Here is a 72,089-nt window from a genome sequence, read left to right as displayed (position 1 = left end):
GTTAGTGTAAAGAAACAAAACTTATTTTTCCTGCAACCCATTTCCTGCAACTGCAAACTGAAAATCTAATTTGTTTATTAGTTCTAACAGTTTTTATGTAGAGTCTTTATAGAGTTTTCTATATGCCAGATATAGAAGTGGCAAGAGTGGGCATCTTTGCCTTCATGATCTTAGATGAAAAGCTTTCAGTTTTTCTTCAATGAATATGATATTAGGTATGGACTTTTTATATATGGTCTTCATTATGTTGAGGTAATATCCGTCTAGTAGTTTGCTGAGAGTTTTTAATGAAAGAGTGTTGAATTTTATCAAATGCATTTTCTGCATCTGTTGAGATGATCATGTAATTTTTATCCCTCTTAATTTTATCTATCACATTAATTGATTTTCATATGTTGGATCATATTTGCATCCCAGGGATAAATTCCACTTGATCATGGTGTGTGATCCTTCTAATGTTCTGTTAAATTCGGTTTACTAGTATTTTGTTGAGAATTTTTCATTAATATTCATTATGGAATTGGCCCGTCATTTTCTTTTTTTAAATGGTTTCTGTGTCTGGCTTTGGCATGAGGGTAATGGTAGCTTCATAAAATGAGAGGTTTCTCCCTCTTTTTTTTTTAATTTGTTTTAACATTTATTTCTGAGAGACAGAGACAGAGTTTGAGCAGGTTGAGGAGCAGAGAGAGGAGACACAGTCTGAAGCAGGCTCTAGGCTCTGAGCTGTTAGCACAGAGCCCAATGTGGGGCTCAGACTCACGAGCTGTGAGATCATGACCTGACCCGAAGTTGGATGCTTAACCAACTGAGCCATAAAACGAGTTACCCCAGGCACCCCCATAAAATGAGTTTTAAGGGTTGCCTGGTGGCTCACTTGGTTGAGCATCTGACTCTTGATTTCAGGTCAAGTCATGATCTCAGGATCATGGGAGCGAGCCCCAGAGTGGAGCTTGCTTGGGATTCTCTCTCTCTCTCCCTCTGCCCCTCTCCTGCTTGTACATGCACGTGCACTTTTTCTCTCTCTCAAAAACAAAAATGGTGTGGAAGCATTCCCTGCTTTTCAGTTTTTCAGCATGGATCCCGACTTGGGGCTGGATTTCACCACTGTGAGACATGACCTGAGCTGGATGGAATCAAGAGTCAGATGCTTAACTGACTGAGCCATCCAGGTACCCCGAAAGATTTTTTTATTGTGAGTCAGTGTCCTTACTAGTTATGGGTATATTCAGACTTGATGTACCTTCATGATTCAGCCTTGGTATTCTCTATGTATCTAGGAATTTATCCGTTTTTTCCAGGTTATCCAGTTTCATGGTATATAATTGTTCATAGTAGTCTCTTATGATCCTTTTTATTTCTGTAACATCAGTTATAGTGTCTCCTTTTTCATTTCTGATTTTATCTGAGGCTCCCCTTTTTTTTTCTTATCCTAACTAAAAGTTTATCAATTTTTTTATTGCAGTAAACCAACTATTAGTTTCACTGATCTTTCTTGTTTTTCTGTTCTACTCTGCTGGGTTCTATCAGCACTCCAAGACTGGTGGAATAGAAGCCAGTACCTTAGTCAGACCTCAAAAAAGTTGGAATGTTTGACATACAGTCACCTCTTTCCTTCTCCAGGGATGAAGTTTTTGTCCTAGTCACTGCATTGAGCAGGGCTAAAGGAGCTTTGGTTAGTGTCTGCATGCTATTTCAAACCAGTGCTTTTGTTCTCTGTAGTCCCTAGGGTTCTAGAGTATAACAAGTCTAATCAAGGCTCCAAAATGGTCAGTTAGGCATCACTTAGAAAAGTTGAGTCATTGTCTGTGCATTCCAACCTTTTTGTATTCAGGGAGAAGCTGGAAGGTGGAGGTTTCCCTCCAGTTGTGTGCCAGTATGGGGATCATGGTGAGAGAGAGCATGTCTCCAGTTTTCCTACTAGTTTTGATATGTCTGGCTTCACATTTGCCTAGTATGCAGGATTCTCTCAATTTCTGGATTTCTCACAAGGGGAATTGATCTGTGTATTGCTGTTGAGTTGATGTGTTTATTATGGGGGTCAGGAGAACCTAGCACTTATTATTCCATCATCTTGCTGATGTTACTCAACATACTATTAATTTTTGTAAGTTGCTCTTTAATGTCTGGCAATTTTACTGAAGTTAGGTTTGTATTCTCTTGATTTTTCTAGTTAGATCATCATATTATTAGATTTATCTTTTCCTTTCCAGTCTTCATACTTGTTATTTCTTTGCTTACGATGATAACTGAGACTGTCTTAATTGGTAACATTGGTAGTGGTAATATTTCTTTTTCCTGTTCTAATGGGAGCATATCTAGTTTCTTCATTTAACTGCAGTTTTTGCCATAATTCTGATAACTTTTACCAAGTTACGTCTATTAATTTGCAATGCTGATTTGCTCAGAGTTATCATAAATAGGTGTTGGCCACATCCTACAGTTTCTCTGTATCTGTCAAAGATGATCATGGTAGTTTGTGGTCTTATTTCAACAGCATTTATACCCTCTGTTGTATGGCCATTTTGGCCTGTGAGTTCATGTTCCCAAGAGATTATCAATTACCTTGTCTGGCAGTGTACCTGGGGAAGGACCAAGAGGTAGACCTAGGTCTGTGTCCCTCTAGGTAGATGTAAGAAATGGAAGGAGATAAGTTCAGGATGATGAGCCTTAAGACCTAAAGATTCAGTGCTGATAACTTTTATTTGCTGCTGCTCTGCCAGGTAATTCTTCTTATCAGGGTTTGATCTTTCAGCATTTACAAAGCAGCAACATCTATGGAAAAGTATGCCTTCCTTTTGTAATCCACCAGCTCTTGCAAGGGGGTTTTAATAGCGTAGGAGGCAGAGGAGCAGATGCCTGAGAGCTGGTGATCAGCCACATTCTTCTATCCAACAGGTATTTTTCTTTGCCATTAGGTTATCCTACTTACTCAGCAACTTGAGCAGTTGCCACCATTTCTATGCTAAAGGCATAGGCTGCAGTGGTCAAGGCAGCTCAGGGAAAGGCTAACTCAGAATTTAAAGACTGTACTACTAGGCTAGCCTCTCCTTGCCTCTCGTACCATCTTTCTAGGCAAGTAGCCTCCCTCCTGACACACACCCAAGTTTATATCAGTCTTCAGTCTCCATAGGATATTTCACAATTTGCATCAGTTCCACAAAACCAAATTCTCTGTAATTTCTCCAGGGTCAGTTGAGAAAGAAAGCCAGAATTTTGTGCACAGAGTTTAGAGAGGAACTTTTGGGGTTTTAAAAAATATTTTTTCATTATTATATTTTCGATTTCTAAGAACTTTGTGTGTATGTTAGTGTCCCTTTATTTAGTGTTTTATGCCTTTTAATTCTGTTATCTCTCTGAGGTTATCCATTATATGTTTTGACCTTTTCTTTTGTTCCTTGCATTGATTGTTCCCTCACAGATACTTTGTTCTCTTTTAGGCTCCTTTTCATGTTGAAAAACATTTCTTAAATGTCTGATAAACAATGGCTTACTACTAATTTTTAAGTATGAGATACTGAAAAGATGATTGGAACTTCTGTGTAATAGGGATTAGGTCTTATTTATTTTAGGATGATCTGGTTGGGTTAATATACTGGGGACTCCCCACTTTTGGCAGTTTGGTCTTTTCACTTGTGCATAATTTTCCCATGAGAAGAGACCTTTACTTTCATTACTAGTTGAGGGTGTTATGAGCCTATAGGCATTCTGGAAGTCAAATTGGGATGAAATCAACAGAATTATTTCAGTATTGTGACTTGCACAAATTATCTGATATCAAGTGGCTGTTTTACACTTCAATTAAATTCTGATACTATATGGAATTAACATCATATTCCACAAGTTAAAGGGCAAGGTACTCAACAAAACTGCCCTTAGTTCAGACACCAGTTGCAACTGGGATCCCCAGGCTACCTATACTTCTGCCTGTCCAACTGTAAATTTAGAGTTTCACACAACTCCTCAGGTTTGATGATTCATTAGAACAACTCACAAAACTCATGAAAAGCACTGTACTTCTGATTACCATTTTATATAAAGGATACAATGAACAGCTAGCTGAAAAGGTACATAGGGCAAGGTCTAGGAGGTGCCAAGCATAGGAAATTCTTTTCCCATGTAATCAAGGTATGCCACCTTCCTGGTACATCATACAGTCTAGAAAGCTTCCCCTAGTCCTTGCTCTGAATTTTTTATTGGGCTTTGATTATGTAGTCATTAGTGGCCAAGCCCCTTCCTTGAAGCCAAGTGCCCACTGTGAAACACCTCAATAGCAAAACTCAGAGGGATAATCAAAAGGAGCTTGTGGGTAAGAAAAGACTGTCCCATCAGGAAATTCTAATGGTTTGTGAAGCTCTGTTCCAGGAACAAAACTAGATATATTATTTTATCACAAGCATATATATTTTCTGTTAGTCTTTTGTCCTCAGTTCAGTACCCATACCCACAACTATGTTGTGTATGTCTGATGTTCCTGAGTCCAGATTCCCCATGGTTCCATTTTTCTATGTTTCTAGTTTTCTGTGAGAATAGGGAAGTATAATCCTGTATAGGATACATGAAGGGATCCTAGGCATCTCACTACTAATATAATCTTTGAATTCATACTTCAGCTTTCACCATTCTGTGTATTCCACTATTAGAAGTACCTGATGCCTCCAGTCCCTGTGCATTTGTAGGGATCTGTACTATGAATTAGTGCTGTGGAATTCATCCACTGTAGGCTCAGTTTGACTTTCTGTAGTCTGCAGACTCACTTATCACTCATTCATTGGCTTTCTAGCTTTTAAATTTTATTGCTACTATCACTTCTCCAGTATTCACTGTTCTAGTGAGGTTTTTCTTTCCTCTTGTTAAGCTTCTACTGTAATTTTCTTGTGTATTCATGAACAAGCAATGGTAAACTCTTATAGTCATTTAAAAAAAAGTGTTTATTTTGAGGGGGGGGGAGGAGGGGACGAGAGCGAGAATCCCAAACAGGCTGTGTGCTGTCAGTGTGGAGCTCGACAAGGGGATCAGACCCACGAACCGTGAGATCATGACCTGAGCCAAAATCAAGAGTTGGATGTTTAAATGACTGAGTCACCCAGGCACCCCCCTAGTCTGTCATTTTTAACAGAAATTATGCCTCCTTTTAAATTAAAAGTACAATTGACCCTCATTACTCACGGGTTTCATATTTATGAATTCACCTACTCACTAAAATTTGTAACTCAGAATGAATACTTGCAGTGATTTCATGGGAGACATATGCAGAATGACAAAAAATGTTGACATGGAGTTCCTCTCTTCTCACAGAGTATATTTTATTCTTAATCTCTTCTTTCTCATATTCAAGCTGCCTCCTTTCTTAGTCAGTGCCATGAGAGAGATTCCATTCCTCTTTCTCCCAAAGTCAGCATTAGAGAATTCCAGGACTAACTAAGTTTCAGTGAATACCCCAATATATCAGGCTGTATCACCTGCCTACCATTCTTGCCAATTTCATTCAGCACCTTAGACTTGCTGTAGGCTATACCCCAATTTGAATTTGCCAACAGCACACCCTTTGCACAGTCTCTGACTGCACCCCCCACCCATTTTTACATTTCAACACATTAGTTCCTCAAGTCTTTTTTTTTAATGTTTGTTTTTCAGAGAGAGAGCACGAATGGGGGAGGGGTAGAGAAAGAAGGAGACAGAGGATCTGAAGCAGGCTTGGTGCTGACAGCAGCAAGCCTGATGCGAGGCTTGAGTCCATGAACTGTGAGATCATGACTTGAGCCAAAGTCCGATGCTTAACTGACTGAGCCACCCAGGTGCCCTCCTCAGTAATCTTTTTGTATAGGTCAGACAACTGTCCACAAATTACAAGACATACAGTATGATGCTGTGTGTGAGGATATATGCTTATAAACATGTATATGTGATTAGAATCACTGTATACTATAGAGGGTGGCCCTGAATGGGATGTATTTATGGAAGTTTCAGGTGATTCTGATTCACATCAAGTATTTCAAGATAGAGATCCTTTATTTCTCTAATCACCCTCTTGAATTCCTCTATTGGCTCTCTTCAATGTCCATGCTTTTGTTATCAGTTTAGAAAATTGCTTAGCTATATTTGAGAATTGTTTAAGCATTTACTTTCCTAGATATTATTTTCACCTTAATCTCTCTCTTTTTTAGAAGTTTTAATCTTTTCAAGATAGGAAAAATGAACATACACATTTTTATTTTCTTTCAGATCTGGAATCAATGTGTGAGACCAAGATATTATCTCTAAAGAAGAGACATTTTAGTCAAGTAATATTTCCCCATGAAGACATGCCCACTTTTATTCAGCCCACATTTCTTATTCCACATCAAAAAATTGTTAATGAAGAGAAATCCTGTGAATGTAAGATATGTGGAAAGGCCTTTAATCAGAACTTACAATTTATTCAACATCAGAGAACTCATTCTGCTGAAAAAAACTACCAATGTAAAGAGTGCGGGAAGTCCTTTAGTCGTGGCTCACTTGTTACTCGACATCAGAGGATTCATACTGGTGAAAAACCCTATGAATGTAAGGAATGTGGCAAGGCTTTTAGTTGTAGTTCATATTTTTCTCAACATCAGAGGATTCACACTGGTGAGAAACCCTATGAATGTAAGGAATGTGGAAAAGCCTTTAATTATTGCTCAAACCTCAATGATCATCAGAGAATTCACACTGGTGAGAAACCCTATGAATGTAAAGTATGTGGAAAAGCCTTTACTAAGAGTTCACAGCTCTTTCCACATCTGAGAATTCATACTGGTGAGAAGCCTTATGAATGTAAAGAATGTGGGAAAGCCTTTACTCAACACTCAAGGCTTATTCAACATCAGAGAATGCATACTGGTGAGAAACCCTATGAATGTAAGGAATGTGGAAAGGCCTTTAGTAGTGCCTCAACACTTACTAACCATCACAGAATACATGCCGGCAAGAAACTCTATGAATGTAAGGAATGTGGAAAGGCCTTTATTCAGAGCTCAGAACTTATTCAACATCAGAGAATCCATACAGATGAAAAACCTTATGAATGTAATGAATGTGGGAAGGCCTTTAATAAGGGCTCAAACCTTACTAGACATCAAAGAATTCACACTGGTGAAAAACCCTTTGATTGTAAGGAATGCGGAAAGGCCTTTGGTAGTCGCTCTGACCTTATTCGCCATGAAGGAATTCATACTGGGTGAAAGATAAAGTCTGTTCATAATCTTTATAATAATAATCTTAAAAACAGATAATGGAAAAAAAAGATAAAGCAGTGTAGTAGTTTTTTGGGCTACTGTAACAGTATCAAGTACTTCAAAATTGGGTGACTTAAAACAACAAATTTATTCTCTCACAGTTTTGAAATCCAAAATTGTTGATAAGGTTAGTTCCTTCTGAGGACTTTGAGGGAGAATCTCTTCCATGTCCCTCTCCTGGCTTCTGATAACAGCAGTGTTTGACATTTCTGTCTTGTAAATGCATCACTCCAGTCTCTGCCTCCATCTTCACATTGCATTCTCCCTGTGTATATCTGTCTCTGTATTGTATAAGAAGAGACTCTTATACAGGACATGAGTCCTATTGGATTAGGGCTCACCGTGATGACCTTATCTTAATTGATTACATCTGCAAAGACCTTATTTCCATGTAGGATCACATTCACAAGAGCCAGGGGTTAGGGCTTCAACATAGTTTAACCCATAACACTGTTAACATTGTTTTTATATATAACTTGTTAAATGTATTTTCAAATGTAAATTTAAGGTTTAAATTACACCTGCCATCCCTCCAAAAATGGTTCTGTCTCGAGCTACTTCTTAAATAATTCTTTCCTCCCCCTTGTTTTATTCTGTTTCTTGGTTATATATTTGTATTTATATTGGCTTAGTTTTAGAGCCATCTTTTCTAATGGTCTGTCTGACTTATAGATCTGTTCATACCAATACTACACTGTAAGTTATGTTACATGGGCTATCTTTTAATTCCTGGCAGAACTGTAACTTTGTTTTTGAAGGAAGCTCTGCTCTTTTTCCCTTTTGTAACACTCATATTTTCATGGTGTTAAAAAACACACACACACACAAAGGAAATAGATGATCTGTAAGCCTTCCAAACAGAAATTACTATTTTCAAATTATTACAACATATCCTTCCAGACCTTTTTAGTGTAATCTGATGTGTATGCTGTATCATAACCTGCTTCTATCATGCTACTCTTTCAGTAAGTATAAATGTTTATTTATCATTATTTTTAATGGTATTATAATACTCTTTTCTATGATAGATTATCATTTTGCTAAATACTACTGGCATACTTTTGGTGCTCACTGAAATTCTACAGTTATGAAAGTTGCCTTCTAAATACAAATTTAGTGCTATTTTATTTTGTTTTGTTTTTCTTTAAAAACATTACATTTCAGTATCGAAATAACTGATCAGTATTTTCTCCTTGTAAAGTATTGCCAATACTCATCGTAACCACTGATAGCAATTTGTTATTTAATCTTCCAGACTTTTTTAAAAAACTACTTTCGCTTACAAATATGTGCACATACAACCAAATACCTAAATACTTTCAATACTTGTAGAAAAGTTAGTGCTGCTTTATAATTTTATATGTGTATGAATGTATATACGCACACTAATGTGTGAGTTGGATTGCTGCAAGGATTAAATGAGTTAAGAAATGTAAAATGGTTGGGATTGTTACTAACATATGGTGACTATCTAGCAGATGCTATTTAATACTAGTATCAATATCTTCATTATTATTTGTGGAAAGGATGTTAACCATGTTATACACCTTAATTGACATCAGAGAATTCATAATGAGAAAGACCAATGGATATAATGTTTGGAGAAAAGCTCCTCACCAACATTTATTCTTTATTCAGCGTGAAGTTTAAAAGGAAAAAGGGGTGCCTGGGTGGCTCAGTCAGTTGGGCGTCTGACTCTTCCATTTCAGCTCAAGTCATGATCCCAGGGTTGTGGGGTCAGGCCCCACGTTGGGCTCTGAGCTAAGTGTGGAGCCTGCTTAGGATTCTCTCTCTCTCCCTCTGGTCCTCTCTCTTGCTTATGTGTTTTTTCTCTTTCTCTTTCTCTCTCTCTCCCAAAAAACACCAAAAAACCAAAATAGTGGGGGCGCCTGGGTGGCTTAATCAGGTAAGCATCTGATTCTGTTTTATGGTTTTAGGCATGCTGACATTTAAACACCAAGAGATTATTAATAAATGAACTAAATGTATAAGACTAAGAGCAAGAAGAGTAACATCAAACTACATTCCAATGTAGAAAAGGTATTAGTAAAATTAACAAAAATAATTCAAGGAAAATAAAATTATTTCTTTGACAGAAAAAAATACATATAGATAAAAACATTGGTAATTCTGATGGGAAAAAAGAGGACACATGAGTACATGAACTATGGACATGATTAGGAGATTATCATATTTACTAATGTCTGGAAATTTAGACAAAGTATGAGATATTTGTAGGAAAATGTAATTTGTCAGAATTAAGAGATGTAAACCCTTAATAGGCCAAAATGATAAATGCAGGGGGAAAAATGTTTTAATGTAGTCAAATAGCTCCACTTAAAGAGATCACCAAGCCAGATCATTTTATCAGCAAAATCTATCCATATTCAAGGAACTTCTAAATCAAATGAAGTAACAAGCTTGCCATTTGTTGCTGTGAATCTTCCATATTCCTGATGTCAAAATAATTAGATCACCAAAATATAATTTAGTATCATATAGTACAGAGTGAACAAATTTATTCTAGCAGTCTGTTAAAATAATACAAAGATTAACCACAATCTGAACCCATTACCTGAACTCAAATCAAATACTTTAGATAAAACCTTAATTATCACATTGTAAGTTGGGATAGCAAATTAATCTAGACCACTGACTATATTTGTATGGACTGCAAACTAAGAATGGCTTTCACATTTTAAAGTGGTTGAAATTTTTAAAAATATGTATAACATGAAATTCAGTGAAATTCAATTTCAGCATTCATAAATAAAGTCATTAAAACAGAACGACATACGCTCACATATTTTCTGGCTGCCTTCACACTACAAAACAATTGAGTACCTCTGACACACCAAGTGGTTTGCAAAGCCTATAATATTTACCATCTGGCCCATTACAGAAAAAGTTGTCAACTCTTCGTCTAGTGACTTCCTAAAAAACATTGATTTGGTTAACATAGTATTCTATGTTATCCAAACCCAGAAAACAAGTAGACTTTGGGTAGGGAGGAATTCTTGAAATGCAACAAAAGATGATTCTGTGGCAATTCTGGATTTTGTATATCTAAACTCCATAACAGGGGCGCCTGGGTGGATCAGTCGGTTAAGTGTCTGATTTCAGCTTAGGTCATGATCTCACAGTTTGTGAGTCTGAGCCCTTCATTGGGCTCACTGCTGTCAGTGCAGAGCCCACTTTAGGTCCTCTGTCCCCTTCTCTCTCTTCCTCCCCCCTCATGCTTGCACTCTTTCTCTCTCTCAAAAACAATTTAAAAAGTCTCCATAACAATTGAGAATTTGACCATTCCCAGCATCATCTTTTATAAAATATTTTTATTAAAAACAAAATGTTATGTGCCATAATAAAATCAACGTGGATATAATGAGTGACTTTATGAGTTACTTCCTCCAAATACCATGCATGTCTGCATTTTAACTATTATAGCCTTATAATCTTAAATCTCATGAGGCACAGCCCATATCAAAATAATACAGTTAGAAAAAAAAAAAGACAAAACTCCCATTTAACTGGTTCATATGAGCATGATCCAAACTAATTTGAACACGAAATCCAATTTGCTCCTAATTGCTGTTATTAACATCTTTGGGAAATGTTTTGGATTTCTGTTTTTCACAAAAATCATAAAGCTAAGTTAGGAATTTGGGGTTGGAGTATTTTCCATCTTCCTAATATCAGGCACTACAAAATGCTAGATAGCACCTGGAAGCCATTAAAAATACTAAGATACCTGATAAAGGTAAATACATGGATAAATATAATAACAGTATTGTAATTTTGGTTTGCAACTCAAAATTTTAAAAAAGATTTAAAGGAAAAATGCATGAAATATAAATCTATGTTAATACATGATATATAAAGGTGTAATTTGTGTTATCAGTAACAAAGATACCACCTGTAAAAGGATAGATAGAACTTTTGTCTGCAATTGAAGTTGGTATCAATTTAAAATAGGATATATTAGGATATTACATGTAATCCCCAGGGTATCTACAAAGAAAATACCTATAAAATACATGAAAAGGGAATAAAAACATCACTACAAAAAAAATTACCAGAGCAGAAACACAGCAGAAATTTCTGTGTGAAAAAGTACAGTAGTAGAAAAACCTAAACTGTATTGGACAAATTGGAAGAGGCCCAGTGTGAACACACTGACCAAGGGGTCCCAGTCATAGGGGAGCACCACACTTTTATGAGTTTTACCATCAGGAGGCCAAGCAAGTTCTCATAGTGAAGACTGGCAAAAAAATCCCCATTGTACTTTTGTCAAGGGGAAGGAGAAGTCACTATTTTGAAATACACCTAGAGCATTCATAACAAGGCATGTGCCCAACAACCTCGTGAGGTTTTTATTAGCATCCAACCATGTGGAAGAGAAATGCCCAACTCCAGCCCACTCTAACCATCCTGTCCCACCTACACTGGGGAAGGGAGACTGTGACATTCACAGTCTAGTGGCATAGTTTCACCAAAAGACTAAAATTATAAATTTTATGTGGAGAGGCAAAATATCCAGAATAGCCAACACAGTGTTGAAGGAGAAGAACAAAAGTATAGGATTGACAATACCCAACTTCAAGACTTAAAACTGCGGAAACAAAAATAGTGTATTTATGAAATAATAGGCAAATAGGTCAATGGAATGGATTAGAGAGCCCAGAAATAGACCCATTCAAATATACTAATCTTTAAACAAGCACCAAAGGCAATACAATAGGGAATAGTTTTTTCAACAAGTGATACTGTAACAGCAGGACATCTGAAGTCCAAAAAACAAAAACACAAACAAAAAAGCCTACACACACAGTCTTCACAAAAATTAATGCAACATTGATCATAGTTGTAATTGTAAAATGCAAAACTATAAAACTCAGAAACAGTAAGAGAAAATACTGATGACTTTAGGTTTGGTGATGAATTTTTAATACAACACCGAAAGCATGATCCATGAAAGAAATGATTGATAAGCTGTACTTCATTAAAATTTTTAAAACTTCCAATCTGAAAAAGATACTTAAGAGAATTAGAAGAAAAGCCATACACTAGAAGAAAATATTTGTGAAAGACCTGTCTGATAAAGGATTACTATCCAAAATATACAAACAATTCTTAAAATTCAACAATAAGAAAACAACCCAATTTTTAAAAATGGGCAGATATCCAGATGTCACCAAAGAAAATGTACAGATGACAAACACAAAAAGATGCTCAGTATTGTCACAAAAGAGTTGTAAATTAGAACAATGAGATACCGCTACACACTTGTGAGAATGGCTAAATTCCAAAACACTGGTAACATCAAATGCTGGCTAAGATGTAGGATAACAAGAACCCTAATTCATTGCTAATGGAAAAGCAGAATGCTTACAGGCACTTTGGAAGACAGTTTGGCAGTTTCTTGTAAACTAAACATACTCTTAGCACACAATCCAGAAATCATGTCCCTTGCTGCTTACAAGTTAGTTGAAACTTGTATCCACACAAAAACTTGCACACAAGATAACATCTGCAAGATGTCACACAAAAACTTGCACACAAGATAACATCTGCAAGATGGTGGAATAGGAAGCCCTAGACCCTCTTGCCCTATAGAGACACAGATCAAATCCACAAAATAACTGTGAGAAATCCAGAGACCAGTCAAGAGGTTCTTGCACTCCAAGCAAGCACAAAGCCAATGGCATAGAAGCCTGCTAGAAAGTTTGGGATACTCTGCATTCTCTCTCATTAGAGTGCCCCTACCAACCCCCAAACCAAGGTATATTTGATTGGAAAACCCTAACTCCCATCTTCTCTCGGGATAGAAAGGAGTAGAATGTTTCTCTAAGTGACTTTTAGGGGGGCTACCCAAGGGTCTGTCTTGCTTGTATCCAAGTACTGACAGGGATGTAGTGACAGGTTGAGGATATTTCTGAGAATAAAGACATCAGTGTGTGCTAGAGTCTACAGTACCACTAAGAAGGAAGAGCATCAGACCACGATTTACTATCCTTCCCTGATAGGCTGCAATATCGTAGACAGACAAAAGGGCAAGCTCCTAGTAGAAACCAATAAATGTATGCAAAATAGATTGCACACACCCGCCCTGGAAGGATGCATACTCAGAAAAGGCTGGAGAGGTCTCCAGAATCTAGCCAGGCTATGTGGAAAGTCTTGCCTGGAGGCACTTGCCTCCTGGGGAAGGCAATCATTTTCATTAATTTTTAGAATGACACAAATAGTAGTGACCTCTACCAGATTTTCCTTTACACTTGGGATATTAGGGGTGTAAATTTTGGCAGGGAGCAAAGAGTACATTAGGATAATGAGTTAAACATACAGTGAGCTCAGAACAGATAATTGGATTCCTAATATCAAGAAAGAAAAGCAATAAATGTCCTTAGGACGTTGCCTTAGGAGAGGCAGTTCATAGGTGTCACTGGAATGAAGGTTTCGATATCCTAGGCAAAGCTCTTTGCAGTGCAGGGGTAAAATCATCTTGGTCTTGGATTGGGGTGATGTCATTTAAGGTAGAGTCATCTTTATCAGAAAGCTCCTGGGGGTGCCTGGGTGGTTCAGTTTGTTAAGCGTCCAATTTTGGTTCAGGTCATGATCTCACAGTTCGTGGGTTCGAGCCCCATGTCGGGCTCTGTGCTGACAGCCAGCTCAGAGCCTGGATGCCTGTTTTAGATTCTGTATCTCCCTTTCTCTCTGACTCTCCCTTGCTCATGCTCTCTCTCTCTCTCTCTCAAAAATAAAATGTTTTTAAAAAATGTAAAGTGGAATCAACAGAAGGTGAGAGTGTAAGGGAAATGATTTTCCAACACCTCTCACGTACACTAAAATTTTAGGTTCCTTTTTGGGAATGCAACAGCTCTTTGCTGCTTACAAGAGGTGTAGGAAAAATGTTATTTCTCATGTTTCTCTTTTAGTCTCATGCTACTACCACACTCACAACACTTCTGACACTTAATGTATGGGGGGGTTCCCCACTCCAAGGAATTCTGTGATACCACCTGGGGCCTACAATTTAACTCAATTCTGATACTATCTACCTGGAGATAGCACCAGAACTCCTAAGTTAAGGGCTTAGTCCCACATGACTGACCCCTCACCACCCCCATCCCCACAGATATTTCAGATGCCAATCACAAGTCTAGGTTGTTACTTTGTGTTCTGACCCATCAGCTATAATGTGGAGGTTCCCAAGACCCCCTCCTAAGGTTTGATTAATTCGCTAGAGCGGCTCACACAATCCAGGAAAACAGTTTACTTGCTATTTACCAGTTTATTATAAAAAGATATGGTATATAGATGAACATCCAGATGGAAAGATGCATAGGGCTAGGTCAGGGAGGATCCTGAGTGTGGGAACTTCTGCCACGTGGAGTTGGGATGTGCCACCCTCCCTGTAAGTGGCTGTGTTCATCAACTCAGAATTCCCAGACCCCATTCTATTGGGATTTATATAGAGGTTTCCTCACATAAGCACGATCGATTAACAACTCCATTTCTAGCACCTCTACTCTTTTTAGAAAGCTGGACTTCAGAGAGGCCCATGTGGCAAGTACTTGAGGGTAGCCTCTGGCCCACAGCCAGCAAGGAACTGAGGCCCTTAGTCTAACAGCTCACAAAGATCTGAATTCTACCAACAATCATGTGATCTTGCAGGCAGATCCTTCCTTAGTTGAGGATCAGATGAGACCACTGTTCTGGGCAATACCTGAACTACAACCTTGTAAGACCCTGAATCAGAGCACCTAGCTAAGGCATATCTGGACTTCTGACTCAGAGAAACTGTAAGATAATGTGTGTTGCTTTAAGCTACTAATTTTGTGCTCATTTGTTAGGTAGCACTAGATAACTAACACACGAAGGTTACCAAAGCTAAGGACCAGTGTTTATAAATGTCATAATTCAGTCTTTCTCATTACTACTTGTTCTGTAAGGATGATGTTTTGTTTCAGGACTGATGATTAGATGTGTGGTTCACATCCAAAGTCTACTCTTGTCCCCCCATTAGAATTAAGGGAGAGAGGCAAACCATGAGAGACTCTTGAATGCTGAGAACAAACTGAGGACTGATGGGTGTGGGGGAGGGGGGCGATGGACATGGAGGAGGGCACTTGTGGGGATGAGCACTGGGTGTTATATGGAAACCAACTTGACAATAAACTATTTGTAAAAGAAAAAAAAAAGAATTACTAGGGATACTTAAACCCTTAGAGCTAATCTAACAGAATTTTGAGCCTAGGGCCTGCTGAAATGTATTTTTAAAAAATTCTGCAAAATTATCTTGCCCAAGATATTTATTAACCACAAAGGAAGTTAGTACCTTTGGAATGTAGAAATCTAACAATGAGCATCTTAACCATGTGATCAATGGTGACTGTTAGATTTCATCAACATCATGTATCCTCTGGTATTATGCCCTGAGGATACATCACTTCTGTAGTATTGATGCATAACCTCAATGTAATCAGAGAATACTGGATCAAACCCAAATTGAGGAATATTCTACAAAATAGCTGGCCAGTATTCCTTTAAAAAAAAGTGCCTAAGTCACAAAAGACAAGAAAACACCGAGGAACTGTCACAAATTGGAGGAGACTGAAGAGAAATAACAAGTAAATGCACTGTGGGGTCTTGACCTTGGACTAGATAGACATCAGTGGGAAGGACTATAGTTTAATTACTAGTTTGTGTCATGTTAATTTCCTGGTTTGATAATTGTACTAAGGTTATATATGATGTTAACATTAGGAGACACTGGATGAAGAACTGTTTTGCAACTTTTTTTTATAAATCAAAATTTATTTCAAAATAAAAACAAAAACCTCTCTCTACTTGGGAGTTTCTCAAAGTATTTCCTTTTGCTTTTCAGAAGCACAAGTAACAATCTAGACATTTACTTTTACTTTGGTGATATCCAAAGGACTGTGCTAGAGGAAAGGTAACAAACCAGACCAGGGTGCCATCTTGTCGGAAAACAGAAACACTTGCAATGCTTCACGCACATTGAAACATTTCTCCCTTTGTTTTTCAAATTACAAAAGATATGTATGTTGAAACAAGTAAAACAATACAAAGATATATAAATTAAACAACTGCTATTTTTCCCTTCCCTACCAAGATAACCAATGTTAACATCTTGGTGTATATCCATCCATACTTTTCTTTGTTCATATAAACATACATGCATATATACACATACAGGGTTTTAATTAAAAAAATAGATTTGTAAACATTATTCTGCAATTTGCCCTTTTCATTTAATATAGCATGAACATATCCACAAATTAGCGGAGTTTTAGCTCCTCACTCAAATAACTTAGTTACACATTTGAGATATCAATCTTTTTTTTTTTTCTTTTTGGGTTTCAGTTTCCCTCTCTGGCTCCCTCAAACCAACCTTTATCACCCACCTCCCCCCAACCCAACGTATACTCTTCAATACTTTTCTCCATGCATATAAAATCATACACAAACATATATGATACATGTTTATCACTCATAAACACCTAGAGGCATTTTGTCACTGATTTACAAAAACAGGGTCATATTTTACACACTTACTTGTACCTTGCTTTTTTCACTCAAGAAAACATTATGGAATTCTATTCAAGTCCACTAGCATGGTTTAGTTTGTCCACTTTAATGGCTATCTAAACTTGATATGGAATGGATATAATTCCTTCCCTTTTCCAGTTTCCCTATTGATAGGCATTTATTTGGATTCTAGTGTCTTATTGCCACTAGGAACAATTTTATAATAAATATCCATATTCATCTGTCCTTTATGTATTGGGGTTTTACTTCTAAGAGATTCCTCAAAGTGACATAAGTACTTTAAGTTATAATAGATGTTGCCACATTGATTTTTTTAAAGAGCTGTAATGATTTGTTTCCACCAGTGGTGTATAAGAACTTTTGTTGGGACAGCAAAAAGCAGTCCTGCTATTTTTTGTCAGTTTGATTGAATACAGTTATCTCATTATGACTTTAAATCTTTTAAAAACGTTTATTTTTGAAATAAGAGAGAGAGAGAGAGACAACACAAGTGGGGAAGAGGCAGAGAGAGGGAGGGAGCCACAGAATCCAAAGCAGGCTCCAGGTTCCGAGCTGTCAACACAGAGCCCAATGCAGGGCTCAAACTCATGAACCGCAAGATCATGACCTGAGCTGAAGTCAGATGCTTAACCCACTGAGCCATCCAGGCACCCCATCTCATTATGAGTTTAATCTGTATTCCCCAACAACCACTGAAGCTAAACATTTTTTTAATTTTTAAAAATGTTTTATATTTATTTATTTTTGAGAGACAGAGACAGAGCATAAGCAGGGAGGGGCAGAGAGAGAGGGAGACACAGAATCCGAAGCAGGCTCCAGGCTCTGAACTGTCAGCACAGACCCTGATGCAGGGCTCTAACTCACGAGCCACGAGATCATGACCTGAGCCAAAGTCATCCACTTAACCAACTGAGCCACCCAGGAGCCCCTGAAGCTAAACATTTTTTGATAGGCCCACCGGCCAGCTGGGTTTGCTGTGTTTTTATAATTGTCTATTCACATTTCTCTGCCATGTTTTGCCATTGAGTTATCTTTTTCCTGTCAATTTGAAAAGCACCTCTTTTCTGATTGGCTTTGCAAATATTTCACCCAAAAATATTGTGTATTGACTTTATCGAAGGCACCTTTTGCCATACAAAAGATTATGCTTTTATGTAATCAAATATTTTTGAATAGCCTTTAAGTATCTTGTGTTGGTAAAGTTAATCTTCCCAACTCCTAGATTGTACATGTAATCTTTCATTTTTCCTTCAAGAATTTTATTATTTAAACAATTTAAATCTTAAATCCACTGGGATTTTTTCATATGGTTTGGGCTGTTAGTCAAAGTTTACTTTCTTCCTGAGTAAAAGCCAACTGTACCAGAATTCTTTTTAAATAAACTATTCCTTTCGCCTATAGCTTTAAATTCCACCTTTTCCATATGCCTTCATATTGAGCTTTCTCATATACACTAATGTATTTCAAGATTTTCTATTCTGATCCATTGCTGTGTTTATCTTTTCTTTTGCCAATACTTTGTTAATTTGTTTAAAGTGACTTCGTGTTATATTCTGACATCTGGTATGAAATTCTTTTTCATAGTTTTCTTGTCTAGATTGTTATGCATTTGTTCTTCCATATGGATTTTAAGGTCATTTAAGTAAAAAAAAAAAAAAATCACTGACATTTAGTGTAATTCCAAAAGAAGTGCATGTAAGTTATTAGATGTTTACAGAGAAAACTTTTAATTTCTATACTGTCTTATTAGAAAATTATCTTTTAACCCAAAACAATTACTGGTCTCTTCATTTATTGATATATTATCAAAAACTTTCCCCTTTTTTGTTTATGCCAATTATTTAATTTTGGTTTTTACTGTCTTCATTGGAAACTCCAACACAATATTTAGTAAAAATAGACAGCAGTGAATGCCCTTATCTAATGCCCTAATACTATTAAATTCTTAATTTTCAAAAAATGGTTTTAGCATAAATATGCTATTGGGTTTTGGTAAAGGAACTCCTAAGTCATTACTATATATTACAATTCAATTTATATTTTATTAGATTGGAAATGTTTGCAAATTCTATTAAATATTTTGTCAGCTTTTAAACGGTTAATTTTATTGATTTATTTCCTATTACTGCATTGGTTCTGCATTCTTGGAATAATTCCTCCTTGGTCATTATAATATGTCATTCTTTAGGTATACTGGTGAATTCTATTTGGTATCATTTTAATTATAATTTTTGTTTCTAAATTCATGAGTAAGACTGGCCTGGAGTTTTCTTTTTTCAAACACCTTTATTTGGTTTTGGTGTTAAAACTTATTCTGACTTCATAAAACTGGAGAACATAGTCTATGAGCTGAAATACTTCAAATAACACTGGTATCACTCTTTAAAAGATGCAACTAATTATGAAATCATCTGGGCCCTGGAGCATTTTTCAATCCTAGATCTTTAATCACTTTTCCAAACTCTTCAGTGGTACTTTTTCTATCAAGTTTCTACTTCTTTTTTTCTTTTTTTTTTATGTTTTATTTACTTCTAGGAGAGAGAGACAGCGTGAGCAGGGGAGGGTCAGAGAGAGAGGGAGTCACAGAATCTGAAACAGGCGCCAGGCTCTGAGCTGGCAGTCAGCACAGAGCCCAACGCGGGGCTCGAACCCACGAACCGCGAGATCATGACCTAAGGCGAAATTCAGACGCTTAACCGACTAAGCCACCCAGGCGCCCCAAGTTTCTACTTCTTATTGCAATTTTCCTAACATATTTTGCAAGAAAAGCATTTATTTCCTCTTTTAAAAACAGGTTGATCTAGATTTGTATAAAGTATCTTTTATCATTCTTTTAATCATATCTTTATCTGTGATTTTTTTTACAAATTTTTATTTATTTTTTACAAATATTAATTTATTTTTACAAATTTTTATTTATAGTTAGTTAACGTACGGTGTAATATTAATTTCAAGTGTAGAATTTAGTGATTCATCACTTACATATAACACCAGTGCTCATGTGATTGTTTCCTTTCTCATTCTGGACCAGGCTTTCTTACAGGAGGCAATTCTTTTTTTTTTTTTTAAATTTCTGAGAGAGAGAGAAAGAGACAGAATGAGCAGGGGAGGGTCTAAGAGAGAGGGAGACACAGAATCCGAAACAGGCTCCAGGCTCTGAGCTGGCTGTCAGCACAGAGCCCGACGCGGGGCTCGAACCCATGAACTGTGAGATCATGACCTGAGCCGAAGTCGGATGCCCAACTGACTGAGCCACCCAGGCGCCCCACAGGAGGCAATTCTTGAATAGTGTGGCCATTTGTCTTACTTGGATGACATGGCAGGTCAAGGAAGTAGATTTTTTTTCCAAGATTGGAATGATGAAACAACTTGGGTTTTAGTGACCAGGATATTCACAGGGAAATTGATAGGGAAGAAAAGTGGATATTGCTGAATTATTTGCAAAAAGGAAAAAAAAAATACAGAAAAATTCTATCTTTGGTCTCTGGCAAGAAACATTTCTTAATTCTAAGACTCATATAAACACTACATTCCTACTAATTTGCTGCAAGGCATATTAAGCAAGACTAATAAAATAGAAGTAGTGCACAATATACCATGGTCACACTACTTTTTGTCAAATAATGGCTGTGCTGAGTAATCAAGTTTATAGTATTTTGTTCATCCAATATTAGGTTGTGAAACTATTCCTTAGCTTTGCCTTTTCAACATTAACAAGTGTTCTTATTTTTTATATTGTTAAGACACTAAAAAACAATGGTGATATTTAGAGTGGAAAAGTTTGGTGAATGGCATTCTACATACTATGTGACAAATGTGCTTGACATTCACAAATTACATTAAATTCACATTTACATTTCCAAAATATAAATAATGCTTATTATGTGGCTCACTATGGAATATGCCATAATTTACCAATTCCTTCCACATATATTTTGCATTCTGTTGTCATTCCATTAGCATATTTTTAAACTTTCATAAGCCAGAGTGACCATGTTTATTTTTTATAAAGTGTTTTCTGTAATCTTTGTATAAAATTTCTATCATAATTAGAACATGACTTCCCTTATGGTAAAACATTTTGTCCAAATTCATTAAATCAATGAGACTTCTTCTGAAAATGAATGCCTCCACATACAATAAAATAGGATACCTTGCTTAAGGCTTTCCCACAATTATCAGATTTTAATTCCTATAGGCATTCTTTCTGGCATGAATTTTCTGATGTCTACTGAGATTTGGCTTCTGGTAGAAAGCTTTCCCACATTCACTGCATCCATAGGGTTTTTCTCCTGTATGAGTTCTCCAATGCTTATTGAGGCATGATTTTTGGCTGAAGGATTTTCCACATTCTCTACAACGATATGGTCTTTCTCCTGTGTGTATTTTTCGATGTACATTAAGGTATGACTTCTCACCAAATGACTTCCCACATTCACTGCACACAAAGGGTCTTTCTCCAGTATGTGTTCTTTGATGTTCTCTGCGGTGTGACTTCTGAGTGAAGGCTTTCCCACAAAAAAAACATTCAAAGGGTCTTACCCCAGTGTGAATTCGCTGGTGTTTAATAAGGGTTGACTTATGGGAAAAGGCTTTCCCACAGTCAGTGCATCCATATGGCTTCTCCCCAGTGTGACTTCTCTGATGCCTAATGAATTCAGACTTGTAGCAGAAGGCTTTCCCACACTCACTACAGACATGGGGTTTCTCTGTAGGTGGAACTCTTTTTCGCTTGTACACAAGAGAATTGGTTACTGCTGGTTTATACATAAGTGCTGGGTTGTGGCTGAAAGCTCTTTCACAATGACTGCATTCCCAGAGTTTTTCTCCATTAGGTTTTCTATCATGGTTTGTATGCTGTAACAATTTCCCACATCCACAGCACTCCTCTTTTCTGGAATAGTTTCTCTTAAAACCAATGAAGTCTAAATTATGGTTCACACTTTTTCCATAGGCGTCCCAGTTATTGGGGTCTTGAACTAAAGGAAAAAGATTAGTGCTCAGAGGTGATATTTTCCCAAACTTACTGTCTTCATGGCTTCTTTCCTTGGGCAATGTTTTCTTGGTGATGAATGCCCCTTGTTTCAAAATCATGTCTTGCTGTCTTTTCCTCTGGACATTAACTTGACAAATGTTTTCTGGAGAAAATACAGCAAACCTTTATTCTGTTATTATGATCTGGAATAAAATTACTTGAAAAATGCCCTAAACATTTAAACAATACACAGCATATGAACAGGCACAGCATGAACCATAACTAAATGCGGAGAAGGGTGCTGTATGAGAAGATTCACAACTGGCACAAATGAAATGGAACATGTCATAGAGTATACAAAGTAATAATTTTGAGTAAGATGGAATATTATAGACCAGTGGTTGGCAGACATGTTCTTAAAGGGCCAGAGAGTAAATATCTTCGGCTTTGTGGGCCATATGGTCTCAGTCAAAATTATTCAACTTTCCCTCTGTATTTGGGGAACACAGATAGTATGTAAAGGTTAGGGCATGGCTGTGTTCCGGTAAGATTTTCTTCACAAAATTAGGTGGCCAAACTATAGGGTGTAGTTTGTTAATCTTGTTACTGAGGAAAGGAGTTTAAGTGTCATATGGCAGCTTGCTATTCAATGTGTGGCTCTTAAAAGAGGGAAAAGAAAGGCAGCTGATGCCCAGGTGACAATGTTTCAGGAAGGCTGATGAGCAGTTTAATGAGGCAAAATACACCCCAGAGGGCGCTATTGTGTTGGTGTGGCAATTAAAAGTATTGGTTCTGAAATGTGACCACGAGTTCAAATCTCTGTTCGGTCCCTTACTTTGCTGTATGTTCTCAGATAAGTTTCCTAACTTTTCTGTGATTGCTTATTGCTTTATTTGTAAATAGAGTAAGAAAGGTTGGATACCTCACAGACATTGTAAGGGTTGAATGAGATGATATATGTAAAAGGCTGAGAACAGATCTGGCATACAGTGAGCACACACTGAGTGTTGGCCAGTAATTCTAATGCTGTTAACTGCTACTACTGCAACCAAGGTGGATGAAAGGTGGATGGTGGTCATTTCAGAGACATAATTTTGGAGATAAGCATGAAAATACCTTGAGTGTTATTTTCATAATGTAATATTTAATTCAATTATGTGATGACAACACCAAGTGTAAGTGGCATAAAGAGATGTGGGAACAGACAGCACTGACTCTTCTTACTAAGTTCATGACTCTATAGAAGTTCAGAGGCATCCTTAAGAGTAGGTTACCAACACCTGGGGTACCATGCATATTGTTGTGGTATTTTACAAAGCTGAGAGGAAAGGAGCACTTACGCTGAATGTTATAAGGAAGTGGTTAAGACGGGCCAAACTCAGTCATCTCCTTTACCACCCAGCTGTCTTTGGTTACCTTAAATTCAATACTTCCTCTTCTGCAACTTAAGGAAACTGAAGGACTAGGGGATAATTTAAAGGATTAGGGAAAGGATGGGAAGTGAGAGTGTGGGTATGGCAGGCAGGTCTGAGGCATTTTACCTGGAAACTGGGGAAAGGGAATAGGAAGGCACCAGCAGGAGCGGGGGAATGACCGAAGTTTATTTGTGAGAAAGGCTGAATGTGATGGAGACGGGATTGTGGAGAAAGGGAGATGGAGCAAGAGCACAGGAAGAGGTGAGATTTAAAGAAGGAAGGAACACCTGGATAAGGGAGGTGGGGTGCCTGGAGGTTGAAGGGACGACAAGAAGGCTAAAGCTCTCAGAGAAATGTCTCCAGTGGCTTGCAAAGATCTAAGGCTTTTGAAAGCTGGACCGTGAACAAAATCCCAAAGCTGCCAGCCTCCTATAGTACTTCTTGCTGGATTTATCATACTTACTTTGACAGTGGCAGCCTGAGCACGCTGCCTCACAAATCCATGGTGCTTCTTCCTGCTCCAGCTTGAGGATCACATATGGTTTAGTGCCTTCATAACCTGTTCCAGGGAAATGATCCAGGCCTTGGGCTGAGCTCCTTGGTCTTCAGGGCCACTCAGGCAGCATTAAAGGCTGCACAACAGACATTGGACTTGGGAGAAGACTGTACACATACCTTGTCCAGAACCCAAAAGGAATTAGCAACCCAGGACCACTGAAAACTCAAGCCAAACTCACGGAGGCAGCACAGTACAAGGGCTAGAGATACGGACTGTGCAGCCAGACTGCTGGGATTCAAATCCTAGCCTGGCTCTATTATGTACTAGGTGAATAACACTGGACAAGTTACTTCATCTATCTGCCTCTGTTTCCAAATCTGTAAAATAGTGCTACAAATAGTACCTATCCCATGGGGCTCTTATGAGGATTAAGTAAGTTAATATTTTAAAAATGGCTGAAATAATGTCTGGCACATAGAAAGTACTTGGTACTTCAGAGGCTCTAGGTACTTCAGTTACTTTTAATAAAAGGAAAGGTGGTTAATCAAGCATAATCTATGTTTATGGCAGAGTTCTTCTTACCTACTGAAACAAGGTTGCTATAGGTCTCCAGCATCACATCCCGGTACAGTGCCCTCTGAGCAGGATTCAGCCTGTGCCACTCCTCTTGAGTGAAGCCCACTACCACGTCTTTGAATGACACAGGTCTCTGCTGAAGATGAAATGGCATTGAGTCATGTGGGAAAAATGTACCCAGGGGTAGATGGAATGGAATTTTCATGTTCCTAGGCCAGAGATTCTCATGATCATTTACCTACCTAGGATACCTTTTACATTTCTGGCTTTGCGCTATATATAGTAGGAAAAGTAACGATCCCACTGGATCCCACTGCCACATACACTTTAAGTCAGCATATATTGACTGAAGACCTGCTGTGTATAACCCAGTGCTGGTTGTTGGAAACACAATCATGGATGGTTCCTGACCTCAAGGATCTGATAGCCCAGCAATATGTAAGGCCATCAGGGTGAAAGTTTAAGAGCTACGATGGCAAGACATCTAGGTTAGAGCATGTAGAAAAGTGTGAATGGTCCATTAAATGCTTCAAGGGCTAGTAAGGCTTCAGAGCTAGGGGATATATGTTGCTGAGACTCCTCTACAGAAAGATGGAGAAACTACAATCCTTGCAGAGGGAGCAGCATGGACACCGGCATGGGGATGGAACAGTGATTTTAAGGGCTACCAGGCACTCAGTAGCAGGAGGAGCATAGAGGGGACTGTGAGTGATGAGATAAGGGACTTTAAGACAATGGAACTATCAAGGAATAGGTGTATATAGAAAGCACATGGTACCACTGTATATGGAAGGCATGATGTACCACTGCACATCAAGTGGTACAGCAGTAACTCTAAGCAGACTGGAAAGTTAAGGATATATATTGAATTCCTAAAGTAACCACTAAAGTCATAGTGCAAAGAGGTATACTGAAGTAAAGGAATTTCAAAAAATATTTAATCTACACAAACACATACATAACAGAAAAGAAATAAAGGAACAAAAGCGGATGGGACAAACAGACAAATAAATACTAAAAGGACAGATACAAATCCAACCACACCAATAGTTATATTAAATGACACTAAATTATAATACAAATTAATATATGACTGAACACTCCAAAAGGCAGAGATTGTTAGTCTGGATAAAAAAGCTGCCTGAAGAGGTACAGAACTCACAGATAATTTGAAAGTGAATGAATAGAAATGTGGTGGGGGACCTTGAGGGAAGTGAAAAGAAAGACCATAATAATGCAGGTGGAAGATGATGTCACAAGTAGCACAGTAAGACACAGTGAGACAGACAAAAGAAGAGTACAGAACCTGCACCTTAACTGGTTGTGGGGAATGAGTGAAAAGGGGTAAGGGTAACAGCAATGTGTCTCAAAGCCAACTAGGTGATGATGGTGGTAAATCAGAAGTGAAAAAAAACAGCAGAAGCAGAGAGGATGTGTTATTAGACGTGTCTGGGGACACATGGGTGGAGACGCTTAGCAGGCAGTGGGATGGACATAGGAGTCTTGTAGCAGAAGCTAGATCAGGAAGGGAACTAAAGCTCTGTAAGCCATCAGCAGAGAAGTGGTAGCTAAGGTTGTCAGTGAGGGATCTCTCTGCAGGGAGACAGGATGAGAAAAGTGCCCAGGCCAGAGCCCCAAGGGACACTAAAGAGTTCAGCTGGAGACCCAAAGAAGGACCCACAGATACTAACCTAAAGAGGTCACCTGTGATATTATGATATATTAAAAAAATATATATTTGGTTTTCCTTCATGGTTCCTGGAACAGAGCTTCTTAAACCCTTGTAACTTCCTTAGTAATAGGGGTAAAGGAGTATCTTATGTTATTCATAACAGGCCCCAGTCAAGGATACATGAGTTTGTGCTAATGACACAGAGGATGGGGGCTGGTTGCCAGAGGAACTAGCCATGTGATTAGAGGGTTGGAACTTTCAGTCCCCTTTTCCACCCCCTACTTCTAGGTGGGGGTGGGGGTGAGTGGGCAGTACTAGAGACTGAGCTGATACCCAATCCATGATTTAAGCAATGATGGAAATCCCATGAAAACTCTGGGGGACTTCTAGGTTGGTGAACACATCTGGGAACCCCAAACTCCGCAGACAGAAGTTCATATGCTCAGGACCATTCTGTACCTTGTCATCTGGCTTTTCATTTGCACCCATTATAAAAAACCTGTAATAGTAACTAAAGTGTTTCCCAGAGTTCTGTGAGTCATAGCAAATTATCAAAACTAAGGAAGGGGTCATGGGAACCCCCGATTTACAGCTAGTTGGTCAGAAGTTCAGGTGACAACCTGGGATGCAATTAGCATCGGGGGGTGGGAGCAGTCTTGTGAGACTGAGACCCTAACTTGTAGGGTCTGTGCTAACACCGAGTTGAATTAAATCATAGGAAACCTAGTTGGTGTCCACAGAGAATTGGAGAACTGTTTGGTGTAAGAAAAAGTAATCCTCTATTGCTGTGAGTAGAGGAAACTACCTATGATATATCTTCAAGTGACTGTAAAGAATGAACTTTGCCCAAAGAGAGGTCTGATCATTGCACTCAGCTCCTGGGAGTTAAATCTCTAAGTCCCTGGAATGTTCTGCTTGATTAAGACTGTCTTTGTTTACCTGGAGGCTCTGGACCACATGAGACAGTCTAACAATGTGATTTCTAGATGGAGCTTTGGGTCACAGACATCAGCTCAACCTCAGGAGGTGGCTGTACATCTCGCTGAAAAATGTGGGGTCCTACAGTCGCAACTGAGCAGTGGCCCAAGCAGATGAGCTGGAAGGCAGGACCAAAACCAGGGTGAAGCCATGGATGCTGGCACATGAGACCCTAAGATTCATACAAAGGCCATGTACACAGCAGGTAACAACCAGATAGCCTCTGATGCCAGAATGACATACCATGATAGAGGGAGAGTAGCAATCAGGCTTTTATCAGAGCACGGAGCCTGGCTCAGTTGACAGCTCTGGGTCAATATTTCCCAAACAGAGCTAATTGGAATGGGAATGAGATGGGATGGGATGGAATACAACAGAACAAAATAGATGTAATTTGGCACCCAAAAGGCCACGTCATTTTCACCAAACACAGGAAGTAACCTTAAGGTGTAAAATTAGCATGACTTAGTGACTGAGTGTGAGAGGGGGAAGGTGGGGAGAAGTCAAGGATAATCTTAGGGTCCTGGTTTGCCTGGTGGGATGGTACCATATCCTGAGGTGGGAAACTGGGGCACAAAGAGGTTCAGAGACTTGTGCAAGGTCATGCAGATGGTAAGGACTGGGATTCAAATTCAGCAGTCTGGTTCCAAAGTCTGTGCTCTTACCCAGTATACAGTGCTGCCTTCCACACAGAAGGGGGCAAAAGATGCAATCTAATTTAGCAGAACAATCAAAAAGCATCTTCTGATTTCAGTCTCAGCAACATCACCTGGGATCTTGGCCAGAAAAGTTTTAGTAAGGCGGGAAGAAAGGATGCTGGACTCAAGAAAGAATAAGAAACACGGGGCTCCTAGGGGGCTCAGTCAATTGACTCTTGATTTTGGCTAAGGTCACGATCCCAGGGTCATGGGATTGAGCCCCAGGTTGGGCTCCATGCTCAGTGTGGAGCCTGCTTAGGATTCTCTCTCTCCCTGACCCTCTCCCCCTCTCACACACACTCTCTCTAAAAAATACAAATTAATTAAAAAAAAAAACAAGAAAGAATAAGAAAAGCATATGGAAACACCAAGAGAAGAAAATCACTACAGGAGATGAAGGAGGCCAGAGGAGAAAGGAAAGGACTTTGTGGTTTGGAAGTGGTGATAGTTTTTAGGGTTGGAGATACTGACAGTGGTTGTAGGGACAGGGGAAAGATCTGGGAAAGGGGAAAGGATGAGTCTCCAGAAAGAGATATCCCTGCTGGAGGGAGGCCTCCAAAGAGGTGGAAATGCAGGAACTCTAGGGCTGAGTGGGTCTTGTCAGGACACAGGGCCCTTCACTGTCTAGAGATGGTGAGGAAGGGTAGGGGGAGCTGGGAACACTTCACACTGAGACTTGCAGGGGAATAAGATGTTCAACTGTTTGCTGCCAAACTAGTAAAGACGGTTAAGGGAATGAATTTAAACAATGGAGAGCTCATCTGTTCCCCAGTCTAGATCAAGGCTATAAATACCTTGGATCAAAACCAGGACTTCCATTAACACCAGGAGGAACCTTCCTGCCTGCCCCCTCTGAAAAGAAATATTATTTGTATTTTCAATTTCTCTAACTGAAATTTAGCATTTTATTCCATTACATATATGGGCTGCAAAGCACAGAGGAGTTAAAACTTCCTGCAACCCTGGGGCACCTGGGTGGCTCAATTGGTAGAGCACCTGATTCTCGATTTTGGCTCAGGTCATGATCCCATGGTGCGTAGGCTAGAGTTGCACATCTGGTTCTGTGCTGACAGCGTGTAGCCTCTTTGGGATTCCCTCTCTGTCCCTCCCCCACGTGTGCATAAGTACATGCTCTCTCAAAAAATAAATTTTAAAAACTTAAAAAGGCTGTGGTCCTAGGTACTAATATGTACAATCTCTAGCATTTTAACTGGGGGAAAAAAAGGGGGGTAGAGAAGTATGTGTAAGTGTCTTGCCACTGAATCTACATGTAGAGAGAAAAACTGGTTTTCCAGCCGAATCCTCCTGAAGGACCAAGTATTTCTCTCAAGTGCTAGGAGAAGACTGGCTGCTGCAGACTTAAGACCTTTTGCAACTGCATTTGGTCAAAGGGAGGTACCCCACCCAAGCTTAAGCCCCTCCCCCCCATGGGCAGACAACCAATGACTGGTTGGTTTCAGAATATAAAGGCCTCTTTGCCTCCATTCAGGACAATGTGGAGGCCATCCCAGTTTCAAAGCATCTTGTAAGATCAGCTGGTGTTCTGTTTAACTCCCTCTGCCTGATCCTGCTTCCTTCACTCCTTACAGGTGTTCCATGAGTCTCCCTACTAAACCTCATGTGTGCAAACCTCCATCTCTAAGTCTGTTTTCTAAGAACCCAACCTGTGACAGTATATATGCTTGAAATGCACATATTTTTTCTACAACAGTTTCCCAAGAAGGGAAACTAGGTTACTTAAATGTCACACTTACCTGGTACTCAATCATTTTCTGCTGTTCTTGGAAAAAGATTTGAATCCTGTGAAGATAGAGACTGGCGGAGGGGAGCGGGGGGAAGGAGGAGAAAGAAAAGAACAGAGCTGTGAGGGACCAGGCCCATCCTGGAAATTGCAAAGTCCCTATGTAAACCCTGTACAAAAACCTATGCTTTAAATCACTGTGGTAGAAGAAAAAATATGGGGCTATTCGATTCGGAATGTGAGTACATAAAACAGATCCCCCCCACCCCGAAGTAAAAGCTACTATCAAGTAAGAACTTAAAATTTATTTAAGAACAAATCCTTAAAACTTAAATAACTGGCCCCATGTGAGATGGAGCCACATTCATGCTCTGAACAGGATCACCTCTGCAGAAGGACAATACGTTTTCTCTTAAAGGCAAAATGCTTGGGTTTTACCTCTTATTTACTTTTAAAGTTGCATTTGTTCACCTACTAGTGTTTATGAAATCCTGTATTTGAGATGCTTTTTCTATAACAATGTTACTATTTTTTTGAAGTATATACTGAAAAAAGGCTTTTGTAACTTATTACAAAGAACTCAAAGCAAAATAAAATAACTGTGTAACATTAGTAAAACTAATAGTTACTTAAACTATGGCAGAAATGATTACTAAAGGCTAAACCTTGTTATTTATCCAGAATATTATTAAGTGTTGTCGTTAAAAAATAATTTTCAACAAATGAGAACAAACAACTGTTACTTTTTAAAAAATTTATTTATTTTGATAGAGAGAAAGAGTGTAAGCAGGGAAAGGGCAGAGAGAGGGAGAGACAGAATCCCAAGCAGGCTCCGCGATGTCAGTGCAAAGCCCAACGTGAGGCCTGAACTCACAGACTGTGAGATCACGACCTGAACGGAGATCAAGAGTCAGACGCTTTACCGACTGAGCCATCCAGGCGCCCCAACAACTGTTACTTTTAATTAAGATGTTTAAGTAAAGAGAGAACTATGGGGGTTAAATTATAAAAGAAAAAGGGTAAGTCATAATTTAAGAGTGTAAATATTTTATGGTGTACTTGAATGCTTAATGTTAAAATTATCAATGGGATAACTCCTGATTTTAAAAATGGTATCTTTTGTGGCTGTTCTCAAAGTAACTTGGGGTGGTGTCATCCTAACTAGAAAAATCTGCTAGTACCCAGATTCTGATCTCCAAAAAGGAACCAGAGCTCCTTGGAAAATGGCTGAGTCCACATCTGGAGCACAGAACACAACATGCACCTCTGTAATCTTGAGTGCCAGAAAGCAAAGACACTTCTTCAGTGATGAGTCCTGGCAAAGGGGCAGAGGAGCCAGACTCAAAGGTTCTAACGACGTGAGGAGGAGTGCTAAGGGCAAACTGGCCATATCCACTAAAAGCTTCCAATTAGTTTAGTGATTAGCAGAAGACACTAGTTTCAAGGGGAAAAAATTCTTTCAAAATGAATACATTCTCCTGGCTTTGTTTTACACAAGTATCTTCTCACTAATCTGTTGACAAATCATCTTTCGAAAAAGGAAAATAATTTTAAAGTGCTGGAAATATTCTCTGTCATAATCTGGGTCATAAGTACATGACGGTACACATGGAAAAATTCTTAACATAGAGTGCTAAATGAGTTAATGATTTACTTTTCTCTTAGTGGACAATAAATATCCACTCTCTCTTAATTGTACCAAAATGCTTTGAAATATTGTACAGGTCAGACAGTACAAGTCATACAGCACAGTTAGTGTGAAAGAGGCATTTAGCTATCAGATCAGTAATAGAAGGACTGGGCAGTGAGCTTATTATGCTTTTTGAAATATTTTTTTCTTTACTGAGGTATCATTTACATATAATAAATGATTCCATTTTAATTGTATAGTTCAGTGAGTTTTGACAAATATATTCACCCACATAACCACCACATTATCAGGATATGGAACATTTCCAGGAACATCCTGTTCACAAGCTAGAATAATGAATTTGTCTTAATGATGCTAAGATTAACTACTTAGATTCCTATCTCTTCTATAGAATAAAAAAGGTGATTTCCTTGGATGTTAAATAAAATATATATCTACTAAAAGCTTCCAATTAGTTTAGTGATTAGCAGAAGACACTAGTCTTTGCTTACATAATACATTAAACAAGTTATACCAGTAAGTCAAAAAAGTAGTCTTAAGAAAGTGTAAGATCTATTGTTTGAATTTCATTTATATGAAGGTCAGAAACTGGCATCCCTAACCTATGTGACAGTTTTGACTAGGCACTGCTTGGGAGGGGTGGGGGAAACCTTTGGGGTGCTGGAAATGTTCCCTGTTATGATCTGGGTTAGGGGTACATGAGTGTGCACATATGGAACGATTCATTAAGCTACATGCTGTTCTCTATGCACATTACATCTCAAGTTAAAAAAAAAAAAACACAAGCTCTTATTTTAAAAATATACGTGTAGAAAAACTTTTGGTATGAAATACAATAAAATGTTATTTGTGTTTCGATTTGGTCTGCAGGATGTTTCTTATTCTAATCTGTAAGTGAAATACACACAGATACGTACTTCATTATTTACATACTAATGTTCCACTGTTTTTTTCATCATGATGGAAGCCACAGGAGGGCTTTGAAAGTGGGAGGAGGTTCCCTGAGAGAACTAACTGTCCACTAGGGACCAAGCTGGAAGGAAAGGAGTAGGCCCAGCAAGCTGGGGCAGTTAATCCAGAATTGGAGAACTACTGGATCCTCTAAAAGAATACACTCTCTCCCTCCCCCTTCTCGATTGAGCTACTCAGCTTTGGCCTGGTCTCCACAGCTGCAAAGTTCCAGCTGAGTGGTGGTGTGGCAAACGTGTTGGCGAATGGGTATCTGGAGGCCTGTGCTCTGTGGCCTGGGAAAGTCACTTCCTTCACCTTTAAATGAGATGGCAGCATCAGTGGATAACAAAAACCATTGGCAAAAGCTTGGTGAAAAACAGGGTGTTTCTATAGTATCTAAATATCCGCCCCCAAGATATTTATTAATTATAAAATGAGGGGGCGCCTGGCTGGCTCAGTCAGTTAAGTATCTGGCTCTTGATTTCGGCTCAGGTCATTGATCTCATGGTGCGTGAGTTTGATATTTCATGCTTTTAGCACGGAGCCTGCTTTGATTCTCTCTCTCTCCCTGGCCCTGTCTCTCTCTGCCTTTCCCTGGGTCATGCTCTCTTTCTCTCAAAATAAAAATAAAATGAACTTAAAACAATAGCAAGTTTGCCTTGGAGAAACCTGGCAGATATCACCTTAACTTTGTGACATTAACAAGTGATGAGACATAATATCATGCGCCCCCTGATATGAGGCACTGTGACGGGCACAACATCGCTTCTGTGATATTCTGCCCAAAATGCATACTTGAATCTAATCATGAAGAAACAGACGAAATCATATTGAGTGACACTAATGCAAAATCGCTGACCAATGCTCCTCAAAAATGTTGACACTTCATGAAAGACAAAGACTGAGGGACTGATCCCAATTAAAGGAGACCGAAGGGATGTGTCGACTAAAGGTAGCATGTGATCCTGAACTGGATTCCGGAATGAAAAAAGAAATGCTGCCATGAAATGACATTATTGGTTCACATCTGAATATGGACTGTGGGTTAGATAATGGTATTAAATCAGTGTTAACTGCCTGATTTTGAAAACTGCTGGTTTTATAAGAAAAAAGTTCTCATTCTTAGGAAATGCACACTGGGAGGACCATGTCTGTAACATACTCTTAAAAACTTGAGGAAAAAACATAAAAGTAATAAAGATTTATAATATTATATTTAGAGAGAGAGGATGAGATTGTAAACATTTATCTAGGTGAACTTAGATGAAGAATACATAAAAGCTGACAGTACTATTCCTGCAAATTTTCCAAATAAAGTTTTATTTAAAAGAAATCTATAGCTATAGTAGGTCTGCTGCCACCAGAACTCTGAGAACCCAGGAATTTTTCTGTCCCTTGTCAGGATGGAGTGAATGCCCCATATTCCCAGAGGCCAGGTAAGGTGGCAAAAATGACAAGGGAACAACCTAGAGTCCAGAAAGTACCAGTAAGAGTAAGGGAGTGGGTTGGCCACATCCCACACTACAAGATGCAGAATGCACCGTGTTGGACCGAGGTCTCCTTCCCTTGAGAGAACATACCTATCACACTTGGCCTTCCCTGCTTTTCCCTCCACTTCTGTTTCTCTGAATCTTGGACCCAACCCTTTCCCTACCATGAGCCATGGAGGGTCTCTGGAAGGAATGACACCAAGTTGAGTCTTGCTCAGCTTCTGGCTCAGGGATGATGCTATTTCCTGCTACTTAGGAGTCTTTGCTCTGGAAAGAGGTCTCGGACCCTAGGTTCCTCCTTCAGAAGAGATTCTTTTCCCAAGTTCCCCTCTCTGGATCCAGAGGGTCTTCTATCCGGCCTGCCAGTCCCTCACAGCTCCATCTCTCAAAGTAACTCACCCTCAGCTGTAGCCCCAGCCAGAGCCTTCTGTAGACTTGGCCAAGGTCCTGTGGAGCCCTGCTGTCAGCGAGGTGGTGGGACCCACAGGTGTACAGGGAACTCACGTTACCTGAAGATAAAAAGACCTCAAGGTAAGAGTCATCCAACAGTCCCTCCCCAATACTCTCTGAGGCTCAGTAGAAAGAAGCCTGCAGAGGACTATGCAGGAGACATAGCTTAGTAATGGCTTTGCTTTGGGTGTAGGGCAGAGGGAACTTATGGAAAGACTGAATTTTGGAATCATTCAGACAGAAGATTGAACCAAGCAATTCCTCTAACTGACTAGGGGGAGTCTAGGCCAAACAATTTACCTGCCTGGGGCTCAGTTTCTTTATCTGTGAAAACATGAATGATAAATAATAAAAATAATTTTTATTTTAATGTTTATGTTTGAAAGAGAGAGAACATGAGCAGAGGAGGGGCAGAGAGAGAGAGAGACAGACACAGAATCTGAAGCACGCTCCAGCTCTGAGATGCCAGCATAGAGCCGGACATAGGGCTTGAACTCATGTACTGTAAGAAGTCAAACGCTTAGCCAACTGAGCCAACCAGGTGCCCCCAAAACAATAATTTTTAAAAGCTCATCTGTAGAGGCTTTCTATAAGTTACCTCATTTAATACAAAATTCAGGTATGGCTGAAAGGGGGTGAATTATGACTAACACTTCTATCCCTCTTATCACTTAGGAAATTCCAAGGGTTTCAGAAGACCTCTACCAGAAATGGACAAAATATATATTTCTTCTTATAAATCATAGTATCACACAGACTAAAATAAGAAAGGCAGGAAACAGTAATTGGGTGCACATGGTGAAATTAAGGAGACTTTTTTTCTAACTTCTTTCAATAATAAGGTAGAATTATTTAGTAATTTTGCTTTTCATTAAAAAGCAGATTATTTTGGGGGCCACCTGGGTGGCTCAGTCAGTTAAGCATCTGACTTTGGCTCAGGTAACGATCTTGTGGTTTGCGGGTTCAAGCCCTGAGTTGGGCTCTGTGCTGACAGCTCAGAGCCTGGACCCTGCTTCCGATTCAGTGTCTCCTCCTCTCTCTGCCCCTCCCCCACTCATGCTCTGTCTCTCAAAAATAAACATAAAAAAAAAAAGAGAGAGAAACAGGGATGATAGGGCACGTAGGTGGCTCAGTCAATTAAGCGTTCGACTGTTGGTATCAACTCAGGTCATGATCTCATGGTTCATGGGTTCGAGCTCTGCATCGGGCTCTGTGCTGACGGCTCAGAGCCTGGTTGGGATTCTGTCTCCGTCTCTCCTCTGCCCCTTCCCTGCTTGCTCGCTCTTTCTCTCAAAAATAAATAAACATTATGGGGCGCCTGGGTGGCTTAGTCGGTTAAGCGTCCGACTTTCGCTTAGGTCATGATCTCGCGGTTCGTGGGTTCGAGCCCCGCATCGGGCTCTGTGCTGACTGCCAGTTCAGAGCCTGGAGCCTGTTTCAGTCTGTGACTCCCTCTCTCTCTGACCCTCCCCTGCTCACGCTGTCTGTCTCTCTCTCTCTCTCCTAGAAATAAATTTAAAAAATTTTAAAAAAAAATTTTTAAAAAGTAAATAAACATTAAAAAAAAAGAAATAGAGGATGGCAGGAGGTGATGTACAGGAATCTTTTGGAGTCTTTGAACTTTCATAGCTACTGATCTTTTAGTTTTCTTTCTCTTTGTATAGAAGTTTTGTACAGCCATATATTCCTAGAAAAACATTTTCTGCATCCTGGCTTTGAAATATATTAATGTAAAGTTTTACAAAAATACTTTTTAATAACATGGTTATTCTTTTTTTTTTTTTTTTGCATTCCTATTTGTTCACCCATTCATTTCCTCCTGATTTGATCAGGTTTGCTAATGGTTTATATTATTATTTTTTAAAAAATTAGATTTATTAGTTTCCCCTTTTTACTTTAACTCATTAATTCCCCCTTTTATAGCTATTGATTCCTTCTACTTCTCATATATATTTTCTAACTCTCTCAATTAAATGTTTAATTAAGACAGAAAATAAAGGGGCACCTGGGCGGCTCAGTTGGTTAGGCATCTGACTTCAGCTTGGGTCATGATCTCACAGTTCATGCGTTCAACCCCTTCATTGGGCTCTGCACTGACAGCTCAGAGCCAGGAGCCTGCTTCTGATTCTGTATCTCCCTCTCTTTCTCTGCTCCTCCCCCACTTGTGCTCTTTCACTCTCAAAAATAAATAAACATTTTTTAAAAAAGAGACAGAAAATAAAACCATAGAAAACTACCCACAGTTTGGTATAAATAATTGAAGACACTATTCCCTATTATATTAACTGACCTTTTCAATCTTGATTTTTAAAAAATACAGTAAGATTTACTGTTAGAGAAAAATGAAACCATTACTTAGATTTTATAACACATATGGATCATTTCATCAGGTTTTGGCAGTTCTACCGTATTTCTCACAATTCGTTTCTTTTCCTTCTCCAGCTCCCAACCCCTCATTGTGCGAGCGTCACGGAAATCTACCTGGCCCAGAGTGGGACCCTAGCAGTTTCCTGTCTATGTGAGTCCTTTTGTCACATGATCTGACAGCCCTTTCTCTGTAACTAGTCAATCTCCCAAGATGTTTTCTTTGTGATTAAGAAGGTCTGAGCTCAGGCTCATGGTCTAACTCAACATTTTAACCAGCTTTGCAAGTTTCCTATCTACAGCTCCTATTTTATCATATGTAACCAGGCCACACGATTATATTTTTACTGATAAATACATAGGGGAATAAGGAAAGCTTTAACTAATATATGTAGAAGAAACAGTACAATTAGAAAAATATCATATGACAACCATAATAGTAGGAGTTGATTCAGGCAAAAATCATTAATGGAGGGGCACCTGGGTGGCTCAGTCAGTTAAGTGTTGGACTCTCGATTTCCGCTCAGGCCATGATCTCACCGTCGTGGGACTGAGCCCCATGTTGGGCTCCAAGCTGGCTCTGGAGACCGCTTAAGGTTCTCTCTCCTTCTCCCTCTGTCCCTCCCCTACTCTCCCTCTCTCTCTCTCAAGGAAAAAAAAATATTAATGGATACTAACACTAGTGAATGAAAATTTGAGATTATTTAACATGGTCTCAAAATATCTCCCTCTAAGATACTAAGTGGAGGACCATAGTAGTCATACCTTAACCAAGTGATCAAAGTTAACATTACCAGCAATAGGACACACCAACATCATGCCTCTTGTGACACATGGCACATTGAGGACACAATATCACTTTGTGGTATTCCTGTCAAAACTATACATGATTCAGGGAGCCTGGGCAGCTCAGCTGGTTAAGTGGCCAACTTCAGCTCAGGTCATGATCTTGCAGTTTGTGAGTTCCAGCCCCATATTGGGCTCTGTGCTGATACCTCAGAGCCTGGAGCCTGCTTCAGATGTCTCCCCCTCTCTCTGCCCCTTCCCCACTTGTATTCTGTCTCTCTCTCAAAAACAAACATTAAGAAAAGATTTTTAAAATATACATGATTTTTTAAAAGTTTATTTATTTTGAAGAGAGCAGGGAAGGAGCAAAGAGAGAGGGGGGTAGAGAGAGAATCCCAAGCAGGCAGTGCAGAGCCTGATGCAGAGTTCAAACCCATGAACCATGAGATCATGCCCAGAGTCAAAGTCAAGAGTCAGATACTTAACTGACTGAGCCACTCAGATACCCCTACATGATTCTAATCATGAAGAAGAATCAGAAAAACTTAAAGAACATCTTATAAAAAACAATTGGCCTGTATTCCTCAAAATGTCAAGTTCAAAAGAAGCAAAAAGCAACTGAGAAAATATTTCAACTTTAACGTAGTCTAAAGAGACACGACAACTAAATGCAACATATAATCATGAATTTGAATCCTGAACCTGAAAAAAGAATTGCTATAAAGGACATTATTGGGACAAATGAAAAAAAATCTAAATAAGGTCAGTAGATTATACTACTACCACCATAATAATAATAATACTATTTCAATGTTAACTTGAGGTTTTCAATAATTATATTGTGGTCATATAAGGAAACACACATAGAGGTAAGGACCATCACGTCTGTAACTATCAAATGGTTCAGAACCCCCCCCCCAAATCTACATATATATACATGTAGCAAGAAAATGAAATTATTTGCACATATAGGAAAATGTTAACTATTGCAGAATCTGGATGAAGGGTGTAATAAGACTTCTGTACTATTCTTGAAACTTTTCTAAGTCTGAAGTTATTTCAAAACAAATCAAAACAAAAATCCCTTATCTTTGTGGAAAGGTAAGCCAAGATGGGGAGAGTCATGAGTCAAAGAAGAAGCTTAGCTGCTTTCCCTGATTAAGTCAGGTTGGATGGGAAGGACAGAGGCTTCTCCTCTGCCCAGAGTGAATCAACCAGGTCTAGGTTCCTTGAGAAAGACTCCTTGCAGAATATCCTATATTTGCTGAGCCTCAGGACAGGTAGCCCCTACAGAGACTCTTTCAAGCTACTTTATTCAGGTCTCTGCCGGCAAAGGTCAGTCTCCAAAGGCTAATAAGAGATTTTGACCAGGGGTCTCTGGACCCCTCCGAGTATCTACAGAGAAAAGCCGTCCTCAACTTGTTAACTCCATTAATAGGACCCTTATTCCACTTCTACTTCAGACCTACAGGGACCACTTCACTGTGCATATTTTGGGCTTCCAGAGAGACTTAACAGAAAACAGACCATCTCAAACGGCTAACCTAGGACTACAGATGAGAATTTTGTTCTGGTGTTGGTGTGGTTTCAGAGTTTTGGGGTTTAAAAATTTTTTTTAATGTTTTATTTATTTTTGAGAGAGAGAGAGAGACAGAATCCGAAGCAGGCTCCAGGCTCTAGCTGTCAGCACAGAGCCTGACACGGGGCTCGAACCCACAAACTGCGAGATCATGACCTGAGCTGAAGTAGGATGCTTAACTGACTAAGCCACCCAGGCGCCCCATGGCTTCAGAGTTTTGGACAAAACTGCCCCATGGTATGAATGTTTTGCCTTCAGATTATTTTCTAGGATTCTATCTAATTCAAGTTCAAAAATAGGTGAAAATAATCCATTATATTAGACCCAGAGGTGGCAGTGGGTACTGATTGATACAAAAGGCTTCAAGGTGCTAGAGATGATGTATACACCTTGATCTGGGTTGAATTTACATAATCTTCCTCAATGTAGAAATTCACTGAACTGAACCCTTAAGATAAGCATACTTCACTATATGTATGTTATCACTCAATTTTTTAAAAAGCCTATTTAATTATCTGGAAAAATGTGGTACAAATGAAATAATTTGGATTCAAACTTAAAAAACCTTTTGCACACATAGTTACATAGTGCCTCGTTCTTCCTACCACCCAGTATGAGTGTTCCCCCTGCTCTTTTTTTTAAGTAGGCTCCATGTCAATGCAGGGCCTGAACTCACCACACTGAGTAGGACCTGAACTGAAACCAAGAGTCGGACGCTTAACTGAGCCACCCAGGTGCCCCAAATGTTCTATTTAGAGTCCAAACAGACAAAATTAATCAGTGACATTAGAAGCTGGGAAAATGGTTTCCCGTTGGCAAGGTGTAACAGGGAAGGGGTATTATGGAGGCTCTCAGGGTGCTAGTAATTATAATTACCTCAGAGTGCTCCCTTTGTGGTAATTCACTGAGCTGAACATTTATGTATATTTCTGTATGTATCTTATACTTCAGTAAAACGTTTAAAAGAAGATGGGGCACCTGAGTGGCATCTGATTGAGCATCTGATTTCTGACTTTGAGTCAGGTCATAATCCCAGAGTCATGGGATCGAGCCCTAGGTCAGGCTCTGGGCTGATGGTTGAGCCTGTTTAAGATTCTCTCTCTCCCCACATCTCTCTCTCTTCCCCTTTGCGCCTCTCCCCTGCTCACGTGTGCACACTCTTTCTCTCTCTTTCAAATAAAGTAAGACAAAATAAAATAAAATAAATTTTTAAAAATTATTTGCTCCCCAACCTGGCACTAAATGCACTGTAGGTGTCGAAGGAAAATAGCACAAGAAAAAGAAAACACCCTAACTCCTTATCTAAGCTCATATTTCTGCATCAAAACAACTACCTGTCCTTGATTCTGTGCAACTGAAAACAGAGACTATCTGCTCTAAAAACTAAAGCTTGATGTGCATAGCTTCTTACAGATATTTACCTGCCTTACCTTTCAGCTTCCTTTGTTTCAGAAGATGTTACAGTTATCGTGCTTTGTCTGAGGACTACATGAGGATCAGATATAATATTTAAAAAAATAAAATACTGTTTCGGCATTTCACCCTTTCATAAGCTAATGGTAAAGTCTTATTTCCATTTTATTTGTAATCTTATCTTGGCCCATCTTAACTACCATTAGTTTGACTTCAATTTCTGTGAAGAGCAGTTTCTAAAAGTAGCTTTAAGTTTTGATTTTGTGATTTTATCTTTACTGAATTATTCTGCAGAATATTAATAAGGAACAGATTCAAGGAGGTCAAACGTGTCATGCCTAAAAAATACAGAACAAGGCAAGAAGATTCTTAGAACACAGTAACTTCCAGATCCAGTTTCTTTTCCTTATATAATTTATTTTTCTTTTTTCCCCAATTCATTGAGGTATGGGACATATAATACTGTAGAAGTTTCAAGTTGTACAATGCCATGCTTTGATATATGTATATATTGCAAAATAATTGCCACAATAGTGTTAACACTTCCATCACCTCACTTAATTACCTTTTTTTGGAGTGTGTGTAGTGAGAACATTTTTAAGTTAAGCCTAGACAAAAGTATTTTCCAAACACTCTCAAAGTTTGTTCCTTTGGCCAAATCTTTTACAATATCAGTTTAGATACTTACTCAGTAAATTTTTTGTTTTTTAACCACAGGCAAAGTCACATCCATCCTAGCTGCCATGGAGTCAGAATAGATTTCCAGAAACTAGACTCACTCTTGGGATGCTGTCACAGATGGATACATTATTACTGTTGCCAGAAAGGACCTTAAAGGAAACATTAAAAGAAATATGCACTAATTCCTTGGCAAAAGCGATAGAAGCCACATCTTTAATAACATGTTACTTTAGATAAGCTTAACACTTGGTCCTTTGAAAGCACTTTCATTAATGCTGGGACAATAAAAGGGAGAAGGTTTCAACAGTTTTGATTTAGGCTTTTGGGAGAGACTGAACTGAACTGACTATTCATCAGCTGGAGAGTGTCACAGGGTGAAGTGTGCTCCCATTATGCAGAGCTGCAGCCTCAAATCCTTAATTCTCCCATCCCCAACTTCTAAATTTCACAATCCTTCTTAACACCCATTAAGCTTCCTAATCATAGACATATATGGTGCCCCAATCTACAACAAAGGATCTTGTAGTCGCTGATACTTCCGGATGTCCAAATATGACCATCAAAGACCACTGGCCAGTGACTACAAAGCTCACTGATCCATTCTGATTGCCCAACAGAGAATTACACAGATCACCAATCACGAATATCTCCAATGATATCCCAATGACTGAAGATCAATCGCTGACCCCCACAGACCCACCTCCCCCCACAATTACTGACAGTCATAATCGATGACCTCCATGGATCCGTATGTTTTCCATTCCCTGATTTACAGAAGTCCAAACTAATACCCTCAGATTCCTCCTATCCATGATTTAAGAACTGATGGCCGAAAGCATTTCTCTAAACATTGGTCCCCATTAGCCCTTCTCATCACTTAACCTCAAAGTTTCCGCAATCATCACTTCCAGGTACCCAAACAGAATTCAGGACCTCCAATCACTGACCCTCTCAAGGCTTCCGATCATTGCGCTCTAACGCTGTTCAAATCAATGTTTTTGAAGCACCCCACTTGGCCCCAGGCCCCTAAAGACCACTATAAAGTGATCCCCACTCACTGTGCATCAAGAAATCGAGAACCCTCAGTAATTGATTCCCACATACTTCTAATCCATCTTCACGGACACTGCCACAGACTCCCACAAACCTCCTCCCGCCCCTACGAACCCCCCACGAGGTTCACAAGTCCAATCACTTAACCCCTTCAGTACCTTCGTCACTGACACGGACACCCATGACTGACCCAGAAGGGCCACCGTAGCCGTCCGATTACTATCCAAAGAAGTCTTTAATTCTGACTGTTTCTCATACTGACCTTTCCCATTTTTCCTGGATCTGCGCCCATAACCCCAAACTGATCTCCGTACCACGGCGCCCTCACCGCAGTATAATCTCTTCCCATTCGAGTGGCCAGTGCGCAGACTCAGTCCCTACTTTGAGGCTGTGGGCCTCCACCTGGCAATCTTCCAACGAACAGGATTCTGGGTTTCTGAACTTTAACGGGAAGCCTGATGGCCGCGCCCTCTTGACGCCTTGTTGGGGGCAGCCATGTTTAAACCTCTGCCGTACAGCGGTGATTAGGCCTTTTGTTAGACCAGAGGGTTAAGCTGTTTTAGGGCTGAGAGAAACAAGTGCTTCTGGAGTTGTAAACACAGACGTCCCTGCAGCTTTTAGCATCTCAGACGCCAAAACTGGCTGTGAGCAATATGGAGGCGCCCCACGCCCAAGCTAAGCTTTCTTTGTCTCCAGCAGAGCTGGCGCTGAGGTAAGATGGCCTCGTACATTTATACTGTTTCTTACGTGCAATGGGTGGGGCCGCCTCATAGGAGGAGCTCCCCAAAACAAGATGAAACTTTTCTTGGAACAACTCTAGGAGTTGGAGAGCACCGGAGAAGAGAAGCTCTTCCCTTGGGGACACCGAGGCCACCAGTGGAAGGGGTGCGAACTACGGTGAAGGCGGAGCCACGGGAGAGGGCGATTAAGAAGTTATTGGCTCTTATTGAAAGAAAATGTTGAAAGCAGGGACCCTTTTTTTTTTTTTTTAGGATTTCAACTATTTTAAATAAATTAAGAATTTTAACACTCTATGTTGCTGCTGATTTGAGAGATCCCATAGGAAATTTAAAAAAATGANTTATCTGATATGTCATTTGCAACTATCTTTTCCCATTCCGTTGGTTGCCTATTAATTTTCTGGGTTGTTTCCTTGGCTGTGCAGAAGCTACAGGGACTTTGTCTTAAGTAGTGTTACAAAATAAAAATTCAGGAGAGTAAATTTGAATATCTAGTTCAGTGTATTAAACGATTCATGAACCAGGCCACATCCCATCTAGCAAGTCAAAAGGAGCTCCTCGAAGTTGTACAAAATGGAAGTTTTTTATAGGAGGGGAGGGGGCAAGAAAGCTGTTAGCAAAAAGGATTGTTCCAGGCAAGGTCACCTTCCTTTAGGTGGGTAACTGACCCATGTGAGTCATCAGGTTTGTCACTGAACACAAAGGGCACCTGGCTTGGAGTGCTTCAGCCAAAGAATTAACCCGTCTTTTGGTTTGAACAAATGGTTTTTACTACTTGCGGCTAGTAAGGAGACAGAGATAGTCCACAAAGTTCTGTCCCTAACCCAAACTTAAGAACCAGTTTATACTGCCAGCGGGCAACCTTTTGGTAGGCTATTCTTGCAATTAAGAAGCGGTCACAGGAACTTAGAAAACCTTTGTAATTGTTCAAGCATGACTTAACAGGGGTTTGCTTAACTCTGCAATTTCCCAAGAACATTGATGATTTTCTTTGTTCCCAGACATCTGCTCAGTTACCTTTGGTGGGCTTCCAGGAACAGGGAAGTTCTCAAGGACTCATAAAGCTGGAAAACAAACATGCTGGGAGAAACAAGATAGTTTAATTTCTCACTGTGGTCCCTGGTGAGCTAATCCCTAACATAATCTCATTTTCGGGGAATGGAGAAGGCCCAAGTAACGGTTTACCTCCTTGGTGCTAATCAGAAAATTCCTGACTGGTTAATGATGAAGTTTTGGGGTGATGATGGGGTCCGGGGCCAACGGCCAAGAAAGAATTCTTGAAGACATCTTTGGTGCAAACAGGTGATTTTATTAAAGCATGGGGACAGGACCCATAGGCAGGAAGAGCTGCACAGGGGTTGTGACAGGTAACTCATTATATACCCTCAGGTTGGGAGGAGGGATAGAGTAAGTCTCTAAGGAATTTTGGAAGCAAGGTTTCCAGGACCTTGAGGGGCTGGCTGTTGCTAAGGAAACATCATTTATCACTGTTTAATAAAATCTGTCATGAGACCCTTCAGATTCATATTGGGGACCATAAGGTTGGAGCATGATTGCCAGCATATATCCTGGGGCAGTTGAGATAAAGTAAGTAGACTTACAGGATCCTCATGGTTGGGACAATATTAACCCACGGTCTCTTTTGCCCCCAGCAAAGTGTCATCCTTGAGGCAGCAGAGCTCCTAGAGGGAGGTCACTCTGCCTATTTCAAGGACTTGTCAATGGGCTGTAGGCAGTAAGGGAATTTAATTTTTCATTTGCCTTAATTTCCCACATTACCATGGCAAGCACTTAAATCCCTTCCTTTGTTCTTGGGTACCAGGAGTATCCAAGGAATATCAACAGATCCCACCTAGGGTGGGGGTGAGGGTGCTAGCTTGTGTTTTACCCCTCAGCCAGCCTCATGCTCCCTCATCAGTTAAGACTTATCTTTCTAGGGGCACCTGGGTGGCTCATTTGGTTAAGCATCCGACTTCGGCTCAGGTCATGATCTCACAGTTAGTGGGTTCGAGCCCCGCATCGGCCTCTGTTCTGACAGCCAGCTCAGAGTCTGGGGCCTGTTTCAGATTCTGTATCTCCCTCTCTCTCTGACCCTCCCCTACTCATGCTCTCTCTCCCTCTCTCAGAAATAAAACATTAAAAAAAAAGAAAAAGAAAAAAAAAAAGACTTAACCTTTCTATGGGAGGTTGAAACTACAGTTTAAGTTAGGTATTATTAAGCCCTGGCTTGGAGGCTTGGATAAGTGACATTATCTGGGGCCTGTAGTTTTCTTTCTAACAGTGGCTTACCCCGGATGCTGACAAGGATGTGAGTGTGGACAGTTTATTTGGCAGGTAGGGGATAGGAAAGTGACAAAGGAGGAGTGGAACCCAATACAGAGTGTATCAATGAGGAGCTTATCCCTGTGAGCAATGGGGGCTCAATCCTGTGGGGAACTCTTAAAGACAGTGGAGATACAAGTTGCCCCATTCAAGGGCCACTGAGGCTGAGATATTTGTACATCATCTCTCATTCCTCATTGTTGGGTACTACTGCAAAGACCTTAAAGCTCTAGCACTTCTAGCCTGTCTCATGGGCAAGGTCTCAGAGTTTCTGTTAGGTCTCATTTACTCATGTTCTTTTTCTTCTTCTTAAGTTTATTTATTTATTTTGAGAGAGAGAGCAAGCAAGAGAGGGGCAGAGAGTGGGAGAGAGAGAAACCCAAGCAGGCTCCACACTGTCAGTGCAGAGATCAATGTGGGGCTCAAACTCACAAACAGCGAGATCATGACCTGAGTTGAAGTCAGACACTTGACAGCCTGAGCCACCCAGGCGCCCCTTCTTCTTCTTTTTGTTTTTCTGTTTATTTATTTTGAGAGAGAGAGTGAGAGAGAGCACCAAGCAGGGGGAGGGGCAGAGAGAGAGGAGAGAGAGAATTCCAACAGGCCCTGTGCTGTCAGCATGGAACCCAACAAGGGGCTCCATCTCAGATCATGACCTGAGCTGAAGTCAAGAATCAGACACTTAACCTACTGAGCCACTCAGGCACCTACATTTACTCAGGTTCTATACTTTGCCTGTGAATAAGCCAAAGAGGCTATGTTCCCACTTCAAGGGGGGAAGCGAGAAAGGTAATCATTTTCTGAGTTTTGTCCTATGCCCCAAACATCTGATGGCATTCGGTAAGAGCCAGATCCCAAATATGTTCCAGGACGTAGCTTCAGACAAACCTCTGCTCATCCTGGCATCAACATCCCCTACTTTTGGTGATTTACAAAATAACACATATTGTTCATAAGACTCTTCCCTTTGATTGGACCCTACCCTGGATTCCTGAAAAACTGAGTACCCTAAACCCCATTCCAATATAAACACTTAACCACAAGTGACGACGACTCATTCTCTTTACCTTCCTGAGTCTCCCAGACACTCTGCTATTTTCTGTTATAAACTCTGTTTTCACCTCCAGCTCTCATTGGACTTCTATCCTGCATGAAGCCAAGGACCTTCTTGTGGAACCTCTGTGGAACCATCCTGTCGGTCCTCAGACCCAACCTGCCTGCATCATACTGACAACATTCATTTCATAGCATCCAAAGCAGTGTTCTACACATCACAGACATTGGAGTCTCTAGGAATACTTTGTCTTATGAAAATAGCTTTTTAAAAAATCGTAATTCCAGTTGGTCATCATACTAACTGCTCTAGCAGCTGGCCTCCCAAATGGCTACCTCCTGCTGTTAACACTTTTGTGTAGTTCCCTTCCTCATTGGACCAGGGCTGATCTGGGAGGCTAATAAAATACAGTAGATGTGATGGCACATCACTGCTAAGAATAAGTTATAAATTATACTTCTGTCTTCAACGTGCTCTCTCTCTCTCACTCACTCTCTCTCTTGCTCTCTCTCAAATAATTTACTCTGGAAGAAGTTAGTTGCCATGTCATGAGGACGCTGGCACAGCCTACTCAGAGGCCCATGTAGCAAGGAACTGAAATCTGCCAACAGCCGGGGAGGAACTGATGCCTTCCCCACCCAAGTGGGTCTTCTTGGAAGCAGATCCTGCAGCCCTGGTCAGACCTGCAAACCGTGCCAATAGAGTGACTGCAACTGCATGAGAGACTCAGTCAGCACTCTAGCCAGCAGCTCCCAGATTCTTGTCTTTCAGAAATTGTGCGAGATAGTAAATGTTTGTTTTAAACTGTTGAGTTTGGGAGTAATTGGTTATATAGCAATAGATAACTGATGCTGTGGTAAAAATACTATAATTGGTGTCTTTGGATTTCTTAAAGAAGTCCTGAAACATGTGAGATTTTTCTTTCAAATCAGAGAGGATTATTAGTGTATTTCCTCTTGTCCTGCATGGTGGAGCAATCATGGCTCTGCTAGAGCCAAGTTAGTGGAAAAAAGACTATTGGAATAAGATTACAAAATTAGATACAAAACTTTTCATATCCTACAGGGCAATAAAACCAGACCTTTAAGGTTATCTTTTCTGCAGATCAATTAGCATCTGTAATAGACTAATACATGAAATGCATCAATTTTCTGCAAGTGAATACCTAGCTATACAGTCTGAATTCTACTTAGTGAAAAGGCAATCATACATCCATTCCACTAGAGTATTAGGATCTCAAACTGGTGCAATTTTAATCTCCGGGGGACATTGTCTTGAGACGGTTTTGGTTGTCACCATCTGGGGGGTGAGAGGGGAAGAATGGGCAGAATGATACCGGCACATAGTGGGCAAAAGCCAGGGATGGATGCCCCCAACCATTCTATAATACGGAGGACAACCTTCCACAACAAAGGATTATCTGGCCAAAAATGTGAACAGTGCTGAGTTTAGGAAACCCTTCTCTAGAATGGCCTATTAGACATTGGGTCAACATTTATTTAAATAAAAATTAACATTTATTTATTTTTGAGAGAGACAGAGACAGAGTGTGAGCAGGAGAGGGACAGAGAGAGATGGAGACACAGAATCCAAAGCAGGCTCCAGGCTCTGAGCTGTCAGCATAGAGCCTGACATGGGGCTTGAACTCATGAGCAGTGAGATCATGGACCTGAGCCAAATTCAGACACTTAACTAACTGAGCCATCCAGGCGTCCCAACCTTGGGTCGATTTTCAGACCATGCTCTAGTATGACTTTGAGGAGTCACACAGGCTGATGTAGTAATGTTTCCTTATTTCCTAGTTTTTTAAAAATAACTTTTCTTAATGTAAAATTGGCAAAATATTGAGAACTTAAATCTGGATAATGAATACATAGTGATTAATCTTTTATCTCTATTTTTGTAAATGTTTGTATTTTTCCTATATTAAAAGTAAAAAAGAAAAAAACTGTAAATTCTTGTCTTTAGCTTATGGTCAGTGCCATGTACAAGGGACCATGACTAAAGATCATGTTTAGACATACTGTTTAAAGATGTTCTACTTTTACAACTTGGCCCCTGTACTCTGCCTGTCTCTCAAGTCCAGTGCTTCTGAATTCTAGCTACATTTTAAAAATTCAAAAACTTTAAAAATACCAATGATTGGGATCCATTGCCAGCAATTATCACTTGCTTTTCCTGGAACAAGGTCCTATTTTTCTTTCTTTTCAATTTTACTAGATGTGGGAAATTATGGACTCACAACCTAAATTAATTAAGGAACCTCAAATTTGGTTTGAGTTGGGCTGGCTAATACCTGGCAAGATGAATGACAGTCCACACTGCAGGTGGGCATACCAATCTTATGCTTCTGCCTCCACAAGTAACTTTTTAGGGACAATGACCAGCAAGCTGTCATAGATAACCAAGTCATGCAAAGGAACAGAACCACATGAGTGAAACCTAGCAGAGAGAGTAGAGAGGCACCTGGGTGGCTCAGTTGATTAAGTATCAGAATTTGGCTCAGGTCATGATCTCATGTTATATGGGTTCGAATCTGTGTTGGGCTCTGTGCTGACAGCTCAGAGCCTGGAGCCTGCTTTGGATTCTGTATCTCCCTCTCTCTTTGCACTTCCCCTGTTCATTAGAAATAAACAATATCCAGCACTACATCTACATATTAAGGATATAGTGGGAAATAAACCCTATAATCCAAACAGATGCAAGAGTTGAGAGGTCTTGGGAGTAGGGTTTATGGGGAGCAAGTGATACAATGTTATCTACTCACTAATGATAAGAAAGGCTAACGATCACTAACTACTATATAATTCATATCATTTGTGGGCCTCACAGTTGTGGGCTAAGAGAAGTAGAATGGGGGGTGCTATAAGAATCCCTCAGGCCTAAACCCAAACTAAAGTAACATCCCTAGTCCAAAACTACTCTGTTTAGACCAATCTGCTTATAAAGTTGACCCTTGCACAATATGGGGGTGTTAGGGGCACTGACCCCGCCCCCAAAGAGTTGAAAATCTGTATACAACTTAATTCCCCAAAAACTTAACTACTAATAGTATACAGCTGACTGAAAGCCTTACCAATAACATAAACAGTCAAATAACACATATTTTGTAAATACCCCTCCCTTCTTTCCCTCCGCTGGACCCACTAGAGGACAGCCACAGCCTGTGCCTGAGCCTGTCCACCGCTACCGCCAGAGGGCGCCCCCCTCCAAGTTTCTGCACTTCGCTTAGCAAAGGTGGTGGTTTGGGTGAAGCTGGCGGACACTTGTTGCCCGCACTTGGGCCCGGGAGGCCAGGCCTCAGTTCCGAGTTGCTGGGCTCCTGAAGCGTTGTGGGCGGTGGGGAGGGGTGAAAGAGGAGGGTGTAACCCGGGATTGGGGGAGAGTGAGCCTGCTTTACTCTTCTCGGTTCTCCTAGATCGTGGACCTCTAGCACTACGGCTGTGGCGGCCAGATTTGATGGCCAGACACGGACACTACAGACTGCTGTAGTGGACCGAAACCTCAATGGAGTGGGTAGGAATGGGGTCCGATGTACGGCCAGGTGGGCTGGGGATGATACCTGGTGGCCCAGGTGATAAAGATCCCATAGCCTTGTCACCTGAAAATCCATTGACCCTGAGGCCTAGACGTGGGTGGAGGAGTCCCATGCCCTGGCAACACACATCAGTTTCTGCTTCTCCCAGTGTCTTTCCGGAATCCCTCCCTGCGGGTCTGCAACCCCACTGCCCCCACCACAAAAAACACCCCCTTCCCTAGTGGACATAGGCCCAGTTGTGGAAGGGCTCCCTCCCGGTGGGGCATACCAGTTGCTCAGTACCTGCCTCCTTGGAGAGAGGCAATGGTACTTCGCAGAAGTCTTCCAGGACCCAGGGCTCTTTCCTCTGTGGCTGTCCGCTGACCGATTCTTGACTCCCTTCTGTCAAGGACCATCATCCTCCCCTTGACAAAGCAACCAAGTCCTGTGGTGCATCTGTAGACTCAGGGGAGGGTCTGAGTTACTGCTGCCCCTGGTGTCTTCTCTCCTGGTGACTTTCTTATCCCCTCATCGTATATTTCTCGCAAGACGAGTACCCTAGAAAGCGGGAAAGCACAGCTGGAGCCTGAATGCTGAGGTCCACAGAAGAGGATGGGATTTGCCTGCCCAGTGGGTTCTGGTGGCCTACCTGGTGTATCCATGTTCATTTGGCAAGTCTTTCATGGCCTTCTGTCTTCACAGGGATTTTCCCTTGCAAGTCATCACACGTGATGGGTTGTTGTTTCATTTGATATTTTTGTTTTTTGTTTTTACATGTGTTTTCCTTCTCCACATATGTTTTCCTTCATAGAGTTCATGAGCCTTTTATTTTCATTGATTGATGGCAGCCCATGGTAGTGAAGGAGCATTAGTGAATTCAGACCTTTCCCAATGCGCCTTTCCCTCCTACCTTGTATTTACATAGTCATTTGGCAAGTCTTGGTTTGTCCACATTTTAGTGGAGTTTCTTTCTCTGTAGGAAATATTAAACCTTTATTTTACATATTATCTGCTGGGGGAAGAATTAGGCTTAGATAGAATTAGATTCCATTTATAGTTGATCTTGAAAGATGTATTTCTAAAACAAAGCAAGGTGGAAGGAATTCATTCTAGCCATTAGGTGAGCAGAGCTTGCACTAAGAGAATATCAGGCATGGGTATTGACTATTTTTGTAACAGAGAATTTTATTTTTTCAAATTTATTTATTTTGAGAGATACAGAAACAGCACAAGTGGGGAATGGACAGAGAGAGAGGAAGAGAGAATCCCAAGCAGGCTCTATGCTGCCAGCACAGAGCCTGACATGGGGCTCGAACTCACAAAACCATCCCAGAGCCCTTGGTGCTGGGCAGGCAACAGTATTGTGGGAATGGGTAGTCATATGGACCCCTAATGGAGGGAGCTACCCTCATTCACAAAAACGGACAATCTGTGCACATGCAGCAGCAAGGTCCATGACCTATCAGGGCACAAAAAGCCTTTTGAATACATACTGCACCAAGGCCTCATCCCTACCTCTTGATCGTCACATGGAGGCACCTTCTTCATATCTCAGAACCTCTGCTACCTGTCTCGATGGATATGATGGGCAGAAGTACACCAGAAGCCAAAGTTACAGCACTGTCACTGCCTACTCCATTTCGTGATGGGAAAAGCAAGAAAAACAGACCAAGCCCCAGGGCTCTCTAGGTCTTTCTGGAAGAAGGCAGGCCTGTTGCTGACAGGGCTCCCAGATGGAGACACTAGAGGACGCCATTGCTTATGCCTTCTGGTGTTTCTTCTTAGGGCCAGATTGCCAGAAGCTGGTGCTGGGCACTCCCTTCTCAATAGATTTACCCATCCAAGGTCTGCAGAACTCCTGCCCTCCTTATCCACCTTGACACATCTTTGCTGTCTTGTAGAATCAAGGTTCTTCTCACAATCCTCTCAGAGTAAGGGTCTCAAGAGTCCTGTGCTCTGCCTTCCACCTGGAAATTTGATCCAGTCCTTATGACTGGGGGAGCGGTTTTGCCACAGGGCTCCTTCTTCATTAATTCACTGGGTTTCAAAATTATGTGGCCATTCAGAGGCCCAGGGCATTTGAAGGGGACTAGCAGAGGATGTTTGGTGCATAGGCTGGGCCAGAGATTTGGCAGGGAGCTGGTATCCTTTTGGGTTGAGGGCAAATGAAGCAAGGCATCTTCTTTCCAGGTGGATCCTTGTTCCCACAGGAAATGTTGAGATTTGGCCCATTTGGCTCCCATTTCCTTCCCCTTACTGTATTTCTGACTATTTATTTATTTCTTTTCTCCCTAGGAGCCATGTAGCCATCACTCCCTCAGCTGGCACCCCTGGGTAGCTTCACAATCTCACTGTACTCCTGTGCTCAGTGAGGGCTACCAGGCTCTGCACTACCAAAGAAAAGAAGGCCTTTAGTAGCTAGGTGCTTGGTGCTTGGCCTGCTGTGCTATGCAGGGTGAAGGGGAGCCAGCTTGCCTCACTGACCTGATAACTGACTTGTCTTCATTCTGGGAAGCAGACAGTTTACACATGGGTAGTAAAACTGGGAAGGGTTAGCATTGGAAGAGCCCTTGCCAGGAATTAGGGAACCAAGCCCTTGTTGCAGATTACTGAGCAAGAGCCCTCATAACCCAAGAACTATATCTCATGCACCGCTGCCTCCCTCAACTGATGGAAATCGTGGCAGGGATAGAACAATGCAGAAATTACTGGCTCCCAAAGAAAGAATGCAAGCTTCTTGCTTACAGGGCGCTCAGGTGTAGTTGTTCGGGGGGCTCCCATGGCTAAGCCCACAGGTCTTTCTTTTTCCAGATATAACCTGGTGGATAGGAGACTGCACTGGGGGCTTCATTCTCAACATTCTCCAAATCTCATGCATGAAGAACAACTCTGGCAGTGTGTATCTCCACTGCCACCCCCTTAGTCCTTGTGATGAAAGAGGGTTTGCATGGGGACTATTCCAAGACAGAGTCTTAGAGTAACATCCTCTTTTTTTCAGTTTGGAGGGTTCATGGTGTCCTTGGGATGGTAACAGAGATGTTGCATTGGGCCCTTCTCAATTTGGTTTCAGAATGATGTGGCCCTCCCCAAACCTAAGGTATGTCAAGGTACCCAGGGAGACTGCTTGTGGGAAGGCTAAGCCAGGGGTTAGTGGTGGATCTCGCCTACTGTGTGAGACAAAAGGAAGGGAAGGCAGAGGTCTCTTTCCTCGATTTTCCCCATACCCATTTGAACGGACAGCTTTGACTCACCTTGTAGTCATTTCTCTCCCATTGCTGATTTTCTAATTTGGTCTCACTTCACACACCGAGACCATGTGACTCTCCCATACACATCTGAGTTACAAGGATTGTAAATGAGTTTCTAGTCTGTTCCTGACCCAATAGAGGACTCTGAGTGTCTCATGTCCCAGAGGACATTGATTCACATGTCCCTGAGCTCTTGTTGCTTAGGAGGCTGTATAGCTATAGTAAATAATTTCTCTTCTGTGGATACAAGAGTCTCCCTGGAATTGTTTCAGAGCCTTTGTCTCAGAGGCATGTCCTTTCCCTTTAAGCTGGGAGTCTGGTGCAATCCTGGTAAGTGTGCAATAGGTTTGACCACAGGCACCATGGGGTCGGGTTTAGGATTTGTGGGCATCACCAGGCCTGTAGGAGACCGGTGGAGAATGTTTGTGTGTAGGCTAAGCGAAAGGTGTAGGAAAGGAGCTGGTCTCGTGTCTGGATCGAGAGTTGATTAGGAAAGCTATCTTTTTCATTGAGGGATGCCAGCCCTTTGGAGATGCAGAACTTTGGCACTGCTTCTACTCATACACATCCCAAGGCTGCTTTCCTGGCTAGGTCTCCATTCATATTCAGGAGCCATGGCTGTTATGAATGGTGATGGTTTCTCAGTCATTTCTCTATAATCCCAGATGAAACCTGGCCCTTCTCTCCCTGAACATGGTGTTGCTTAGCTGGCTAGGGTATGCATGAGCGTGGGTATCCAGTGGACCTCCCTTCCCTCACTAATAGAGATCCCTTCATTTTGAAGAAGAGCACGGTTTCATGTGGGCAGCAGGATGGGTACCTGAACACAGAAAGTACCATTGGATGGAATCCTGAACTAAGACTTGCTTCCAACACTTCCATCATTCAGGACACATCCCTGCTACACCTATATCACTGCTACCCCTAATTACTGATGGCAAGGGTAAGACACATGCCTAAAGCCAGGTCTTTCCCTCTGATTCTGAAGAAAGAATCTGGGCAGGCTCCTTGCTGACAGGGCTTTCAGGTGGAACTGATAGATGGCACTGTTTGCCAAAGCTCACAAGTGTTTCTCCTTCCTGAGTCAGTCAGTGAGCTGGGGAAGACCATGCTAGTCAGGTCACTCTCTGCATTATGTCATTCTTGTCTCTGATTCAGAACTCTGGCCTTCCCACTACACATTGTCACCCCTATGCTCTGTTTTAACTGTGAGCCCTCCCTGGGGTCCACTCCATGTGTTTGTCATACATTCATACCCTGGGCTCTCCAGTGGGGATCCTGATCCATTTGTTGTGACTGTGGCATATGTTGGGCCAAAGGGCCCCTGGCTCTTCAGCAGGATACTTTTCATGGGATGCTTGTTCATCTCTGCACCAGTCCTGCAGAACTCAGGTTTGGGCCCAGCAGGCCTGTGGTTTTCATTTTGTTTTGCCATGGACAGATCCTCAGAGCCTCTCAGGGTTTCAAGCACCTTGAAAAGATAAGAATACTGTAAAATGGGAAGTTATTACAGTATGTGATGATGCTCAGGGCAAGATCTATTTATTTTAAACCAGTGCCACCTAAATGATACTTGAGTAGGCAAGGCAACCCTGCTCTAGTACCTCATTCTGCATTTCTTCCAGGCATATTGCACACTGGCCAGCATTTTGATTCTGTACATCCTTATATTAGGTTATTCCTGGCATTCTTCAACACATCACACCATGCATATCCATTTCATGCGAGGATACACATGTGAGAGCACTTGAATCCTCCAAACGTGGGCTGGGAGAAGGGAACTGGTAAGGAGGCAAACACCAGGTGCTGCCCCAATGGGCTCCACCCTATCTGCCAGTCCCTGCCTTCTGCCACTGTCCCTGGGGCTATTGTGGACCTAGTCCTGCCAGCCAGAACTGTCACTGTTGCTATTATTGAGTATACACTATTGCTCAGGCCCATGCCATGGTTGCCACACGATGACCTCAGAATGGCTTTGCAGGGCCACTGAGGTTGCCATGGCACTGCCCTGATGCACAGGGCTATTCATGCCTTGGCACCTGACCCAGAAACCTTCTTGTGGTGGTGATCTACACCCGTCCCCGATTCCTGTGGTCCCACTGGCCCCTCTGTGCCCCAGTTGGAAGGTAAATCCAAGTCTGAGTAAGTCTAACTGCTGCAATTAGCAGGGGCTTGTGTGAAAAGCTATCCCTGGGCATGGGTTTAGTGAGTGACAGATCCATGGCTCCTAAGTCTAAACAGGGACATAGTTAGACATAAAACCATGGGAGGGAGTGGCCATAAGGAGGGCTAAAGTTCAATGTTTATAATGGGAATGGGAACAATCTGGAAAGAGGATGTGTGACTTCATGTTCCCTCAGCCCAGAAAGGAGGCCAGCTCCCTTCCCATACCTCTGGCCCAAGCTAAAGTGTAGACGTTCTAACCTGGGCCCCTCCAATTCCCTAGGCCTCTGAATGCCTGCATGATGTTGACATCAACTTGCCAGGGGCCCTGTAACCAAGCCTACCATACAGTCACAAGGATGGGACTAGGATCCCCAGCTGAACACCAATGATACTCCTCTGAGAGACTATGCAGAATGGACCCCAAAGAGGAACTAGTTTGAAAATAGAATAAAGAGATGAAAATAGATTCACGGAGGGCCAGAGTCCTTCACTAGGCAAGAGAATGGGATAATGGGGAAAATGAAGTAACTAGCACCATCTCCTAGCAAGCTGTCTGTCTCAGGAATAAGCAATACCTGTGGTTTTTGGTGAAGGGAGCCCTTTACAGGATACCCATGGGAGCCTGGGAGCAAGGGGCCTGCAATCTTCCTTCAGAAATACAGGGAAAGCCCTGGCTTTGGCTCTGTTTCTTGCCATTTCCCATTAGAGATCAGGGACAGCAGTGATTCAGCGTTAGCAGTTTGGGGCTCCTGGCTGATGGTCAAGTGGTTAGAACCCGGCCTGGGTCCCATCGTCACTTCAAAGTCCCCTTGGGCACTATCCAGGGCCTGGAGCGGAGTACACGTGCATGACCCATCTAATCTGCAGGATGAAGACACCTCTCTCAGCCAGGTGAGGGAGGCCAGGTGGCCACCCATCCCTGCAGTTACTCTAGCTGACATACCACCAAGCCCCCCAAATTAGAGGAGACTGCTTCCCTCTGGGGTACACGACACTGAGAGCTGTCGATTGGCATAGGAACTGACTGGGAACTCCACACCACTGTTTGGACCTGGGCTGTGTACCTGACACAGACCCATGGATTCTGGGATGTTCTAGTTCAGAGTACATTCTTCTGAGGCTCTTGCTCTGAATGGCTCTGAGGTAGAACCTAGTTTGAAAAAGAGCAATAAAATGCAAATAGGCTCCCTGAGGACCAAACCTCTTCATTGCAGAAGAGAATGGGCTAAAGTTAGAAATAAGTTTACTTATTGCTCCCTTCTCTTGGCAGGCTGTCTGGGGAGTAAGAAACACCTGAGGGCTGTTGTCAAAGGAAGCCTTCTTTGGCTATACCTGAGAGTGAAATTCCACAGGAGGTCTGTATTCTTCCTTCAGAAACAGAGGGAAAACTGGATTTGGTGGTTTCTCCTGTCCTTCCCATCAGGAAATAGATGCACCATTGATGCAGAGGCAAGGGGTTCTTGCTCCCAGCTGGATGTCAAGTGTTTGGAACCTGGACCTGATGCAGTACTTCTTGAAAGAGCCCTTTTGGTGCTGATTGGGTCCTGAAGCATAGTGTGCCTAGCATCTGTGAGACAGAATGAAGTCAGGTCTACCCTTCACTGCGCTTACCAGAGCTGGCCATACGCCAAGCACTCAGTGTCAAGAAGGTCATCCTTTGATTTGAAGTTACTGTTTGCTCTCACATAGCACAGGACCAAAGTGAGAGTTTAGTACCAATCTTTGGGCTCTGCTTGTGTGAAGTGAGTGAAAGCCCAGTCATCCCTCAATGCGACCCAAGACTTATAAAATAGCAAACTGGTGGGAATGCCTACAAGGGAGACCAAGGTTCTACGTTACAGATGGGAATGGGATAATGCTGGGCATGTCTATCGACCTCATTTGTCCTTGCTGAATGTGTAAGGCCAGTGCCTCCCCAAGCCTCTGGGACTGCCTGCAGACATCCATCATACCCTGCTTGGCAACTGCAGATGCGCCAGGCCTCTCATTGTGAACAGAGTTCTAATGGGAAGTTACAGGAGGTCCCATTGCCAATCTATGCCTGAGTCCCCAGGCCTCAGCCGAGGCCCCCAGGTTAAAGTGGAGGATATTCCTCTGAGACACTGAGTGTGAATGGAGTCCAGCAAGATCCTGGTTTGAGAAAAAAGAGCAAAAGGGTGCAAACAAATAGACAAAGGGCCAAAGTGCTTCATTACAAAGGAGAGCAGAATGAAGCTGAGAAGGACACGCCTACCACAATCTCCCGAGAAGCTAACTGTTGTCTATAATAAGAAGCACCCACGGCAGGGGCATAGGGAAACATACATTGCGTACACCTAGGTGCTCGGTTAGCATGAGGCCTGCACTTGTCTTTCAGAAAGAGAAGGAAAGGTCCTGACCTTGGCTCTTTTGCATGGCCTACCCTCAGGGCATAGAAAGAGCAATGATTCAGTGGTAGCAGGTTAGTGGTCCCATTGGTGCTCTAGGTATTGTAACCAAGTCTTGGTGCAGCAGTCCTTGTAAGGGCTTTCTTTGGGCTGAATTGTCCTGCAGTCTACTGTGCATGCCTGATCCATCTGCCTTAGGAGATGAAGACATTTCAATCAGCCTGGGGAGGGAGGCAAGCTGGCTGACCCGGGCCAGTCAAGCAACTGCCATTCATGGACAGGAAGGTCATTCTTCTTTGAGATACAGTAACTCATTCTCTCACACAGCACAGAACCAGAGTGGTATTTCATCACAAATCCTGGATTTTGGTTATGTGGCTGACAGTACAATTCCACCTGGTTGTGACCCATGACCTAGTTATGAAAACAGAAAATGGATGGGAAGGCCTAGAAGGAAGGCCAAGGTACTACATCACATAGGAGATTAGGATGAATCTAGGAGTGAAATGTCTAACATTGTGTGTCTTCAACCAGAAGTAAGGCTGGCTCCCTCCCAAACCGTGGCATTGCCTACACATAGACACTCTGTTGTGCACCTTCAAGTGCTCTATACCTTGTCAACATACTTCTGAGAGGCACATGATGAGGGCTCCTGTGTCCCAGCCCATGCCAGAGACATAAGGACTTGGCCAGATTCCCCAACTTAAAGGAAAGAGTATTTCTCTGAGACACTGGCTCTGAGTGGCACTCAGGGAGAAACTACTTTGCAAATAGAAAAAATATATTTATTGGAATGGAAACATGGAAGGCCAAAGTGCTTCATTACTGAGGAGAATGGGACACAGACTGGAATAAACTGTCTAGAATGACAACTTCCTAGCAAAGTCCTGTCTAAGGAGTAAGAAACACCTGTGGCCAGAGACACACTAAACCTCTAAAGGGAAACCTGTTGAGAGCCCAGTCTGCAAGAGGTCTGCATATTTCCTTTTGAAAGAGAGGGAAAGCTTCTGGCCTTAGCTGTTTTTCCTGCCCTTCCCATCAGGGGAAAGAGGCAGCAGGGATTCAGGGATACTGTATTCATGCTCCGGGCTGTTGCTCAAGTGTTTGGAACCATTCCTGTGGCACATTATGTTTTGAAGGGCCACTTCCCTCACTGATGCAGTCCTGGAACATACCTCATACGCATGGATTATGTGCTTTTTAGAATCTGAGGCCAAGCACTAAGTGCTCTCTGACAGCAGAGCAATCTTTCCTCTGGGTTGTTAGAAATGAATAACTCTTGGGGCACCCACTGTGTCTAGTGGGAACTCAGATATAATTAGACAAACAGCAAAGGATGGGGCACCTGGGTGTCTCAGTTGGTTAAGTGGCTGACTCTTGATTTCAGCTCAGGACATGATCTCATGGTTGTGAGGTCAAGCTCTGCATCGGGCTTTGTGCTCACAGCGTGGAGCCCACTTTGGATCCTTTGTCTCCCTATTTCTGCCCCCACTGTGCTCATGGGCTCTCTCTCTCTCCCTCCAAAAATGAAAAATCTTAAAAAAAAAAAACTTTATTTAAAAAAAAAGGCTAAAAGAAAAAGAAACAGGGGCGCCTGGGTGGCTCAGTTGGTTAAGCATCCGACTTCAGCTCAGGTCATGATCTCACAGTTCATGGGTTCAAGCCCTGTGTCGGGCTAGGTGCTGACAGCTAGCTCAGAGCCTGGAGTCTGTTTCAGATTCTGTACCTCCCTCCCTCTCTGACCCTCCCCTGCTCATGCTGTCTCTCTCTCTCAGAAATAAATAAAATGTTTAAAAAAATTTTTTTTAAGAGAAAGAAACAAAAAGTGAGGGAATGGGAATGGACACATGGAGGGCCAAAGCTCTTCCTTTTCTATGAGAAAGGGATCAAGCAAAGAATAAAGGGACTAGTATAATCTATTTGAAGCTGGCTGTCTTCTGAATAGGAAGCAACTCTGCACTGGGGAAAGGGAAAAACACCACTGGTTTTACCAGTAAGCCCTGTTCAGTGGGAACCTTCACCTGGAATTCAAATGAGAATGGGATACAACTAAAAATGTACTGTATAGCTCAGTGGTTTCTTGTTCCAGAAGCAGGACTGGTTTTCTCCTAACTCCTCTGGGCCTGCATACATGCAAACATTTCATGCTGGGCCCCTCCAGTGGGCTAGGTTTCCTGATGCACTCATAGTTCTAAAACACAAGTGGTGAAAGGCCTCATAGCCCAAAGACTTCCAGAGTCCAGAGAATTTGACCCAAATCCTCAGTTCAAATGAGACTGAATTGCTCTTAAAATCGGCTTCAAATGCCTACCAGAGGAAACCTAGTTTGAACAAAAGACCAAAGATGGACATGGATACACAGAGGCCCAAAGTTCTTTCTTCCAGGGAAGAATAGGAGAAACAAAGAATAAAGCGACTAGCATAATCTCATGTGTAAGACACATCAGGTTTGGGCCCAGGGAAATGTCCCTTGACTACACCTGAAGGCCGCCTCCCCAATCCCCCACAAGAAATGTTCATCCAGAACATTGGTAAGGCAGGAATTCTTCTGTCCATTGCAATTTTTCCTACCCTTTCCATCAATTATAGATGCAATATTCCTTCAGGGATTCAAGGTCAGTGTCCCTGCTGAAATTCAAGGGTTTGGAACCAGGCTCTGGTGCAGGAGTCCTTGACTGGACTCTTTCTGAGCCAACCCATGTCTGGAAGCAAACTGCCCATCTGACAGACCTCTGCTTTTCAGAATGAAGGCAGCTCAGTGAGCCCGGTGAATACACTCAGGGTAAACATCAGCTTGCAGGCTGTCAAGCACCACATTTTCAGTAAGAGGAGAGCAGTTTTCCCTTTGGGATATCAGAAACTGCTTTTGGTTAGCACAGCCAGTGACGGGGAGCTCTCCATGAATCCCTGAGTGCTTTTGATGTGAGTGACACCCCCATGTCCCCTAGTGTGACCCAAAACCTCGTCAGGAAACCCGCAAAGGGATGGGGACACATGGATGGCCAGAGTTCTTTATTTTAGGAGAGAGGTAGGATATACCTTAGAATACGGTGCCTAGCTTCATTCCCCCTTTCTGCGGAACTGAGGCTGGTCCCATCCCACTCCTCTGTCCCTGCTACATGCAAACATTCTGTGCTGGGCTCCTTCAAATGCCCTATGTCTCTTGTGGCCAACAGTAAGGCTGAAAGGCAAGCCCTGTGGGTGGGCCCAAACTGCCCAACTTTTCTCCACGTTGGGAGAAGGTGGCCCGACTCCCCACTTGACAAGAGAGGACATTCTGGCTCTTACATTCTGGCCCTGAAGCCCCACAGTGAATGCCTAGGTAGAAAAAGTGCAAGGGGATGGGAATGGAGACAACAATGGCCCACCTTCTTCACTGCAGATGAGGACAGCATAACGCTGAGAGGGAAATGAGTAGCCAGGCTCCTTCTGGCCCCACAAGGGAGGCCAGCTCCCTCCCAGCTCCTCTGGACTTGGTCTAGGGACAGAAATTCTGTTCTGGGCACCTACCAATGCCTTAGGCATCCCTTTGTCAATACAGTTAGGAAAGGCAAGTCTCAAGAGGTCCCCTTGCTCAACCTATCCCTGAGTAAGTTGTGCTCAATGTGACTGTCCAGCTAAAGGTGGAGGAGATCTCTCTTGGACACTGGCCATGAATGTCTCACAGGGAAGACCTAGTTTGAACCAGGGCCAAATGATAGAAATGGATACATGGAGTGCCAAAGTTCTCCTGATCAGAGGAGAATGGAATAAATCTGAGAATGAAGTGACCAGCACTCTTTTGGCAAGCTGGCTGTCTTGGGAATGAGAAACACCTTGTGGCTGGGACAGAGGAATCCTCCATTGGCTGGCTACCCTGGCAACCAGTTTTGCAAGAATTCTTCATTTGGGACTTCAGAAAGGGATGAGAAGCTTCTGGTACTAAGTGGATTTCTTACCCTGACCTACAGTGAATAGCCACCAGTGGTTTCAGTGTAATGGGTTTTGACACTTATGTGTTTGGAATCAGGCTCTGTGGAAGTATTCCTTGAATGGGCAATGCACTGGCCAGTTCTGGAAGCTAAATGCTGACCTGGGAATCATTTGGTTTACCATATGAAGTCATCTTAAGCAGCCAGGACAGGGAGGCATAGCAGGTAACCATCAATGCCAAGTGCCACAGGGTCAGTAACAGACAGTTAATTGTTATTGGGGGATAGCAGAAACGGATTACTCTAGGCTAGCATAGGAATGGAGTGGGAGCTGGCCACCAGTCCCTGGGCATTCGCTGTGTGAGTGAAAGCCCTACCACATTTCAATGTGACTCCAGACCACCTACGAAAAACAGCTAGGGGGTTAGAATGGATACACGATGGGTCAAAGGTCTTCATTTCAGCAGACATGAAACTGCCCAGCTCTGTTGGTCTCCCCACAATGGAGGATGCTTCCTCCCAATTCTCTGGCTTTGCCTATACACCACCATTTCATCCGGCCCCTTCAAGTGCCCCATGTCTTTTTCTTGTCAAAATATTTTTTTTGAATGGATTTTTAAAAATTTTTTTAATTTTTTTTACAAATAGTTTATTGTCAAATTGGTTTCCACATAACACCCAGTGCTCATCCCCACGAGTGCCCTCCTCCATGCCCATCCCCCCCCCACCATCCATCAGTCCTCAGTTTTTGTCTGCATTCAAGAGTCTCTCATGGTTTATCTCTCTCCCTTTCCCCCACCATTTCCCCCCTTCTTCTCCCCCTTGTTCCTCAGTTAAGTTCCTCCTAATCCTCCTATACGTGCAAACATATGATATTGGTCCTTCTCTGCCTTGTCAAAATATTTCTAAAAGGCAAGTCCCAAGAGGCTTTTTGCCCTACCTATGCCAGAGTCAAGATGAAAATGAAAATGAGGGGACATTGCTCTTGGGTCCGGCCTTGAATTCCCCACAGTGGTGGACTGACTAAAAAAAGCAAGGGGATGGCAATGGATACACAGCAAGCCAAAGATCTTCATTCCCATGAGCATGGGATCATTCTGGGAATAAAGAGAATACCACAGTCTCCTGCCAAGCTCACTCTTTTCTGAAGGAACAAACACACGTGGACTGGATAAATGGGAATCATCCATCCAAGGAGAACTGAGGGCCAAACACCAGCTGGCATTACCTGACCACCCCCAGGTGGCATATGTGTGACATTTCTCAGGCACTCCTGGCTGCCCAAGGGCAAAGAAAAGGACAAAAACCAAATGGTTAAACTGATAGAGCCTCCATCAATTTATGAGCATCTTTGGAAATTACAGGAGATAGCAGCTAATAAGGAGGTAGATGTAGCTCCCTCCCTTACCTGTGCTGCGACCAGGAATTCAAAGAAGAAATTGTCCCCTGGTTTGGCTTACCAGCCACAACCTACAGTGTTAACAGGCCTGTGTTCCTGGTGGACTGCTTACAGACCTCAAAGTTCAGGGAAAGTAGAGCAGATGAATCGCACCCTCAAGGAAACCTTAGCCAAGTTCTGTCAGGCATCAGATCTCCCATGGCCAGACCTGTTGCCCCTGGCCTTCCTGCGTGTCCATTGCACACCAGGAATTCAAGGTTTCTCCCTTTTGAAAGGGTCCTAATCTCTTTAGAATCTCCTGTACACCTCCTCTCACCAGGGAACTCAGTCTAGGTCAAAGACTAGAAAAAGACCCTCTCAAACCACAGTGGACCAGAACCCTTACAGTGAATCCACCACTCCAGAGTTGAAAGAGGGCCAATTCTGAGGAGTCCCAAACTTGGAAGACAGACCCAAGTCTGATCTTCAGCCCTGTTCCAGCCATACCTGAAAGCTGGCTGGTCTATGCATGGCAGAAGCTTGAGGAATCACCGATTCGATAAGATAGACTGTCTTTACTCTTTACCACTGGATTGGCAGAGGCTTCCCCAGAAAGCTGGGGAAAACTGAGGTTCCTGTTCACACTCACCTTCCTCTTATGGATAGGAGGTTCTGTTGGTATTGATTGCTTCTAATCTGGGCCCTGTTTATTAAAAACAGGGCACCTTCAGTGAAAGAATCTGAGGTGTTTAAAAGCTTAAATGTAGTGTAATCTCTTTCGGTTTGTTGGGTTGCCTGCCATTGGTTGCTAATGCCATTTTGGGGAAGTGTTTGCACTGATGTATGTGCCTCACACTTTAAGAAAAAGAGATTGTGCCTAGATTAACCTTCAGCCTTAAGGTTCAGACCTGTATTCCTAGGGGCAGAAATAGCCATGGGCATAGGGACTGGTATAGGAGGCATAGGCTCTTCTGTGGGACTAACAACAGGCTGACTCCCTAGTGTCCCTAAAGAGCCAAATAAGTTCCTTGGCAGGAAATGCCCTCCTGGGGGCACTTAACCTCTTCTCTGCCAAGAAAAAGGGCATCTGCATCTTCTTTGGAGAAGAATGCTGTTACTTTGTAAACCAGTCAGGAATAGTCACAAGCAAAGTCAGGGAACTAAGGAAAAGTACCAGTCCCTAATAAAGATGATGCCCTCTAATACAGACTATATCTGTTTAAAGGGATTTCCCTATCATTAATCATAGGGAAAAATCTGTTAGAAGATGGCCTACAGGATGGATAAGGAAATACCTATACCTGATCAAAGGCTCCCCCTTCAGGGTACTTCTTCCCACCCTGCTTGTCGCATGCATTAATGAAGAATGCGGAAGTTAACAGGCTATAAATTATTCCCTCCGCTGATGCTCTGGGCTCAGACCTCTGGAGAATGATCTCCTCTGAGCCCACCAGTGTCAAATAAACCTCCTCTCTTCCAAGATCTCCGAGTGCCACTTGGTTCTTCCGCCAGGGATCCGCACCAGATTCGGCAACAAAGGCAGGTCTTGCAGAAGAGTTCCATGGACTCCTGTGGCTCAGCCTATCCCAGGTCACTGGGAACTAGTCACAACTCCATGATTAACATCAGAAAATTCTCCCAAATTTGTCTGTGAATTATCCCAGCCCCTCAAGGGTTTCCTTCTTACTCTCAGGACACCAAGCTTGCCTAGGAAATGGTGGTCATGTCAACAGTTCCAGCTTCATTCCACTGTCACGTGAGGTGAACAACTTTGGCCCTCAGTGCATTGCTTCTGATTTTTTATTATTATTATTATTATTAAGATTTCTGTGAAGAATGCCTGTTTATATACCATGGGCTTGGGCAAGGTAAAGTCAGTTGGCAAGTTTACCAAGAGGTTTTCATATGCTAAGGACTCACAGATTACTGGAGGCCTAGCTACTGCCAAGCTAAAGTTGTTTTTTCCTCTGGCAAAACATTTACATTAAGACAGTAGCCAATTCCTGGGGAAACATTTCACTCTGCCAGCCTCAAGTATTTGTCAATGGGCTGCAAGTGATGAGAAAGTTAAATTTTAATTTTTTAATGTTTATTTTTGAGAAAGAGATGGGAGAGAGGAAATGAGAGAGACAGAGAGAGAGAGAGAGAGGGACAGAAAAAGAGAGAGAGAGAATATGTGCCAGGTGAGGGGCAGAGAGAGAGGGAGACACAGAATCTGAAGCAGGCTCCAGGCTCTGAGCTGTCAGCACAGAGCCCGACGTGAGGCTCGAACCCACAAACTGCGAGATCACGGCCTGGGCTGAAGTTGGATGCTTAACCAACTGAGCCACCCAGGCACCTCTATAATCTTTATAACCCATACAGGCATGCCCAGAACTGAGTTCATCATTCTGTTCAGTAGTCTGTGTTAGAGGAAAAACTGATGTGGTTAGCAGGCCACATGCAACTCAACCTCAATTACATCAAAGTTTAATACTCCCAGCAATCACACAGTTCTTCGTGAAAGATCAATCTGTAATTCACTGTATTATGGAAAACAAGGCAAGATTACCAGAGGATGTCTAACAGAATGGAAGGTTGATGGCATTCCTTGGAGTGTTTCTTCTCTATTATAGTCCATGATTATAGCATTAAATCTGGGGTTGACAGAGGAAGAGGAACATTTCCAGGTCACAAGAGAAACGTGGATGTTGTCATATCACAGGTTATTATCCACTGCTTGCCAAAATCCATGCTAAAACTTATTCTGTTGTGTCAGTCACCTCATCATGGCTGCAGAAGAGCAAGAATTATGCTGAACCAACACCAAACTGAAAGCTTTACATTCATAAATGGAAGCTGAAAGCAGGAATAACAGAATGGCATGGATGTCTGTCTAATATCCTAAAAGCAGCCAAACTGCAAATCCAAAGTTCCATTAGCACCATGTATGGAGAGAAAAACTGCAACATTTGAAAGGGAAAGAATGACAAATGAGTGAAATCTAGCTCAAGATCTAGAAACAGCTTATCAGTTTTCACTTCAAGAGAAAGATCAAGAGAACGAATGAAGGAAAATTAACCTCTTAGGGCTGAGTAAGAACTTAAAGATAATCTATTCCAATTCTCTCCTTTTATAGCTGAGAAAACCCAGTTGTGTGAGTTAGTAGGTTTGAAGCTAAAGAAAGTCCAAGTACCAGTCATAATGCTGTGACTTTCTCCTCAGCTCACCAGGGTAATTTTTGTTTTTTAAACATTTTTTACACAACAGCACTTTGCCATCTGGGAACTGTGCCTCTTGACAGAAAGTTTTTACAAGATCAACTATATGTGGTGGTGAATTCAAAAGAGATACAGGTAACCATCCTTGTCTTCAAGAATCACCAATTTCCTACTAAAACACACATCATAATTGGAACAATACAGTATCAAACTGCTAGATATTCAATACTGAAGGGCTAGAAACAGGAAAAGTCAGTCTCAGTTAATATGGGTCATGAGCCAGATACCGGAAAATGACAGCAAGTATTTAAGTGGGAAGCAATCTGATGCCATTGGCATTTAGGATAAGTCAGGTAGTGGCATATTGGATGGATTAGAAAGGAAGACGCTAAATCAAGGTGCTGGGCTAAGAAGCTATGACAGTAAAACCAGGCCTCAGAAAGGAATTTTTATGTAGGTAACAATTGGACAGAGAAAAAGACAAATCTGGGGCTATTCTGAAGCAGAAAAATAAAATCAGGGTGGGCTTTCAAACTAGAGTTGAACACTCACTACAACCACTTCCCTAGTAAAGCAGGGGATTTGGAGAAGAGAAGTGACACAGAGAGTGTTCTGGGGTTTCTTCATGGCTCATTTCAAACTAATTCCAGTAGGTGGTCCAATCAAGGCTCTATATTTTAGGACCATTAGTTCCTTTCTGATAAAGTTTCCTATAACCAACTTAGTTTTCTTATCTGCTAATGTAGAACATTCCTTCCACACTGGCTAGAAGATGCCTTAAAAAAAACCTAAATGGAAAAAGAACTGGAACATAGTCAAACCACAAGTCACTTGAACACCAGAAGTCTTAATCTCCCATGAACAGAGAAAGGTTAACATGTATCACAGGGAACATGAGACACATGGTGGGTTTCTGTTCATTCTTTCCTCTAATTCTCTTCCTCATGGGTATATATCCACTGATAAATGCAGAAGAGGCTTTACTTTTGTCAGAGCCACCTTATACTATACCTTTCAAGGCATATGCAAAAGTGGCCTCCTTATAACTTCTAGGGAATGTGGGTGGTCTGAGGCAACACATCCTTGGCGGGCAGTTAAGCATTCATATTCCTCAGCCCAGCTGATGCAAGATCTTTCCAGTTGCCTACAGGACAACATGCTCTGAGTTCTTGGTAGGAGATACAAAAGATAGGCTACTCTTGGCCCAATGTCTTTCATTGGTGAAATCTTCCCAAGCATGGTTAGGTTGTATGGATTCCATAAGATGGTAAAAACCAAGATGAAACCACATCAATTTACAGCCAGTTAGTCTCAGGATCCATTTCCCTGAACAACCATTTTGAAAAGTTACAAAAGTTGAAACCTCTACTGGCATTTTCTTTTTCTTAATTTAATTTAATTTAATTTAATTTTTTTCTATTTTGGTTTTTTTTTCTTCNTTTCTGTTGCTTCATTGTTGGTGTATAAAAATGCAACCGATTTCTGTACGTTGATTTTGTACTCTACTGGCATTTTCTAACAAGTGTATCAAGAGTAAGTTAGCAGAGAAGAAAAAAAAACAAAACAAAACGATTGTACTATTCTCCAGAAAGTTACTATTCTTCAAAAATATAATCTGTTTACAAATTCATAAGCTGAAAACCTCAACAGAAGAATATGCAAGGGACACGAAGAGATAATGTGCAAAAGAAATACAGTGGCATTTATCTCTCCTCCTTTACGAAATCATAATAAAATGACAGTAAAGAAATAAAAACAAATATAAATGTGAAAAGAAAAGATAACTTGGAGGGGCCTGGGTGGCTCAGTCAGCTAAGCGACTGACTCTTGATTTCAGCTCAGGTCATGATCTCATAGTTAATGGGTTCAAACCCCACATCAGGTTCCATGCTGGCTGTGCAAAGCCTGCTTGGGATTCTATCTCTCTCTGCCCCTCCTGTGCTCTCTCTCTCTCTCCAAATAAGTAAAATAAACTTAAAAAATTATATTTAAAAAAAGAAAAGATAACTGGAAAGGGGCCTCCAAGGGAGCATTTATGACAAAATCTTGGAAAACGGAACACTAGTGTGCACGTGTAGCCTGCTGAAGGGTAGGCCTTCTCCACTCAGCTGAGTGTCTCTGGAGACGCACTCAAGAAGGTGAGGCTCTGTGAGCACATTCACATCCAAGGCGGAACATGATCTGGGGTCATCTGTCCACATGTAGCAGGGCTGCTTTTGCTGCGCCAAATGTCACAAGCCCTGGGGCATACAGTAGTGAATAGCAGTTAAGAAGATGGACTTAAGAGTGAAACAGCCTAGTGAAAATGACTCATGTCTATAGCATTAATTCATCTACCATGTTAAAACAGGGCAAGACACTAAATCTTCCTATGGGCCCATTTCTCTGAAAATGCGCACAACATGTACAAAGTTGAAATGATAATTAAATGAGCACTGGGTGAAGAAGGGGAGGCAAGGGATACTTTGTGAAACATCTTGTGTGGTTAGAGATACAAAATTAATCACTTGAGAAATGTTTTCCCAATTTTTGACATAAATTAAAACTGGCTTCAAATAAGTTCTGCTACTTATTGGCAACTTACTTAATTTCTCTGAGCCTCAATTTCCTTATCGATTACTAAGGGGTATGATATATAATACCTATAATTACAATAAAAATTAACATCTGCAAAGTACCTTGCAAAATCTTACTTATAGAAAACTCTAAAGATAACTCTTAGAATTAATAAACGAATTAATTTAAGGTACAGATACAAAATCAACAAGCTAATATCATTCACATGTCTATACACTAACTACTGGAAAAAGAAATTAAGAAAACAACTCCATTTGCATCAAAGAGGATAAAATGCTTAGGAATAAATTTAACCAAGGAGGTGAAACACTTGTACACTAAAACTAAAAACTATGTACACTAAAACTATGAAACACTGATGAAAGAAATGGAAGACACAAATAAATGGATAGATATCCCATGTTTATAGGCTGGGAGAGTTAACAATGTTAAAATATCTATACTACTCAAAGCTATTTCCAGTTTCAATGCAATCTCTATCAAAATTCTAATGGCATTTTTCACAGAAATAGAAAAAACAATTTCTAAAATTCACAAGGAATACAAAAGATCTCAAATAGCCAAACAATCTTGAAAACTAAGAGTAAAACTGGAAGCATCACACTGACTGATTTCAAACTATAATACAAAGCTACAGTAATCAAAACAGTATGGGATTGGCATAAAAACAGACACATTGATCAACAGAACAGAACAAGAGATCCCATTAAAAAAACCCACCCATGTTATTTACAATAGCCAAGATACGGAAATAACCTATTTGTCTCTATATAATAAAATATAAATATGTATTTACTTATTATTCATAAGTATATATTTAATGGTGAATGAATGCTGTATGAGGGCAGGGACAATGTCTGCCAAGTGGACAAGAAAGGTTTCATGCAGGAAATGCTTCATGACCTGGACCCCAAAGGACGAATGAGATTCAGCAAATAGAAAGAGGGGAGTAATACAATACATCACAAGAAGATCTGAAGGCTTTGAAGGCTGGGAAGTTTACAAGGATTTGTACTAGCAATGAAAACATATAAAGGAGTTGCAAGAAGATAAGGCAAGTTAGGGCACCTGGGTGGCTCAGTGGTTAAGCATCCAACTTTGGCTCAGGTCACGATCTCGCAGTTCATGAGTCTGAGCCCTGAGTCAGGCTCTGTGCAGAGCCTGGAGCCTGGTTTGTATTCTGTGACTCCCTCTTTCTCTGCCCCTCCCCTGCTCACACTCTGTCTCTCTCTCAAAATAAGTTAAAAAACATAAAAAAATAATTTAAAAAAGGAGACAAGGTAAGCTGAAATCAGAGATTGTATTGTCCATAACTATATTAGGAACCTGTGGGGCACTTCATTGGCTCAGTCAGTTAAGCATCCGACTTGAGCTCAGGTCTTGATCTCCCAGTTCCTGAGTTTGAGCCCTGTGTTGGGCTCTGTGCTGACAGCTCAGAGACTGGAGCCTGCTTTGGATTCTGTGTTTCCTTCTCTCCCTGTACCTCTCCCACTCATTCTCTCTCTCAAAAATAAATAAACATTAAAAAAACAAAACAAAAACATTATAGGTGCTCGGTTACACTGAAACATTCATGGGGATACTCATATTTTTATACCAAAAAGGCTTCTTAAGTTTTAAAAAGGTACATTTACAACTGTCAGAAGGAATGTTCACAAATCAGGGAGAAGATAACATATGATGGTCATCAAATGGAAAACCACATGGTTTTGTACCTTGAATATCAAAGTGATACCCAAATTTATTATTGCTACATCCTCCAAGGTGGGGGGTCAAGTGTTAAGCAGCTCAATTAACAATATCTACTTTTTTAAAAAAGTAGGCTTTACAGTCAATGCCAAGTCCAATGTGGAGCCCAAGGAGGAACAGGAACTCAAGACTCTGAGATTAAGATCTGAGCTGACATCAAGAGTCAGACACTTAATTGACTGAGTCACCCAGGCACCCCAACGATATTTATTTCTAAAGCACCAGCTGTGACACATCAAAATATTAAGAAATAAATATTTTGCAGAGCTCTTGGGTGGCTCAATCAGTTAAGTGTCTAAATCTTGGTTTCAGCTCAGGTCACGATCTCATAGTTTTGTGAGTTTGAGCCCTATGTCAGGCTCTGTGTTTTTTTTGTTGTTGTTGTTGTTGTTATTTATTTATTTATTTATTTATTTATTTTTTTACAAATAGTTTATTGTCAAATTAGTTTCCACATAACACTCAGTGCTCATCCCCACAAGTGTCCTCCTCCATGCCCATCCCTCCTCCCCCCCACATCCATCAGTCCTCAGTTTTTGCCAGCATTTAAGAGTCTCTCATGGTTTGCCTCTCTCCCTTTCCCCCACCATTTCCGCCCTTCTTCTCCCCCTTGTTCCTCCGTCAAGTTCCTCCTAAGCCTCCTATATGTGCAAACATATGATATTTGTCCTTCTCTTGTCAGGCTCTGTGTTGATGGTGTAGAGCCTGCTTTGGATTCTCTCTCTCTCCCTGCATCTCTGCCCCTCCCCTGCTCATGCTGTCTGCCTCTCTCAAAATAAATATAAACTTTAAAAATAATTTTAAAAAATAAATATTTTGTAATCATTAAGAAATGAATTTCCCATATTCCCAATTATATAACTAAGAACTGACCATTTATCTTCTTCAACATTCTATTCCATAGGTATCAGAGTAACTCTTCTGATAAAGTGGATCAGATGACAGATAACATTTAAATTTTAAAATTCCAACAATGTTTTTAAAAAGGTTATTTGCCTTCCCTGAGTCTTTTCCTAAACTCCAAATAAAGTAATGGACATAAATGCTGATTACAGCACTATGCAGGCAAAGCAAGAAGAGATGATTCAATACTATGTCTGCAGTGATATTTCACTGGGATATATCGGTGAAGAAAATGTTCTAGTATTTAAATTCATCAAGTTCCAATGTTCCTTCCACACTAATTAAAAACAAATACAAAGTACATTCTGGGTTTATCAAAAAGGTGACCTTTTATACCAATCTTTGTTCAACCTCTGTACAAATAACTATTGGTATAAATTACTGCACTTTGGGGCCTAACACAACTCTCCATTTTACTTCAGGTTTTTTTCTTTTTGTCTATTTATTTATGTAATCTCTCAGATCTAACATTACTGTAAGGATTTATATCCAGAGTTATGACTATGACAAACCAAAAAACAAACAGACGTATTTCTTTAAATGTATAAAATCAAGTCCAAAATACATTTTCCCCATTTCTTTAGTTTTGCAGGGAATGCAGAGACGTGAATACACATTAAACAGTTACCTATTACATCTATAACTGAAGAGATGTTACAAAGCAACTGCAATCATGTTTCTGTCTATTTTAGCAAACATTGGTGTCACTAGAGTTCTAACAGATAAGAACAATTGGATGCACTGTTACACAAAGTGACTGAGTGCCTGCCACTGTCTTCCCCAAATCCCCGAAACCTTACCAAAGCCCTCCAACCCCCAACCTCAACCGCCAACTGATGGGGCCAAACCCTCCACCCTGTGTCGGGGAGGAGCACCGGAGGTCATTGGCCCCGACCTGCTCCAGGCCCCACTCCCTAACAGCCAACCAGAACCCCTAACTGTTAGGGCTTCCCACACTTCCGGTTCAAGGCTTCTCACAGCCCTGCCAACTGCCAATCTAAATGCTTCAAACTTCAAGCCCCACCCTGAATTCAACAATCCATTCCCCTGACTTCCGAAGCTCTGCCCCTGCTCCCTGCACTGTTTGCGGTTGGGTCTGAGGACTCTCAAAATTCTAGCCCTCCTTCCACTTCCCATTCTTATAAACCTACTACTGAGTG

The 72,089-nt window shown here is 41.4% G+C and overlaps 2 protein-coding genes across 4 annotated transcripts in view; one reads left to right on the top strand and one right to left on the bottom strand.

The window, feature by feature from the left end:
* The window catches only part of ZNF829 (zinc finger protein 829), a 24,582-nt gene extending 14,534 nt beyond the window's left edge, over window positions 1-10,048 (top strand). The window contains exon 5 of the mRNA XM_077773772.1: window positions 6,223-10,048. Coding sequence (XP_077629898.1) covers window positions 6,223-7,202 — 980 coding nt within the window. The 3' untranslated portion in view covers window positions 7,203-10,048. The remainder of the gene's footprint in view (window positions 1-6,222) is intronic.
* Window positions 10,049-20,528: 10,480 nt separating this feature from the next.
* Window positions 20,529-54,463, bottom strand: ZNF793 (zinc finger protein 793). 3 transcript variants are annotated; one of them, XM_077773758.1, is made up of 6 exons: window positions 54,284-54,463; window positions 53,936-54,150; window positions 29,394-29,454; window positions 24,298-24,427; window positions 23,680-23,775; window positions 20,529-21,964 (listed from the first exon to the last, which is right to left on the bottom strand). In XM_077773758.1, exons 1-6 carry the CDS (start codon window positions 54,293-54,295, stop codon window positions 21,012-21,014), a joined length of 1,467 nt encoding a protein of 488 aa, XP_077629884.1. In that variant the 5' UTR covers window positions 54,296-54,463; the 3' UTR covers window positions 20,529-21,011. The 3 variants fall into 3 exon arrangements, with proteins under 3 accessions (XP_077629884.1, XP_077629885.1, XP_077629886.1); XM_077773759.1 differs by having other exon boundaries at window positions 24,298-24,424; XM_077773760.1 differs by lacking the exons at window positions 53,936-54,150; window positions 54,284-54,463 and adding exons at window positions 40,753-40,894; window positions 42,061-42,135.
* Between the last annotated feature and the right edge of the window lie 17,626 nt (window positions 54,464-72,089).

This window comes from Crocuta crocuta, unplaced genomic scaffold (assembly GCF_008692635.1).
Source record: "Crocuta crocuta isolate KB4526 unplaced genomic scaffold, BGI_CrCroc_1.0 scaffold267, whole genome shotgun sequence".
NCBI lineage: Eukaryota > Metazoa > Chordata > Mammalia > Carnivora > Hyaenidae > Crocuta > Crocuta crocuta.
This window is presented reverse-complemented; position numbering and strand designations above follow the sequence as displayed.

Bases quoted from the DNA above. Each gene is read 5' to 3' on its own strand.
- ZNF793 (XM_077773758.1), bottom strand. The intron at 24,428-29,393 runs GTAAGTGTGACA...TTTCATCTTCAG, and splicing joins AGAAAATGATTGAGTACCAG to CAGAGACCTGTGTCATTCAA. The intron at 23,776-24,297 runs GTAAGAAGAACT...TCCCTGGAACAG, and splicing joins TAGCAACCTTGTTTCAGTAG to GTTATGAAGGCACTAAACCA.